We start from the raw sequence: 72,089 nt of genomic DNA, 5'->3' as shown, positions 1-72,089 counted from the left end.
AAAACTTCAAGAACATGAGTTAGAACTTGGTAGGCTTGGGAAACATGAAAGTCAAGAAAAGAAATCTAAAGGAACTGCCTTGAAGGTAGACTCAAAAGAAGATAAAGATGATGACACATTGAAGGAAGATGATAATTTCATGCTCCTTGTTAAAAGGCTTGGTAAGTTCTTTAACAAAAATGATAAATCCTGTAACGCTAAAAAGAATAGACATTTCAGGAAAAAGGAGGCCACCACATCTACGCAAGATATAACATGCTACGAATGTGGAAAGCAAGGCCACATAAAGCCGAAATGTCCTAAACTTTCAAAGAAAGGTGGATTCAATAGCAAGAAGGATTTCAAGAACAAAAAGTCATATGTTGCATGGGAGGACAATGAAATTAGTTCTTCATCCGGATCGGATAGCGAGGAATGTGCAAACTTGGCGCTAATGGCTTCTCATCATTCCTATGATGAAGAAGAGGTTAGTAATGATTTTTCTCTTTTTTATGATGATGCACAAGGTGCAATTAATGAATTGTTAAATGAATGCAAAATTCTTTATAAAACTATATCATCTCAAAAGAAACAAATTTCTTCCTTGGAAGAAAAGATTGAAATTTTTGAAAAAGATTTTGAAAATGAAAAACAAAAGATGATTAATGAAAAGAAGAATTTTGTATGTCTAAAGTGTAAGTCTCTCTCTTTCCATATTGTCTAACTTAAAAGAGTCCTTGAAAGGTATGAAAAAGGACAAATTGGTTTGGAAGGGGTTCTTAGCCAACAAAGGTACTCAAATGACAAAAGTGGACTTGGTTACTCCAAATTTTCTAAACCAAGTTCAAATAAAACTATCTTTGTTAGGCCTAAGGATCAATCTCCAAAAGAAAGAGTCAACACACCAAAAGTTGTGCATCAACGTCCTAAAAAGAAAAGGTTTACAAAGAAAAAGTCTTATGTTCCTAGATATAAAAGCAATTTTGAACCAACTTGTTTTTATTGTGGTATTATTGGCCATACACCTAATGCTTGCTATGTTAGAAACTTTAGTGTAGCAAAGGGGCATTATGTATGGGTTGAGAAAGGTACTAATTATGAAGGACCCAAAGAAATTTGGGTACCTAACAAAACATAATTTTTTTTTGTAGGTATGCTTGAAGGCCACATCAAATCTTTGGTATTTGGATAGTGGGTGCTCCAAGCATATGACTGGTGATGTGCACAAATTTTCAGATCTAATGCTTAAGACCAAGGGTTATGTTACTTATGGAGATAACAACAAAGGAAGAATTCTTGGCATAGGCAAAGTAGGTGCACCAAATTTCATATCCATCGAAGATGTGCTATATGTCGAAGGACTAAAGCACAACCTCTTAAGCATAAGCCAACTTTGTGACAAAGGATTCAAAATAAGGTTCACAAAAGATGAATGTTTAATTGAAGACGAAATCACAAAAGAGGTAATGCTTATAGGTAAGCGAATTAATAATATTTTCATGATTTCCCTTGATGATGTTTCTTTGAAGGTTAAGTGTCTTGTGGCAAATAACAACGACTCGTGGTTATGGCATAAGACATTTGCTCACATTCACATGGAGCACTTGAGTAAGTTAGTAAAACATGACCTTGTCATTGGATTGCCAAAGATAAAATTCATCAAAGATAGACTTTGCGATGCTTGTCAAAAGGGGAAGCAAACCAAATCAACTTTCACATCCAAGAATGTGGTGTCCACTTCTAGGCCACTACAATTGTTACTGTTGGAAAATATATTATTTCCGATTTTATTATTGTCTTTAATACTACCTTTATTTTTCTTTATTCTCAATTAAGGATAAAATAAATTGTAATTATTGTATCTTCACTATATAAACCAGCTAAGGCTGATGAATAAAATATAACAGCTTTTACCAATTTTTTCTAATATGGTTCCTCATGTACACCATTTCCGCGGCCACCGTCGTTTCCACAGCCACCGTCCGTGGTCATAAACAATAGCAGTAATGGCGACCAACAACAATCTGATTCGGGCTTCAGCCGTGGAAACGGCGGTGGCCGCGGAAACGGTGTACATGAGGAACCGTCGGTGGTCATAAACAGTGGCAGTAATGACGGCAACAATGGAAACACAAACAACATTGTTTTTGGTGACGGTTATTCCAACATAGGCGGTAATAATCGAGAGGGTTCCTCATACTCCCTCAAGCTCAATATCCCTAAAATGAATGGGAATAACTATAATGAATGGGCTCAAACCGTTCGATTGGTATTGGATAGCAAAGGAAAAATTGATTTCTTAACAGGAGCAGTAGTTGAACCGGCAACAGGAGACCCTCGTTACAAACAATGGAAGTCGGAAAACTCCTTGATTATTGCGTGGCTGGTAAGCTCTATGGAAACTGGAATAGGTAAGCCTTACATGTTTTTACCTTCTGCAAAGGATGTTTGGGAAGCTGTTAAGGAAACATACTCTGATATTCAAAACTCCTCTCAAATTTTTGGTTTAAAATCAAAGTTATGGTATGCGAAACAAGGTGGCAGGAGTGTAACTGCTTATTACAATGAAATGTTAACACTGTGGCAAGAGTTAGATCTCTGTTATGATGACAAGTGGAGGTGTACAGAATACAGTGTTTTGTTTCTCAAGAGGCAAGAAAATGATCGTGTATTCATGTTTCTCGCTGGGCTCAATAAAGACCTTGATGAGGTAAGAGGTAGAGTTTTAGGAAAAGTACCATTGTCAATTCTTCGTGAATTTTTTGCAGAAATAAGAAGGGAAGAGGCACGACAAGGAATTATGATGGGTAAGACACAACGAAATTCTGAATCTGAAGGCTCAGCTCTGGCTACTAGGAACCTTGACGAGGGAAGAAGGTCAGACAAAGTTCCTTTGTGTGATCACTGCAAGCGCGAATGACATACACGTGAAACTTGTTGGAAGCTCAAAGGCAAACCTCCTAACTGGAAGAAGAAAAGTGGTCGTGCATTTCAGGCTAGTAATTCTGATCAAGGGCAGCAATCTCTTCCGTCTCAGTTCCCATTCACTACGGAGCAACTAGACAGACTGTACAAACTCCTTGAGTCTCCAACCCCTTCTTGCTCTATAGCAACAAAGGGTAATTCTGCATTTCTTAGTGTCAGTCCCAATCATACTTGGATAGTAGATTCAGGAGCCTCCGATCACATGACAGGTGAATCTACTTTGTTCTCTTCGTATAGTCCATGTGCAGGTAATCAAAAAATAAAAATTGCAGATGGCTCTTTTTCAGCCATTGCAGGTAAAGGGTCAGTTGTGTTGTCTCAAATGTTAACTCTTAAAAATGTCCTTCATGTTCCAATTTTATCTTGTAATTTAATATCTGTGAGTAAATTAGCCCAAGATATAAATTGTCAAACTAATTTTTTCCGATCTCACTGTGTCTTTCAGGATTTGAACTCGGGGAAGATGACTGGGTGTTGAGATGTGGACTTGTCCTTTCCTTTATGGTGCTTTTTCACAAAAACCTTTCCTTTCCAAGTCCCGTTTCCTAATTCAAATTTGTTTTGTTGAAGTGACTCATTATTTTGTGGCATTTCAATTAGATCATCATTATCATCGTTTTCAGGATTCTCATTATTTTCTACAACAGAAAATGGTCGCGATTCTTTATCTGATCCTACTCCTGTCATGAGTAAGGAACCTTGTGAATCCGAGCCTACACTTTCTCTTGTAGAAAATAATGAGAATCCTGAAAACGATGATAATGATGATCTAATTGAAATGCCACAAAATAATGAGTCACTTCAACAAAACAAATTTGAATTAGGAAACGGGACTTGGAAAGGAAAGGTTTTTGTGAAAAAGCACCATAAAGGAAAGGACAAGTCCACATCTCAACACTACCAGGAATCTGAACCGGGGAATGATCAATTTCCTAACAAAAGAAAAGGTAAGTCTATCTCTCTTTCTGAGAGTCGTATTTTGTATCCTGATATAGATGATCTTGTTGCCATTAGAAAACCTGTCAGATCTTGCACTAAACATCCCATGTCCAATTTTATATCATATTCAAATTTGTCTTCATCTATGTCTGCCTTCACTTCAAAATTATATAGTGTAGAAATTCCAAAAAGTGTACAGGTTGCTCTAGAAATTCCAAAGTGGAGGGAAGTTGTACTTGAGGAGATGAAAGCTCTAGAAAAGAACAAAACTTGGAGTGTTACGCCACTACCAGATGGCAAGAAGACAGTTGGATGCAAATGGGTGTTTACTGTGAAGTATAATTCAGATGGGTCAATTGAAAGGTACAAGGCTCGCTTGGTGGCTAAAGGCTTTACTCAGACCTATGGTATAGATTACTCAGAGACATTTGCTCCTGTTGCAAAATTGAACACTGTCAGAATTCTTTTGTCTCTTGCTGCTAACCTGGATTGGCCTTTGCACCAGTTAGATGTTAAGAATGCCCTCCAAAATTCTCAATTTTCAAACTCTTATTAACGTCTTCAAAGAATGTTTTCCTAGTACTCGTGTTTTAACTGATTTGACTTTAAAAATCTTTGGTTGCACAGCCTTTATTCATGAACATAAAAATGTTGGAAAACTTGAGCCACGTGCTATAAAATGTGTCTTTGTTGGATACTCCCCAACCCAAAAAGGATATAAATGTTTTGATCCAAAAAATAAGAAAATGTTTGTCACTATGGATGTTACATTCTTTGAAAATAAACCTTTTTTTGATGACACTCATCTTCAAAGGGGGGAGATAAACGAAGACTCGTTTCAAATTGAGGACATGAGTTTTTTAAATAACTTATCTTTACCGATATCACAAAATTCTAAGTTTTTTACACCTGCACCAACAGAAAATGGCTGCGATTCTTTATCTGATCCTACTCCTGTCATGAGTAAGGAACCTTGTGAATCCGAGCCTACATTTTCTCTTGTAGAAAATAATGAGAATCCTGAAAACGATGATAATGATGATCTAATTGAAATGCCACAAAATAATGAGTCACTTCAACAAAACAAATTTGAATTAGGAAACGGGACTTGGAAAGGAAAGGTTTTTGTGAAAAAGCACCATAAAGGAAAGGACAAGTCCACATCTCAACACTGCCAGGAATCTGAACCGGGGAATGATCAATTTCCTAACAAAAGAAAAGGTAAGTCTATCTCTGTTTCTGAGAGTCGTATTTTGTATCCTGATATAGATGATCCTGTTGCCATTAGAAAACCTGTCAGATCTTGCACTAAACATCCCATGTCCAATTTTATATCATATTCAAATTTGTCTTCATCTATGTCTGCCTTCACTTCAAAATTGTCTAGTGTAGAAATTCCAAAAAGTGTACAGGTTGCTCTAGAAATTCCAAAGTGGAGGGAAGCTGTACTTGAGGAGATGAAAGCTCTAGAAAAGAACAAAACTTGGAGTGTTACGCCACTACCAGATGGCAAGAAGACAGTTGGATGCAAATGGGTGTTTACTGTGAAGTATAATTCATATGGGTCAATTGAAAGGTACAAGGCTCGCTTGGTGGCTAAAGGCTTTACTCAGACCTATGGTATAGATTACTCAGAGACATTTGCTTCTGTTGCAAAATTGAACACTGTCAAAATTCTTTTGTCTCTTGCTGCTAACCTGGATTGGCCTTTGCACCAGTTAGATGTTAAGAATGCCCTCCAAAATTCTCAATTTTCAAACTCCTATTAACATCTTCAAAGAATGTTTTCCTAGTACTCGTGTTTTAACTGATTTGACTTTAAAAATCTTTGGTTGCACAGCCTTTGTTCATGAACATAAAAATGTTGGAAAACTTGAGTCACGTGCTATAAAATATGTCTTTGTTGGATACTCCCCAACCCAAAAAGGATATAAATGTTTTGATCCAAAAAATAAGAAAATGTTTGTCACGATGGATGTTACATTCTTTGAAAATAAACCTTTTTTTGATGACACTCATCTTCAAGGGGGGAGATAAACGAAGACTCGTTTCAAATTGAGGACATGAGTTTTTTAAATAACTTATCTTTACCAATATCACAAAATTCTAAGTTTTTTACACCTGCACCAACAGAAAATGGCTGCGATTCTTTATCTGATCCTACTCCTGTCATGAGTAAGGAACCTTGTGAATCCGAGCCTACATTTTCTCTTGTAGAAAATAATGAGAATCCTGATAACGATGATAATGATGATCTAATTGAAATGCCACAAAATAATGAGTCACTTCAACAAAACAAATTTGAATTAGGAAACGGGACTTGGAAAGGAAAGGTTTTTGTGAAAAAGCACCATAAAGGAAAGGACAAGTCCACATCTCAACACTGCCAGGAATCTGAACCGAGGAATGATCAATTTCCTAACAAAAGAAAAGGTAAGTCTATCTCTGTTTCTGAGAGTCATATTTTGTATCCTGATATAGATGATCCTGTTGCCATTAGAAAACCTGTCAGGTCTTGCACTAAACATCCCATATCCAATTTTATATCATATTCAAATTTGTCTTCATCTATGTCTGCCTTCACTTCAAAATTGTCTAGTGTAGAAATTCCAAAAAGTGTACAGGTTGCTCTAGAAATTCCAAAGTGGAGGGAAGTTGTACTTGAGGAGATGAAAGCTCTAGAAAAGAACAAAACTTGGAGTGTTACGCCACTACCAGATGGCAAGAAGACAGTTGGATGCAAATGGGTGTTTACTATGAAGTATAATTCATATGGGTCAATTGAAAGGTACAAGGCTCGCTTGGTGGCTAAAGGCTTTACGCAGACCTATGGTATAGATTACTCAGAGACATTTGCTCCTGTTGCAAAATTGAACACTGTCAAAATTCTTTTGTCTCTTGTTGCTAACCTGGATTGGCATTTGCACCAGTTAGATGTTAAGAATGCCTTTCTTAATGGCGATCTAGAAGAAGAAATATATATGGACATTCCTCCTGGCTTTGAAAACAAATTTAGATCAAATGTGTGAAAACTAAATAAGTCTTTGTATGGATTAAAGCAGTCCCCTAGAGCTTGGTTTGAAAAATTCACTCAGTCCATGAAGAAACAAGGGTACATCCAAGGACAGGCTGACCACACCTTGTTCACAAAATTCTCCCATGATGGGAAAGTTGTTGTCCTGATTGTTTATGTTGATGATATTGTCCTTACTGGAGACGATACAGTGGAAATGGCAAGAGTAAATGAGAAATTGGCAGTAGACTTTGAAATCAAGGATCTGGGATTCATGAGATATTTTCTAGGTATGGAGGTTGCTCGGTCAAAAAATGGTATTGTGGTTTCACAGCAGAAATACATTATAGACTTGTTGAAAGAAACAGGAATGAGTGGATGTCGTCCTGCAGATACCCCTATGGATCCTAGTGCTAAACTTTAGGGAGAAGGTAATGTTTCTGTTGATACTGGGAGATATCAGAGATTGGTTGGGAAATTGATTTATTTGTCACACATCCGACCTGATATTGCTTTCTCAGTTAGTGTAGTGAGTCAGTTTATGCATTCTCCTTTCGAGGAACATCTTGAGGCAGTATATAGGATACTGAGATATTTGAAGGGAAATCCTAGAAAAGGATTATTTTTTAAGAAGACTAGTGAAAAAAATGTGTCTATCTTCATCGATGCCGATTGGGCAGGTTCAGTCACAGATAGAAGATCAACATCTGGATATTGTACATATGTTTGGGGTAATCTTGTGACATGGAGGAGCAAGAAACAAGGAGTTGTAGCAAGGAGTAGTGCAGAGGCCGAGTTTAGAGCTATGTCTCAAGGTATTTGTGAAGGATTATGGATCCTTAGAGTCCTAGAAGAACTTAAGATGAAAATTGAGCTTCCATTGAAATTGTACTCTGACAGTAAAGCTGCTATTAGCATAGCTCATAATCCAGTTCAACATGACAGAACCAAGCATATTAAGATTGATCGACACTTCATAAAGGAGAAGTTAGATGCGGGAATCATATGTCTACCCTTCGTGACTTCAAGTCAACAAACTGCGGATATCCTGACCAAAAGCTTGGCAAGGCCTACTTTTGAGTATTTGATAGACAAGTTGGGCATGATAGATATCTATGCACCAACTTGAGGGGGGGGGTGTTGGAAAATATATTATTTCCGATTTTATTATTGTCTTTAATACTACCTTTATTTTTCTTTATTCTCAATTAAGGATAAAATAAATTGTAATTATTGCATCTTCACTATATAAACTAGCTAAGGTTGATGAATAAAATATAACAGCTTTTACCAATTTTTTCTAATAGTTACATATGGACTTATTTGGTCCATCAAGAACAAGAAGCTTCGGAGGTAACCTATATGATTTAGTTATTGTTGATGATTATTCTAGATATACTTGGACATTCTTTTTAGTTCAGAAAAGTGATGCATTCAAAGAGTTCAAAATGAGAAATCATTAATAATTGCCTCCATAAGAAGCGATCATGGTGGAGAATTCCAGAATACCTCTTTTGAATACTTTTGTGAAGATCAAGGAATATTTCACAACTTCTCGGCTCCAAGGACTCCTCAACAAAATGGAGTAGTTGAAAGAAAGAATAGGTCATTGGTGGAACTTGCAAGAATAATGCTTAGCGACTCAAATCTTCCTAAGTATTTTTGGGCGGATGCGGTTAGCACGACATGTTTTGTAAGTAATAGAGTTAACATAAGACTTATCCTAAAGAAGACTCCATATGAACTCTTCAAAGGAAGGAAACCCAACATTGCTTTCTTTCATATCTTTGGATGCAAGTGCTTTGTCCTTAACAATGACAAAGACAACCTTGGTAAGTTCGACGAAAAATCGGATGAAGGTATTTTTCTTGGTTATTCTCTTACAAGTAAAGCATATAGAATTTATAATAAAAGAACTTTAAATATAGAAGAATCCATGCATGTTAAGTTTGACGAATCTAACCCCTTGAAAGAGGAAATTGTTGTTTGTGATGATGATGATGATTTTGTAGAAATTCCTAAAGAAGATACTTCAAACAAGAATCAAGAAGAACCGAATCAACAAGAGTCAAATGAAAATGATTTACCTAAGGAATGGAGGACTCATAAAGATCATCCTATTGACAAAGTAATTGGTGACATTAGTCAAGGTATTGCTACAAGATTGAATCTCAAGGATGCATGCTTAAACATGGCATGCGTTTCGCAAATAGAACCCTCTAAAATTGATGAAGCTATAGGAGATGATCAATGGATTGTTGCTATGCAAGAAGAATTAAACCAATTCGAGATAAATCAAGTTTGGGAACTTGTTTCTAGACCAAGTGGTAAGCACATCATTGGAACAAGATGAGTGTTTAAGAACAAACTTGATGAGAATGGAATAATTGTTCGAAACAAAGCAAGATTGGTCGCTCAAGGGTATAATCAAGAAGAAGGAATTGACTTTGAATAAACTTTCACTCCGGTTGCAAGGTTAGAGCTATTCGTTTCTTACTTGCTTACGGATGTTCAATGAATTTTCAGTTATTTCAAATGAACGTCAAAAGCGCCTTATTGAACAGCTACATCAACGAAGAAGTCTATGTCAAACAACCCCCGGGCTTTGAAGACTTCAAGCATCCTTCACATGTATACAAATTGAAGAAAGCGCTCTATGGATTAAAACAAGCACCAAGGGTATGGTATGATCGTCTAAGTAATTTTCTATGTGAAAAAGGTTTTGAAAAAGGCAAAGTAAACAAGACTTTATTTATCAAGAAGATAAAAGGGAACACCTTACTTGTTCAAGTTTATATAGACGACATAATCTTCGGTTCAACCAACAAAGAACTATGTGAAGAATTTGCATTGATACTGCAAGGTGAATTTGAAATGTCTATGATGGGAAAGATGAACTACTTCCTTGGATTGCAAATCAAGAAACTAAAAGATGGAATCTTTATCAACCAATCAAAGTATTGCAAAGAGTTGTTAAAGAGATTTGAAATGGATGGTTGTAAAGCAATGTCAACACCAATGGGCTCCGGAACCTATATTGATCAAGATGAATCGGGTGTGTCAATTGATATTACGAAGTATCGAGGTATGATTGGTTCTTTATTATATTTGACGGCAAGTCGTCCTGACATAATGTTTAGCGTGTGTTTATGTGCTCGCTTCCAAGCAAATCCGAAAGAGTCACATCTCACGGCGGTCAAAAGAATCATGAAGTATCTCAAAGGAACAACCAACATTGGCTTATGATATCCTAAAGGTAGTGTTTGTAAGTTAATTGGTTATTCTGACGCGGATTATGTAGGTTGTAAAACAGATAGAAAAAGTACTAGTGGAACGTGTCACATCCTTGGTAATACATTAGTCTCATGGTCATGTAAGAAACAAGCGTGTGTTGCTCTTAGTACGGCTGAAGCAGAATACATAGCAGCGGGTAGTTGTTGTGCACAGAATCTTTGACTAAAGCAACAATTAAGTGACTATGGAATCGATCTTGGATGCATACCACTCCGATGCGACAACACAAGTGCGATTAATATCACAAAGAATCCTGTCATGTACTCAAGGACGAAACACATAGACATTCGACACCATTTCCTTTGTGATCATGTGCTTAAAGGTAATGTCGAAGTTACCTTTGTCGATACTCATAATCAACTGGCGGACATTTTCACAAAACCACTCGCAAAAGAACCATTTTATAAGATTCGAAGAGAACTTGGCATTTTGGATGAAGGTGATATATAAATCTTTCACAATTATTCATTATACATTATAATGAGGCCAAGGTACACAAGTTCTTAATTTTTTTTATTTTGTGAAATTTCTCTTTAAAATGTGTATATGAACTTTTTGCGTTTTGTTGTTTTTTTATTAGGTAAATTTAATTTTTTGATAAAAAAAATTTCACTCAAAATTGCATTAGTATGTATATTACCTTGTCAAACTTAAAATTTTTGGAAATTCTTCATACTTTGGGTTGTGCACAGCTACTGTTTTTCACTTTTTTCTTAGAGTAATCGGTTACTCCAAATTGGGTAATCGATTACCCTGCATGTTTTTGCCTTCCTCACGAGTTTTTAAACTGTGTAATCGATTACTCCATTTTGGGTAATCGATTACCCTGCATGTTTTTTCCTTTCTCACGCGTTTTTAATTTGTGTAACCGATTACCATTTTTAGAGTAATCGATTACCACTGTGTCTTCCAGAATTCTTTTTAAATTTTTTTTAACACACGTGAGTTGTTGCACTTTTGGTCTTAAGTGCTCTTTCTTGTTCTTTTTGCTTAAGTCAATCACTTCAGCATTGGTACTCTCTTTCCAACCTTGAAACTCATGTCGGAAAGTGATTGAGTTGGCCATTTCTTTTTTGCTATTCCCTAGTTTATGGTTTTAAGTTAGTACATTTCTAGTTTTCTTTTAAGACTATGCTAAGACTGTTGGCCTTTTATGCTTTATCCATCTTTCCATTCCGTACTAAGTTTGGTTTATATTATGTTTGCATTATCTTTTGTGTTATGTGGTGCTTGGTGTATGTTGTTTGCATATTGTTACTTATTTCACCCTTTTTGTTAATGACAAAGGGGGAGAAGAGATTGTTATTGTGTTATTTCTTTGTTTTCTGTTTCTCTCTAACAAAATGCAGATTTCAAAAGACTCCTTAAAATTATAAATTAAGGGGGAGCATTTGCTAGAGAAACATGCTTGGATCGAACTTTCATTTTTTTTTTGGTTGTCATCATCAAAAAGGGGGAGATTGTGAAGACATGACTTCTTAAATGTTTTGATGACGACAAACTTCTCTATAAGTCTAAAATTGATTAACAAAAAGGATTGATCAAGATTCAAGCTCATGAAGGGAGTTTTCAACTAAATGATCAAGTCTCGATGAAACTCATGAAGATTCGTATTTCAAATGAATAGGTATAACACTTGACCTCTAAATGATTATACAAGTGTTCAAAACATGTCTCATTCATGTCATAATCATTGAAAGTATTTTTATGCATCAAAGAAATCATAACACTTCATCTTCTAAGCTATTTTTCAAATCTGGGTTGAAGTAATCGATTATCCTTTTTAAGGTAATCGATTACTCTGTGTAAAATTCAAATATTTTTGCACGTTGGAGGCAAATAACCGATTACCCATATTAAGGTAATCGATTACCACTAAACCAGAGGCAAAAGTCAGTGCATCTCTTCATGGAAACTTTTCTATTTTCTTTACCATGAACCATGACATCCTTTGGATAATTGCATCCATTTGAGGAGGTGTTTAGACAACATATATACATCATTTTTTCAGATTTCAAATTCACCTCCTTGCAAAAATTTCAAATCAATTACTCATATTCTTTCAAACATATTTTAAGTGTTCTTCCAAATTTTCTTAAGAGTGAAACCTTGCATAAACTTTCTTTTTAAGCATCATAGTTTCATTTCATACAAAGAACACTTGTACAATCATTGTGAGAATTGAGTGTTACAAAGGACAAGATCAATTGATAAATTGATATACTTCAAATTTCCAACTATTTCATCTTCTACAAAAATTCAGAATTGTATTTCTTGATTACAACTTATTTTTAGGATTGTTAAGAATAAGTTTGTAAGACTTTATCCTTGTTATCCGGTGTGTGGATGCAAGAGGTCCTATTGTAAGAATTTGAGTCTCGATTAGACTTTAAACATTGTAAATCCAAGAGGATTGTTCTTGGTGTGTTAGAATTAGATAGAAAGACCTTAAGGTGTCTTGTCTAGGAATATAACATTATAGTGAATTCTCTTTCGTGTTGAAAAGGGAGTGGAGTACTCTCGATCTGTGAGGGGAACCACTATACATCGTGGTGTTCTTTACTTTCCGCACTTTACCGCTTTTCATCACATAAGCATCTCAAAAAAGTAAAAATCCGGAAAATCGACTATGCCTCAAGAAAGTATAGTCTTGGACTCCCTCTTCCTTCACAAAACTAAGCGATGTGAGACTTCAAATAACTTGTATCCTATATATACCCTTAGACTTTCTCTTCATTCATAAAACTAAGCGATGCGAGACTTTTTCAACATGTATATTTTTAATCAACCTCAACAAGAATGATGTGTGTCTTAGGGAATAAGAAAGATGAGTGGTTTTTGAAATGGGTTTTAATGTTATATATTAATACCGCCATAATTTATCAAATAAGTTTTGGTGGCTAAATGGCAAGAAGGTGACACCTACATTCATATTATATTTTTATCAAATTAGTTAATCATAACTATTATATTTTTATTTGACTTTTTTAATCACATCTAAAGTATCTTCTACGAATAGCTGTGATGCATCAATGATGTAAATTTTTTTACACTTTTACCGTGCATATCAATTTATCTCTTTAAAAAATTAAAGATCAAAGTTGCAATTAGACCTTAAGTTAAATGACCAAAAGTTCAATCAGACCTTAATTTTATCAATCAGTATAAGAGTATTTATTTTATGGATATAAAATATATTCTTGAGAATTTATGGTTGGAAGTAAAAAAGGAAATACAAAATTGTTTACAGGAAAAAATTATGTTTAGCAAATTTTTCCCATGTTTATTGACTTTCTAATCTCCTTTCATAGGTGTGGAAATCTTTTATTCCCAATGTTATCATCAAATTTTATGTAGAAAGAGTTTGTTACCCCACTACTACACACTATTTCAGTTTTATAATTATTTTTTATCTATAACTATAATATATTATTACTTAAAAGTAATTAAAAATAAGAGATTCATGAAATTTTAAGATACTGTTCAAACACTTTTTATACAAACTTATTCCTTTGAATGTCATATTTAGAAAAATTATTCATAAGATTAACTTTTTTATACTGGAAAATAAATATTAGTGTTCGTTGAAAATATTTATGTTGAAGAAGTTCCACATCAATTAGTTTTGTGAAGGAAGAGAGAGTTTAAGATTATATATAAGGTTCAAGTTCTTCATTTTAAGATGCACCGTCAAAACTACTTAAAACTTGTATTTGACATTTTTTGTTCTCTTATACTCTTGTATTAGAATATTGTGAGACATAGTTAAATATTTATTTTGGAGGGTGTGAGTGAATTAGAGGTCTGGGTTAGTTGAGAGTATATTATATTTTGTAATAATTTTTACATGGTGTTATTCTTTGGCTTTCTATTGACAACGATCATATTTTTCTCCAGTTTTGGAGTTTCCACGTTATATTTTGGAGTTTCCACGTTATATTCTTGTGTTGTGATTGTGTTATTTTTTTCCTTGCGTTGTTTATTTTTTCCAACAATTAGTATCAAAGCTTTTGGTTCGATCAATTTTATTGTGAAAGAGTTGTTGAGCTGCAGTAAAAAATTCCGCTGTGCAGTGTGGGCTAGAGAAAATTGATGGAATAATTTCTTTGACTTGTGGAAAGTTCAAGTCAAAGATGTGTTGATACAACCAAGATGTAAAATTATATCGGTGGTTAAAGAGTTTCCTGCCAACAAGAAAATTGCACCATAATGTTTCAACCTGGTTTTCGACATGTGAAAATTCTTGAAGTGATTTATCTTTAAGAGAAGTATACTCTTCTTTAGGTGGAGTATGATAGTTTTTTAAAACTATGATCGCTAGTGAAGAGAATGTGAAAATTCTTTTAGTGATTTAACTTCAAGTGAAATTTATTTTTCATGATAAAGTATATGATTATCGGTGATGACAATGTGAAATTCTTGAAGTAATTTATCTTCAAGTAAAATATATTTTTCATGAGAGAGTATGATAGTTTTTAAGACTATGATTGTCGGTGAAGACAATGTGAAAATTCATGGAATGGTGCAACTTCAAGTGACTATATTTTTTATGGCGGAGTATAATTATCGATGAAGACGATAAAAATCGATGTATTATTTTCAATCAAGGTGGAGATTGTTGAGATTGGTTGAAAATATACATATTGATACTCTTTATGATTGAGTATGATTGTCGGTGAAAACAATAAAAACTTATGTATTATTTCAATCAAGATGGAGATTGTTGGAGTTGGTTGAAAATAAAGAAGTCACACATCACTTAGTTTTGTGAAGAAAGATGAAGTCCAAGGTTATATATATATATATAATTCAAGGTCTTCATTCCAAAATACATCACTAAAAAATACAAGAGTGTTGTGAAATATAGTTAAATATTTGTTTTGGAGGGCGTGAGTGTACTGGGGTCGAGTTAGTTGAAGGTATATTATGTGTTATAACAATTTTTACAGTGTTATTCTTTGGTTGTCTATTGACAATGACCGTGAATTTTCTCCAGTTTTGGAGTTCCCAAGTTATATTCTTGTGTTATAATTGTATTCCTATTTTTTTTTGTCTATGTGTTTATTTATTTATTTCTAAGATATTCGGTTTTGATGTGATGTTTTTTTTAAGGTTTTGGGTTGAGATGTTGTGTCTCCCTTCTCTTGTGGTCATAGAGCATTGGTCTCATTGGTACTCCCGCCTCTCTCGGACTCCCTAACAGTGGTATCAGAGTCATGATTTGGTTTGGTTAGGGAGCGAGAGTTGGATCCGATGTTACATCCTGTTATAGGATGTAGGGACTCACACTTGTGTGAGAGAATGTTGGATGCAAGTGTGAGTGGATAAAATCATTGCCTATCGATGAATAAAATGTTAGATTTATAAAAGAGATGACTCATTTACTTAATACCTTAAGATTTTAGATTGAAATGTGATGTATATCTCTTGTAGTCCTGGAGCATTGATCTTATTAATGTTTCCAACTCTCTCGAACTCTCCAACAACAAACTCCCTGACAAATTCAACCATTATCTACTTCTTCTTTCTAAATTTATATATGACATTTAAATAATTTAATACCGCTTAAAAATATTCTTAATTTTGTATGGGAAAAATGGTAATTCTAAGAAGAAAAAAAAATAATAGAAAAAATTATTGACGTTGTGTTAGTACATTAAAAAAAAGTTTTTTTTTAATTATTACTTTTAATTTAAAATATCACACGAAAAAGAGTAACCAAAAACAAACTACAGGGTTTAGGATAGTACGTTGAGGTGCTGAACTGTGCGTTCTTATTTCAAAATCCGAACCTCGTCATCCAAAAGCAAAGAGGAAAAGTGAGGAGAAGAGGGGAAGAACAAGAGAGGATCTAGGGTTTCCAGAAAATTGAAGAGGTAAGGGGGGAATCCTTATTATTATGGGTTAGTATGATCGGGTGAATGGGTAGATGTATGTTAATTAGGTTAAAATCCCTAATTTTGTATGGTTGTTTGGAATTGTTAGGTTTTGATGAGTATGCTTGATTGTGGTGATTGATTGTGTTAAAACTGCAAATTAACGTTATATATTTAGAGTATTGTGTGAGTTATAATTTTCTGAACGTTTGGCTTTTTACGGAATTGAAATCGGAGGTCCGAAAGTCCTCCAACGATGAAAACCGCAGAAAATTCTGCATTCTGTCCGTCGCAATCACGAGCCCTTTCTATGTTTTTCGGTCGGAATCGTTTTGGTCATAACTTTTGATCCGTAAGTCCAAATCGAGTGTCGTTTGAAGCGTTGGATATCTGAAACAGAAGGCTATAACTTTGTTTCAGGAATAAAATAATTTTGGAGATTATTTCATGGACATTTTTGGGGTTGAAGAAGATGAAAATTATGTTGGAAAATTTAGAAAACAACAACTTTGAGTAACGCCTTCGTGCACGGTTTTATTCATAACTTTCAACTCGTGAATCATTTTGGGTTGGGGTTTAAAGCATTAGAGAGGTGGCTCTAATAGATATTATGTGAATGGTGTATTTGTTATGAATGTTAAGATGGTAGAGATGATCTTAATTGCATATTATGTGAATGGTGTATTTGTTATGAATGTTAAGATGGTAGAGATAATCTTAATTGCATATTATGTGAATGATGTATTTGTTATGAATGTGTATATGTACCATCGGTGGATAATTCATAGAGTTGAATTATGGTGATATGTGGAATGTTAAGATGGTAGAGATGATCTTAATTGCATATGTTATTGGTATTTGTACATTCATTCATGGCATGGTCGGCTTCATGGTGGAAGCGGTGAAACTGTGGGTTCACATGGTAGCACACGTTGATCCTAAATTGGAAATAGGCGTGGTAGATGTAGCACACGTTGATCCTTAATTGGAAATAGGCGTGGTAGATGTAGCACACGTTGATCCAAAATTGGAAATAGGCGTGGTAGATGTAGCACACGTTGATCCTTAATTGGAAATAGGCGTGGTAGATGTAGCACACGTTGATCCTTAATTGGAAATAGGCGTGGTAGTAGACAGTGATCCTTAATTGGAAATAGACGTAGCACACGTTGATCCTTAATTGGAAATAGGCATGGTAGATGTAACACACGTTGATCCTTAATTGGAAATAGGTGTGGTAGTAGACGGTGATCCTTAATTGGAAATAGACGTAGCACACGTTGATCCTTAATTGGAAATAGGCGTGATAGATATAGCACACGTTGATCCTTAATTGGAAATAGGCATGGTAGTAGACGGTGATCCTTAATTGGAAATAGACGTAGCACACGTTGATCCTTAATTGGAAATAGGTGTGGTAGATGTAGCACACGTTGATCCTTAATTGGAAATAGGCGTGGTAGTAGACGGTGATCCTTAATTGGAAATAGACGTAGCACACGTTGATCCTTAATTGGAAATAGGCGTGGTAGATGTAGCACACGTTGATCCTTAATTGGAAGTAGGCGTGCTAGATGTAGCACACGTTGATCCTTAATTGGAAATAGGCGTGGTAGTGGCTTTGATCTTGTCCGGATCGGAAGCGTGGCTTGGATTCTAGATATTGAATCGGAAAGCGGTGAAACGTTGGGTTCACATTGAGGTACCGCATGAATAGAGTCACATGTCTTGCATTGAGTCACATTAGAGTTATGTGATCATCGAGTGTATGCATTGCTGTGATTGTGATGTGTGTATGAGATATGGTAATTGAGTTGGGTGATGTTTGGATACATAACTTGGAAAAATATGTGATTATGTGATAATTGTAGTTATGTGTAATTTTGGGAATATAGTATTGGATTTTAATATTGTACTCCTTGAGTTTCAATGGATGTTTGAAACATGTGAAATAAATGTTGATTAATATTATTTACATGGTTATACGAAGTGTGATGAATTCCTTTAATTGTTGATTTAATCATTGTGCCTTATTATACTTAATGATTTGAATTCTCACCCTTTCTGTTTGAATGTTACCTTTACATGGGTATCGTGTAGATACTCCAGAGTAGTATTGCTGAAGTAAGTGGACGGTAGCTCGCTCGAGATTAGCCGGAGAGTTTCCGTATTTTAGTTTGAAGACTAGGTAATGAGTCAATGCTCTGGTCATGTAACACTGGGTAGATTAGTAGTATTGAACTCATATCTTATTTGGATATGCATTATGTTATTACTTGTTTTATTTTATCTTGAGGTGATTATTGAGAGATGATCATGGTATGGGACATGGATCATTCTATGAAATGCATGAGTATTCATTATTTTCCGCTGCGAACACATATTCTTGAATATTCATGATAATTGAAATGTGTTATTTTAAATGACCAGGTGTATTGTATATTGAGGATGAATGATGTTGGTTTTTGAAAGCTCTTAGTTTTTGAAAACGTCGATGTGACGCCCTTTTGTGTATATGCGTGCTTATTTACTCTGATTATATGTTAAGTATTTTGGGATAGAAAAATAGGTGTTACACTTTGCACCCGCATGACTTTCTCTTGGGCTACCTAACAATCAGATAATAGGTTAGTCTTTGTCTAATCATGCATTGTGTTTTTCTACCCATCTCATTCCCTCTGACATTGCTTGATCAAATTTCCATTTGATCAACTAGATCCTACAACTTTGCATACTTCGCCTTTGTCTTTGACAAGTGACCATAAGTCCTTTGGTCATTTGATAGGACTTGTCTCTGCTACTTTGGAGCTCCACCCTCTCAACAAGTACAAGACCTCAAGCACCAATCAAGGCATCAACCATCTGCCTTATCCCCACAAAGCATTTGTGAGAACTTGCTTCAACAACTTGTCATACATTGACAAAGGTTACATGCCACGAGCCTTAAGCAATAGAGAGTGGGTGAGGGGGTGCATTCTTATCCTCATTCTGAATATTTTTGGTACGAGACGAATGACCTAGTTGCCTAAAGTATTCACCTGTATTCATAGACTTTAGTGCAATTCTAGTCAATTATCTGTCAAGTCTGCAACAAGCCTAGTGACTCCTCTTTTCCATTCCTTTTGATTTAAACACCATTGCAATTTCCTTTTGGGACACACCTTTATGGTTAACCCTCTTCCTTTTTTTTTGGTTTAAAAACCACAACTTTGGGAAACACCTTTATGGTTAACCCTATTCCTTTTTTCGGTTTAAACACCACAATCCCTTTCCTTTCTTGGTTTAAACACCACTTTCCTTTTTATTTCTTGGTTTAAACACCACAACTTTGGGACACACCTTTATGGTTAACCCGTTTTCTTATTTATGACACCACAATTCAGGTTGACACCTTTATTGGTTATATACCTTTACCTTTCCTTTTCTTTCTTGCTTTAAACACCACAACTTTGGGACACACCTTTATGGTTAATCCCCTTTCTTCATTATGACACCACAATTCAGGTTGACACCTTCATTGGTTATATACCTTTACCTTTCCTTTTTCTCTTTGGTTTAAATACCACAACTTTGGGACAAACCTTTATGGTTAACCCCCTTCCTTTTCTTGGTTTAAACACCACAATCCCTTTCCTTTCTTGGTTTAAACACCATAATCTCCTTCCTTTGGTTTAAATGTTGCTTCAGTCAGTTTCTAGATCTTTCTGGTTTAAACATCACCCGATCTCTCTCTTTTAGTCTTTGTCCTCCGAACTACGAAGCTCTGTTTTTCTTATTGCACTATAAGGATACGTAGGCACGAGGATGCGAATCCTTGGCGAGTACTTTCTTTCTTTTCCCCTTTCTCCTCCCTAGTTCCATGAACTACGAGGCTTTGACTTTCTCATTGCACTATGAGAATACTTAGGCATGAGGGCCTCAATCCTCCTCGAGCAATCTCTCTCTAACCCATTTTCTGGTTTGCAGGTACATGAAGATAACAACACCCATCAAAACAAGAGCATTCAAAACGGTTCTCATGGAGTATCATGGATGTGATATGTGTTAATACATTCCCCTTGCATAACCGACTTCGTTACCCGTTTCTCTGTTCCCCCTTGGGTTTTATCAATATTTTCCCTTCCTTTTTTGGGGATAGATAAAGTGAAGGTGAGAAAAACAAGAAAGGGGGGGTTTGAATTGTTTGGAAAAAATAAGCGCTTTTCAAAATGAAAATCACACAATGATTTTATACTGGTTCGCTTATAACACAAAGCTACTCCAGTCCACCCGGCCAAGGTGATTTCGCCTTCAACAAGGACTTAATCCACTAATCTTGAAAGATTACAAACAACGTCTAAGATAAAAATCTTATCCCTCTCAAGTATACAGACTACACAGAGTCACTTGAGGAAATCAACAAACAATAGAAGAAGGATTTATGTAAACTAGAGTGCTTCTAAGAAAGCAAGTGTTACAAAATTAAGAACAAGAGTTTTTCACGTAATAAGCAAAAGCTTCGTGAAGTTCTTAGAGAGCAAGAGAGTTTTCTTGTGTTGATGTTTCAGTATGATTTTTCCTTGTGTGTGTATTGCTGAAAATTGATTTTCAATCCTTTATATAGATCAGTTGAAGTAGTAGTTGAAACTGGTGGATATTGAGATGAAGTTACGCCATCACAAAAACAGCTTCTGCAGGATAACTTTTTCTCCTTGAAATGACTACTTACCACATATAGTATCTTCTTTATTGAAAATGGAGATTAACGTCTCTTTCTCTTTTAGGAAATCCATTTTGCAAATCTTTTCTTGACTTAAACGTTACTCTTTCATGATTAGCAATTCCATGCTCAGAGTATTTGTGTTTCTGGAGAAACTTGGAGTTTTGCTTCTGATGTTTCAATCTCTTGTGAGTTCAGATAGTTTCTTCAGATAGCGCTGAGAAGTTCTGGAGTTTAGAGATAGCGTTGTTCAGAGTCAGAACATCTAGAGTTCACTTCTTGTTCAGATGCTTCTGATACTTTGCTGTTTTGCTTAGAGTTAGACTTTCTTGAACTTGTTTCTTCTTCAGAGCTTCTGATCATTTGATAATATACTTCTGATTTGGTACTCTATCTGATGATGTCATCAGAGTCCTGCACACTTAGAAACTTTTCGTTAAGGTGCCATTTTTGGTTTCATCCTTTGTTATCATCAAAATCAAGGAATCTGTTGTATCACAATTTTTGTTCTTACAATCTCCCCCTTTTTGATGATGACAAAACAACTTTAATTAGCAGATGAAACATGAATAAAAATAGATCAGATAGACAGAAGCTCCCCCTGAGATAGTACTAGGGAGTTCAGAGGTTCTGAAGTTCTTACCAGAGTTTCTTAAGTAAAGAGGTTTCTGAGATTTTCTACAATTTCTTAAGTCCAAGTTAGATAATTTTGTTTATATAAAAAATGTTGCAGAATGCTTGATGGTTTTAGACAATATTTTCATCAGAGCTAATAATTACTTTCTCCCCCTTTTTGTCAGAATCAAAAAGACATTACAGAGAAAAATAAATAAAGAGAAAAACTTGAAATTCATAGATAGAAGCACAAAGGCAACAAACAAAACATCAGGTTCAAAAGAACAAGAAAAAACATCAGAGTCAAAAGAAGACAGAAGCAAAAACAATAGGCAAGCAAAATAAATCCTAAGTACCTAAGGGTTCGGAGGCGGAGGCATTCTCTGAAGCAGCATAGCAAGCATGTTCTGGATGTTGTCGTTGACAGTATCTTGCTTGTCCATTCTGGCCCGGAGTTCATTCTGATCTTGCTTGAGTTCTTTCAGAGTCTGAAGAACCATAGGAATCACAGAAGATGACTCCCCCAGAGTCAGAGCTTGCTGAGCTTCAGCTTCAGCAGCAGCTTGAGCTTCTGCATCTGCCAGAGCCTTTGCTTCAGCTTCCTTTTGCCTTAGGATTTCAGCTTCCTGAGCAAGTCTTTCTTCTTCTAGCCTTTTTGCCTCTTCTTCAGCTTCCTTGGCCAATCTCTCTTCCTCTAGCCTTCTGGCTTCAGCCTCTCTGGCAAGTCTTTCTTGGAGTCGTTCCTCAGCATCTCTGATGTAGCCATTTCTGACTTGTTCAGAGATACTCTTCAGCCTAAAGGACTCAGATGTCATCCAGCCAATGACTCTGTTCCAGTGTGTCCTTACAGATTCAGGATCATCACTGACTTCAGAGTTAGTGACCAGAGAATCAACCTTTTGAACTGAAGCCTCTGCAAACATCAAGATGGCTTCCTTAAGAGTAGGTTTAGAAAGCTCAGGTTCAGGTTCTGGTTCAGAGGTGTGAGGTGGAGAGTGTGGAGGGCTGAGATTTAAAGTGAGAGGTTCTGGTTCAATTTCTGGTTCAGGTTGAGGTTCAGAAGATTGGGATGAAGCGTAAAGAGGGTTTAAGTCTAAGGGTTCAGATTCTGCTTCAGGTGCAGCGGGAATTTTTGGTGGGGTGATATCAGAGGTGTGGGGATCAGATGGTTGAATTTCAGAGGGTTGAGTTTCAGAGGGGATGGTGGTTGTTTGTTGTAGTGGTGAAGTTATTTCAGGTTCTGTGGTTTGTGTTTGTTGTGAAGCAAGTCTATGAGCGTAAAGTGTGGCTATAGTTGGGGATTCAGGATCAGAAAATTCAGGGTCAGAAGAGACAGAAACATATGGAGGTGATTCTGGTTCAGAGGATGATGAAGATGAAGTGCTTTGTTGGGTTTGTGCAGGTTTAGAGGGAGGTATGAAGGTACGGGCTATATTTAGGACTGGTGAAGGTTGGGAGGTTCTGGTGGTTGAAGGTGGAATATCAGAGGTTGTAAAGATGGGTTGAGAGGAGAGAGGGTTAGAGGAAGCCATCATAAATTCAGAGGTAACAGGAGGAACAGACTTACCAGTTGAGATATTCAGAGGCGCTGAAGATTTGCTTCCAGAAGCTTCTCCAATTCTGGCCTTCTTTGCTGGTGGAGCAATCTTCTTCTCAGATAGACCTCTCTTGTATCTGACGAAGTCTTCTTCAGAGTCCAGACAGTCATCGAGGCTGAAATCAGAGACGTCAACGCCTTCATCCAGCAGACGCTGAAGATAGATAGCAACAGCATCTCTGGGTTCATTCTTGAAGAATCTGGCAAGGCCATGAGGCATCTTCCTCTGATCTTTCAAAGATTCCCAGGAAGTGTCCAGAGAGGGTCTGACTTGAATTTTCTTTATTATCCCCATACTCTTGAGGTTTCTGGCATTCAGAGGCTTCCCCACATCTATTGCCAGATCATCCATCAACTTGGTCTTTTCCAGCTCATCTACCAGTCCATGCTCAATGAAGACGTCAAATAGCAATCTTCCCAGAGGAATGTAGGATCTGGGCTTCATGTTATTCCTGGTTTCTCTGACTGAATCTCTCAGATATCTGAAGAGGAGAGCAGGGAGGTTGATCTTTACACCTTTCTGGATGCAGTACAAAATGCATTTCTGGTCTGCATTAATGTAATCAGAAGAGTTGGAGGCTGGACGATGGTGGATAGTTCCCAGAATAATCTTCAGCCACACTCTGAGGTTCTGGTGTAGCTCCTTGTTCTTAGATGGGTTTCCTTCAACATTTGGTTTGAAGATTGTTGGGTTTATCACATCTGTTATGCGTTTTGACCTAGGAGGAATGTTGTAGATCCTTTTTCCTCCACTACTTTCCATATTCAACAGAGAGGCAATGGATCCTTCTGTGATAACTATCTTCACTCCCAGAACAAATGAGACGATGAAGTTGTCATCTGCATCTGCATGTCTCCAGAACTCCTTGACCAGAAGTGGGTAAATTGGACCATACAACCTTTGGAAATAGTTCTCCCACCCTTGTTGACGCAGTTCTTCAGTTAGATCAACGCCATTTCTTCTTAGGTTGTCGAAATCAACCAACGATTCGCACAACACATCCAAACCTTCAAAGGGGGTTGAAAGGTTAATGTGGCGTTCACGGTCAAGAACATGAGGTTCTTTGTAAACAGGGGTTATGGTGACACCAGTAACCGTTGGTGTTTGAGTGTTTGAGGTTTGGGGATTAGAACTTGATTCCATCTGTTGAGAGAAGTTAAAAACTTCTTGTTGTTGAGCATCCATGAAGAAGAAGAAGAAGATTGATGAAGAACTTGCAGAGAATGCTTCGAAAGAGGGTTTAGGGTTTTAGAGTGAGTGAGAGTGATAAGTGTGAAAAGTGAGAGAAAGTGTTTATATACTCTAAGTAAACACATGCAAAACGACACACATTCCAGCGTTAGCACAAAAATCAAAATAGCACGTTTGGGGGGAAAAAATGATTACAGCTAATAAATGAATGTCTAATCCCAACAGTACGCACACTGCTCAAGGAGATTTCAAACGTTCTGACCTTTGATTTCTTTTGACAGCTGTCTAGAAGTTCTAGGGTTAGACGTTTAATGCTCCACGTGTTGATGTATCTGATCTTCAGGAATACCAAAGGATTGGTTTCTGAAGATTTCTAACTCAGATATCTTCTTAACTTGTAGAAGTATCAGAGTCAGAGGCAGAAGTACATTTGTTTACATCAGATTCACATTTTACATTTTTTCAGAGCCATTTTTCACTCAGGGCAATTTTTAATGTTCAGATTTTCTAAGATAAAAAGAAATCTATCTTCAGCTAGAGGCTTAGTAAAGATATCTGCCCATTGATGTTCTGTATCAATGAACTTCAATGTTACTATCCCTTTCTGAACATAGTCTCTAATAAAATGATGTTTTATTTCAATGTGTTTGGCTCTGGAATGTAGAATGGGATTCTTACTTAAACAAATAGCAGCAGTATTATCACAAAAGATAGGAATGTTACTCTCAAATATCTGAAGATCTTCTAGCTGATGCTTCATCCAGAGCATCTGAGTTGTGCACAGTGATGCTGAGATGTATTCTGCTTCTGCAGTTGATAGAGCAATAGTTGACTGTCTTTTGCTAGCCCAGGAGATTAGATTGTTTCCCAGAAGCTGGCAATTTCCAGAAGTACTTTTTCGTTCTATTCTATCTCCTGCATAATCTGCATCACAATAACCCGAGAGTCTATACTCTGATGTTTTCTCATACATCAGGCCCAGGTTAGGAGTTCCTTTCAGATACTTAAGAATTCTCTTAACTGCTGTTAAATGAGATTCTCTAGGATCTGATTGGAATCTGGCACAAAGACAGACACTAAAGAGAATATCAGGACGAGTAGCAGTCAGATAGAGAAGAGAGCCTATCATACCTCGATAGAGCTTCTGACAAACCTTGTTGCTTACCTCTTCCTTTTCCAGAATGCAAGTTGGGTGCATAGGAGTTTTTGCAGAGTTGCATTCAGTCATATCAAACTTCTTCAGAACGTCTTTAATGTACTTGCTTTGATGAATGTACGTGACTTCTGGAGTTTGATTGATTTGAATTCCCAGAAAGAACTTTAGTTCTTGCATTAAACTCATCTCAAATTCTGCCTGCATTAACTTAGAAAATTCTTGGCAAACAGAGATATTAGCAGAACCAAAAATAATATCATCAACATAAATCTGGCATATCATGAGGTCATTATTAAGGTTTTTACAGAAGAGTGTAGAATCAACTTTCCCTCTGATAAAATTTTGTTCCAGAAGAAAATTGCTTAAGCGTTCATACCAAGCTCTGGGAGCTTGTTTAAGTCCATATAAGGATTTCTTAAGTTTAAAAACATGTTCTGGAAAGTTTGAATTTTCAAAACCTGGAGGTTGATTGACATACACTTCTTCTGAAATATAACCATTAAGAAATGCACTCTTGACATCCATTTGATATAATTTGATAGAGTGATTAATAGCAAAAGATACAAGAAGACGAATAGATTCTAACCTCGCGACTGGAGCAAAAGTTTCATTATAATCAATACCTTCTTGTTGACTATAACCTTGAGCTACCAGTCGTGCTTTGTTTCTGACAACTTCTCCTTTCTCGTTCAGCTTGTTTCTGAAAACCCATCTGGTTCCAATGACATGAGTGTCTCTGGGTTTAGGAACGAGATCCCAGACATCATTCTTTGAGAATTGATCTAATTCTTCTTGCATAGCTGCCACCCAGTCGTTATCCTGAAGTGCTTCATCACACGACGTAGGCTCAATCAGAGACACTAGTCCCAGAGGAATATCTTCAGAAGTTCTGAAGGTAGATCTGGTTCTGACAGGTTCGTCCTTGTTTCCCAGAATCAAATCTTCAGATACATTGATACGACTTTTGACTTTCTTTGGGATTTCTGGAGATTTAATCTCTTCAGAGTTCTGAGTGACAGTTGCTTCTGGAGTTTTATCAGATTCTACAAGAGTGATTTCCAAATCTGCAAACTTTTCAACTAGCTTTGACTTTTCAGGGTCAAGCTTATCATCAAATCTGACATGAATTGATTCCTCCACAATTTTGGTTTCTGTGTTGTATACTCTATAGCCTTTAGAGCGTTCTGAGTATCCTAACATAATACCTTTCTGTGCTTTGGAATCAAACTTGTTCAGATGTTCTTTAGTATTTAATATAAAACAAGAGCATCCAAAAGGATGAAAATATGAGATGTTGGGTTTTCTTCCTTTGCACAGTTCATAGGGAGTCTTTTCTAGAATAGGTCTTATAGAGATTCTATTCTGAATGTAACACGCTATATTTACAGCTTCTGCCCAAAAGTGCTTTGCTACATTAGTTTCATTGATCATGGTTCTGGCCATCTCTTGGAGTGTCCTATTCTTCCTCTCTACAACTCCATTTTGTTGTGGAGTTCTAGGGCAGGAGAAATCATGGGATATTCCATTAGAGTCAAATAATTCTTCAAAATCTTTGTTTTCAAATTCTCCACCATGATCACTTCTGACTCTAATAATTTTAGAGTCAAATTCTTTTTGCACTTTGGAACAGAAACTAGTGAATACAGAGTGAGACTCACTCTTGTGCTTAAGGAATTTTACCCATGTCCAGCGACTGTAATCATCTACAATGACTAGTCCATACTTCTTTCCATTAACTGATGCTGTTTTCACAGGACCAAATAAGTCAATGTGAAGAAGTTCCAGAGGCTTGGAGGTAGAAACAACATTTTTCTTTTTAAAAGATGTTTTTGAAAATTTTCCTTTCTGACAAGCTTCACACAGAGCATCTGAAGAAAACTTCAGTTTAGGTAGGCCTCTGACTAACTCGAGTTTAGTTAGCTGAGAAAGTTTCCTCATGCTAATGTGGCCCAAGCGTCTATGCCATACCCATTGCTCTTCGTGAACTGACATTAGACATTTAACATTTTGATCTTTTAAATCAGAAAGATTTATTTTGTAAATGTTGTTTTTCCTCTTGCCTGTGAAAAGGACAGAACCATCGTTCTGATTAATGGCTTTACATGTTTTTTGATTGAAGATTACATCATAACCGTTATCACTTAATTGACTTATGGATAACAAGTTATGCATTAATCCTTCTACATAAAGAACATCAGATATAGAGGGAAGAGTACCATTACCAATAGTTCCGGAGCCTCTGATCCTTCCTTTCTGATCTCCTCCGAAACCTACGAATCCAGCATCTTTAAGTTCCAGGCTTTGGAACATAGACTTTCTTCCCGTCATGTGTCGCGAGCATCCAGAGTCCAGGTACCATGACTGGTGTCTGAACTTTGCTGCATAGGATATCTGCAACATAGATAATCTTATCTTTCGGTACCCAGAATCTCTTGGGTCCTTTTAGATTAGTTTTCCCAGAGTTTCTCATAACTTTGGGTCTTCTAGCATTTTTAAATTTGTGTTCTTGTGTGTGGGTGTAGTGATATGAAAAAGGAGATTTAATTTGGTCATTGGTAGAAGTTTTATCTTCCTTAGGATCATAACCAATTCCCCTTCTATTGTTCTGACTTACTCCATAAATCATGGATGCCATAATACTCCTATCTATCCCATTCTTCAGAAATTCTTGAAAGGCTTATTCATATTTATAAATAATTTTATTTGAAGTTTGTGATGCTTGAGACAACGCTTCTTCTAATTCTAAGTTATTTCTCTTAGCTCCATCTCTTTCTAATGTTAAAGATCTAATCGTATCTTCTTGTGCTAGAATTGTCATCTCAAGTTCACTACACTCTTCAAATTTTGCTTTAAGACAGCCTTTAATGTTTTTAAACTTTTGTTTCAATTTCTGATAAGAGGTAAGAGTTTCTGACAAACATGATTCTAAGTCAGATCGAGAAAGTTCAGAAAATACCTCTTCAGATTCTTCATCTGAGCTGCTGGATGTGATAGCCATAAGTGCTACGTTGGCCTGTTCATCAGAGTCAGATTCTGATGATCCAGATTCACTATCGTCCCAGGTGGCCATCAGTCCTTTCTTTGTTCTGAAAGTGTTTTTCTTGAAGCTTTCTTTCCTAGGGTTGTCTTTCTTCAACTTGGGGCATTCATTTCTGTAATGACCTGTTTCTTTACATTCATAACAGGTAATATCTTTGTTAGCTTTACCTTTTGAAGTTGACTCTGATCGATCCCCTCTGGGTCTTGATCTTCTGAAGTTGTTGTTGTTCCTCTTTTTCCAGAGTTGCTTGACTCTTCTGGTTAGTAGGGACAACTCTTCTTCATCATCAGAGTCTTCTGGTTCAGAATCGTCAGTATCTTCAGCTTCTGCCTGGAGAGCTTTGGTTCTGTCAGGTTTCCGTCTTTCAGATCTGGACTTCAGCGCTACTGACTTGTTCTTTTTCTGAGGCTCATCCTCCTCTAGTTCTATCTCATGGCTTCTGAGAGAACTAACAAGTTCTTCAAGGCTGATATTGTTCAGATCCTTTGACAGCTTCAGAGCAGTAACCATAGGTCTCCATTTCTTTGGCAGACTTCTGACTATCTTCTTAACATGATCTGCAGTTGTGTATCCTTTGTCCAGCACCTTGAGACCTGCAATAAGAGTTTGGAATCTAGAAAACATAGCCTCTATAGCTTCATCATCTTCCATTTTGAAGGCTTCGTATTTCTGGATAAGTGCCAGAGCCTTTGTCTCTTTGACTTGAGAGTTTCCTTCATGAGTCATCCTCAGAGAGTCAAGTATATCTTTGGCTGTCTCTCTGTTGGTGATCTTTTCATATTCGTTGTATGATATAGCATTTAGAAGTATTGTTCTGGCCTTGTGGTGATTTTTGAAGACACGTTTCTGATCTTCTGACATCTTACTTCTGGGAACTTCAGCTCCATTTAAGACTGGAGGTTTGTATCCATCTGTGACAATGTCCCAGAGGTCAGCATCATAACCCAGAAAGAAACTTTCGATTCTGTCTTTCCAGTAATCAAATTTCTCTCCATCAAAAACAGGAGGCTTGGCATTGTAAGAATCTCTTTCATTTGAGTGGGCCATTGTTTTTCTCGAACTGGATCTCTCTACACGGTTAAGTGTTTGATTAGAAAATCAATAACAGAGCCGGAGCTCTGATACCAATTGAAGGTGAGAAAAACAAGAAAGGGGGGGTTTGAATTGTTTGGAAAAAATAAGCGCTTTTCAAAATGAAAATCACACAATGATTTTATACTGGTTCGCTTATAACACAAAGCTACTCCAGTCCACCCGGCCAAGGTGATTTCGCCTTCAACAAGGACTTAATCCACTAATCTTGAAAGATTACAAACAACGTCTAAGATAAAAATCTTAGCCCTCTCAAGTATACAGACTACACAGAGTCACTTGAGGAAATCAACAAACAATAGAAGAAGGATTTATGTAAACTAGAGTGCTTCTAAGAAAGCAAGTGTTACAAAATTAAGAACAAGAGTTTTTCACGTAATAAGCAAAAGCTTCGTGAAGTTCTTAGAGAGCAAGAGAGTTTTCTTGTGTTGATGTTTCAGTATGATTTTTCCTTGTGTGTGTATTGCTGAATATTGATTTTCAATCCTTTATATAGATCAGTTGAAGTAGTAGTTGAAACTGGTGGATATTGAGATGAAGTTACGCCATCACAAAAACAGCTTCTGCAGGATAACTTTTTCTCCTTGAAATGACTACTTACCACATATAGTATCTTCTTTATTGAAAATGGAGATTAACGTCTCTTTCTCTTTTAGGAAATCCATTTTGCAAATCTTTTCTTGACTTAAACGTTACTCTTTCATGATTAGCAATTCCATGCTCAGAGTATTTGTGTTTCTGGAGAAACTTGGAGTTTTGCTTCTGATGTTTCAATCTCTTGTGAGTTCAGATAGTTTCTTCAGATAGCGCTGAGAAGTTCTGGAGTTTAGAGATAGCGTTGTTCAGAGTCAGAACATCTAGAGTTCACTTCTTGTTCAGATGCTTCTGATACTTTGCTGTTTTGCTTAGAGTTAGACTTTCTTGAACTTGTTTCTTCTTCAGAGCTTCTGATCATTTGATAATATACTTCTGATCTGGTACTCTATCTGATGATGTCATCAGAGTCCTGCACACTTAGAAACTTTTCGTTAAGGTGCCATTTTTGGTTTCATCCTTTGTTATCATCAAAATCAAGGAATCTGTTGTATCACAATTTTTGTTCTTACATAAAGTTCGGTGATGACTCTGTTGTATGTTCGATCGTGCGATATGATCGAGTATATTTTTGACTTAATTCACCCAGATTGAACCAAAAGCTATGATACTAGTTGATAAAAAATAAAGCATAAAGAAAAATAGGAACACAATCACAACAGAAGAACATAACGTGGAAAATCCAAAACCGGAGAAAAAACCACGACCATTATCAATAGACAATCAAAGAATAACACTATATGACACATAATATACTCTCACCCCAGTACATCCACACCCTCAAAAATAAATATTTAACTACATCTCACAACACTCTAATACATGAGTATTAGAGAATAAAGAAAGTCAAATACAAGCTTAAAGTGCTTTTGACTGGTGCATCTTGGAATGAAGAACTTGAATCCTATATATAGTCTTGGACTCCCTCTTCCTTCACAAAACTAAGCGATGTGAGACTTCAAATAACTTATATCCTATATATACCCTTAGACTCTCTCTTCATTCATAAAACTAAGCGATGTGAGACTTTTTCAACATGTATATTTTCAATCAACCTCAACAAGAATGATGTATGTCTTAGGGAATAAGAAAGATGAGTGGTTTTTGAAATGGGTTTTAATGTTATATATTAATACCGTCATAATTTATCAAATAAGTTTTGGTGGCTAAATGGCAAGAAGGTGACACCTACATTCCTATTATATTTTTATCAAATTAGTTAATCATAACTATTACATTTTTATTTGACTTTTTTAATCACATCTAAAGTATCTTCTACGAATAGTTGTGATGCACAAATGATGTATTTTTTTTTACACTTTTACCGTGCATATCAATTTATCTCTTTAAAAAATTGAAGAACAAAGTTGCAATCAGACCTTAAGTTAAATGACCAAAAGTTCAATCAGACCTTAATTTTATCAATCAGTATAAGAGTATTTATTTTATGGATATAAAATATATTCTTGAGAATTTATGGTTCGAAGTAAAAAAGGGAATACAAAATTGTTTACAGGAAAAAATTATGTTTAGGAAATTTTTCCCATGTTTATTGACTTTCCCATTGACTTTCTAATCTCCTTTCATAGGTGTGGAAATCTTTTATTCCCAAAGTTATCATTAAATTTTATGTAGAAAGAGTTTGTTACCCCACTACTACACACTATTTCAGTTTTATAATTATTTTTTATCTATAATTATAATATATTATTACTTAAAAGTAATTAAAAATAAGAGATTCATGAAATTTTAAGATACTGTTCAAACACTTTTTATACAAACTTATTCCTTTGAATGTCATATTTAGAAAAATTATTCATAAGATTAACTTTTTTATACCGGAAAATAAATATTAGTGTTCGTTGAAAATATATATGTTGAAGAAGTTCCAAATCAATTAGTTTTGTGAAGGAAGAGAGAGTTTAAGATTATATATAAGGTTCAAGTTCTTCATTTTAAGATGCACCGTCAAAACTACTTAAAACTTGTATTTGACGTTTTTTGTTCTCTTATACTCTTGTATTAGAATATTGTGAGACATAGTTAAATATTTATTTTGGAGGGTGTGAGTGAATTAGAGGTCTGGGTTAGTTGAGAGTATATTATATTTTGTAACAATTTTTACATGGTGTTATTCTTTGGCTTTCTATTGACAACGATCATATTTTTCTCCAGTTTTGGAGTTTCCACGTTATATTTTGGAGTTTCCACGTTATATTCTTGTGTTGTGATTGTGTTATTTTTTTCCTTGCGTTGTTTATTTTTTCCAACAATTAGTATCAAAGCTTTTGGTTCGATCAATTTTATTGTGAAAGAGTTGTTGAGTTGCAGTAAAAAATTCCGCTGTGCAGTGTGGGCTAGAGAAAATTGATGGAATAATTTCTTTGACTTGTGGAAAGTTCAAGTCAAAGATGTGTTGATACAACCAAGATGTAAAATTATATCGGTGGTTAAAGAGTTTCCTGCCAACAAGAAAATTGCACCATAATGTTTCAACCTGATTTTCGACATGTGAAAATTCTTGAAGTGATTTATCTTTAAGAGAAGTATACTCTTCTTTAGGTGGAGTATGATAGTTTTTTAAAACTATGATCGCTAGTGAAGAGAATGTGAAAATTCTTTTAGTGATTTAACTTAAAGTGAAATTTATTTTTCATGATAAAGTATATGATTATCGGTGATGACAATGTGAAATTCTTGAAGTGATTTATCTTCAAGTAAAATATATTTTTCATGAGAGAGTATGATAGTTTTTAAGACTATGATTGTCGGTGAAGACAATGTGAAAATTCATGGAATGGTGCAACTTCAAGTGACTATATTTTTTATGGCGGAGTATAATTATCGATGAAGACGATGAAAATCGATGTATTATTTTCAATCAAGGTGGAGATTATTGAGATTGGTTGAAAATATACATATTGATACTCTTTATGATTGAGTATGATTGTCGGTGAAAACAATGAAAACTTATGTATTATTTCAATCAAGATGGAGATTGTTGGAGTTGGTTGAAAATAAAGAAGTCACACATCACTTAGTTTTGTGAAGAAAGATGAAGTCCAAGGTATATATATATATATATATATATATTATATATATATATATATATATATATATATATATATATATTATATATATATATATAATTCAAGGTCTTCATTCCAAAATACATTACTAAAAAATACAAGAGTGTTGTGAAATATAGTTAAATATTTGTTTTGGAGGGCGTGAGTGTACTGGGGTCGAGTTAGTTAAAGGTATATTATGTGTTATAACAATTTTTACTGTGTTATTCTTTGGTTGTCTATTGACAATGACCGTGAATTTTCTCCAGTTTTGGAGTTTCCAAGTTATATTCTTGTGTTATAATTGTATTCTTATTTTTTTTTGTCTATGTGTTTATTTATTTTTTCCTAAGATATTGGGTTGAGATGTGATGTTTTTTTTAAGGTTTTGGGTTGAGATGTTGTGTCTCCCTTCTCTTGTGGTCATAGAGCATTGGTCTCATTGGTACTCCCGCCTCTCTCGGACTCCCTAACAGTGGTATCAGAGTCATGATTTGGTTTGGTTAGGGAGCGAGAGTTGGATCCGATGTTACATCCTGTTATAGGATGTAGGGACTCACACTTGTGTGAGAGAATGTTGGATGCAAGTGTGAGTGGATAAAATCATTGCCTATCAATGAATAAAATGTTAGATTTATAAAAGAGATGACTCATTTACTTAATACCTTAAGATTTTAGATTGAAATGTGATGTATATCTCTTGTAGTCCTGGAGCATTGATCTTATTAATGTTTCCAACTCTCTCGAACTCTCCAACATCAAACCTCCTGACAAATTCAACCATTATCTACTTCTTCTTTCTAAATTTATATATGACATTTAAATAATTTAATACCGCTTAAAAATATTCTTAATTTTGTATGGGAAAAAATGGTAATTCTAAGAAGAAAAAAAAATAATAGAAAAAATTATTGACGTTGTGTTAGTACATTAAAAAAAAAGTTTTTTTTTAATTATTATTTTTAATTTAAAATATCACACGAAAAAGAGTAACCAAAAACGAACTACAGGGTTTAGGATAGTACGTTGAGGTGCTGAACTGTGCGTTCTTATTTCAAAATCCGAACCTCGTCATCCAAAAGCAAAATCAGAGTAGCCGTGTTGCGTTTTCTTATCTAGAAGACTGAAAATGTTGCTTCGGCGATTGCCGTGGACGGTGGTTTCCGCCGCCGCACCATTTCCACTGCATTCTTCCATTGGAGTTTTCACTCCCATTCCAAAGCAACTCGCCTTCTCCCCCTTATCCTTCTGCTCCACCTCCGACCTCCATCTCACTCACCATCCAGACAAACCTGTAATTTCATTTTCACGCCATTTCTAGGGTTAACTCATTCAATTGTTTTTTCATCCGCATCGTTCACTGAGTTTGAATCTTTATTCGCAGGAACACGAACCAGATAATCGTCGCCCGCAGCATCTGAAACCCGGTCTTTATCTCGTCGGAACACCGATTGGAAATCTTGAAGACATCACATTCAGGGCTCTTCGAGTGTTGAACTCGGCAGATATTATACTATCCGAAGACACAAGGCACTCTGGGAAATTGCTTCATCACTACAACATCAAAACACCCCTGGTAAGCCTCTTCCTTTTCGTTCTACTCTATTTGCATACCTAGGTTAACATATCATACTGTTTGGCATAATTGCGTTTTACATTTTCTAATACTCGTTTCTAGATCTTCAGATGAGTTATCACAAATTCAATGAATCGCACAGGGAACAGCTTGTGCTCAGGAGGTTGAAACAAGGTGAGATTGTGGCACTTATAAGTGATGCTGGAACACCGGGTATAAGTGATCCTGGTATGGAGTTGGTAAGCATGCTTCTGTTGCTGTGCTTGTTTATTCTTATCATCACTTCTATTTTGTTTCATAACTTTGTTCATGGTGATAACAATGCAGGCCAAATTATGTGTTAGTGAAAATGTTCCTGTTGTTCCAATCCCAGGTCCTTGTGCTTTGGTATCTGCTCTTTCTGCCTCGGGTTTATCCACGGATGAATTTACATTTGGTAATTAACTGACTGAACTGTATGGATTGGGTAGACAATATAAATAAACTTTTGCATTTATGGACCTAAAGTGATTACCTATCACATATATTTCTCTAGTTGGTTTTCTTCCAAAACATTCGGGATCGAGAAGAAAAAGGCTCATGGCTTCGGCGGAGCAAACAGCAACACAGATATTTTACGTTCCTCCTCACAAGCTTTCTCAGTTTCTCGAAGAGGGTTCATCAATTTTTGGTGATACAAGGTACTTCTAGAAACTTTGTCGGGTAACTTTGATATTTTATTATATCATTTAACTTACTTTGATATTTTATTATATCATTTAACTTATATTGCTTAGTTTGATGAATAGAAGTACTACGCTCTTGTCAATCTTTTCTTTAATCACTATCCTTTTGAACTTCCACTTTTATATTTTTCAGTTGGACACTCCATTATTATTGTTTTGCTTACTTTGTGAGAAACTAATCATTGACACCGTGTATCACATGTTTGTTTGATTTGTCATTCAATCCCACCTTGAGTTTTATTCATCTTAACCTTATGGAAATTGTATCATGTGCTAGATTGATTGACTCTTCAATTTGATGATGTTGTAGGAAATGTGTTATTGCTCGAGAAATGACAAAGTTTCATGAAGAGGTAGTTTTTGTTTTCATCCTTCTGAAGTCAATAATTGGTAGTTTAAAACCTGATTTGATAGCCTTACATATTGTTTATCATCTTATTTCTGTGGTGGGGGCTGTTGATTCTACAAGTACTATTCACTTAAACCGTGAGAATAAGAACAAAGAGTTAGAGGTCTTTAGTGTTTTGACTCCATATATGCCCAAACTAATGGAATGGATTAAATCAAGTTTATAATAGAGATGATGTCTTCGTATAGTCTTTCTTTACTATCATGTTCCTATTTTTCTTATGAAAAAAATACATTTTGTTTTAGGTCATGCTAACAAATTTAACACTGCTTAACTATAGTTAAAAGGAAGCTACAAGGTTACAGCTAGATTTGTCTGCCGTGATTGGCAGGTTATGGGGTTGGGTTGTGAAATCATTCTCATGTTAATGTAAGGCTGGACTGTCTACAATAGATATGCATCAGGCCTCTTACTTTCTTGGAATCTGTCATGATGGGAGCTTTATAGCATCAAATATCCCTTTTATTCCTCAACTATGGTTAATGCCGCCTGACTTCAGGATTTAACTTCTATTCAAGAATGGGAAAGCTGGGGATTTGTGATTTTGGGTTTGTAACTTCTGGGGCATACAACTTTGAGACTTTATGCTAGTCAGTAAATAGAAGTGGTTTTGTTTGCTGGAAAACTATATAGTTTTCATAGAGGAAAACTATGACAAATATTTTTCTGACAAGAAAAATAATTACATGATGGCAAAGAATAAAGCTAAAACAAGATGCCATTATTATGATAAACTTGATTTAATTGAAGTCAAAACACTAATAATGACCTCTTTGTTCTTGTTTTAATAGTGTTCCCAAGGATATCAATTGTTCTCATGAATTTTAACTGATAGAATGCACATCACTTTTGTAGTTTTGGCGCGGATCACTTGGTGAAGCCAACCACGTATTTTCTACTCGTCTGCCAAAAGGAGAACTTACCATATTGATTGAAGGTCAAGCAAATTCTAAAGCTGAACCTCCGTCTGACACCGAACTTGAGAATGAGCTAAGAGAGTTAATTGAAAATGGCGAGAGTCTTTCCACGGTAATAACTTCTCAATAGACTGACATGTTCAATTTTAGTTCTTCTAGAAATTTGATAAATAGATCTAATTATGGACTTATTAGTTCATGGTTCAGCCCATTCAATCCAAAGAAAATGGTATGTGGATATCAACTTATAGGATTCAGCGCGCTTGTACTGAAATGATCCTTGCGGTTAAGAATGTGTGGTTTGGCCTAACTCAACCCTACAAAACCGGTTGGTAGAGTGAGGATTGTCCCCACTTATAAACACATGTTTAGGCCATATATTGTTCGATGTGAGACTCTTAACACACCCCCTCACGCCCAAGACTGAACATCTGGAGCGTGGAAATAAATGGTGGGTGGTCTGATAGCGGAAACCATAATAGGTGGCCCACCGAATCTTAAACCAGACTCTAATACCATATTAAAAATGTGTGGTTTGGCCTAATTCAACCCTACAAAACCGGTTGGTAGAGTGAGGACTGTCCCCACTTATAAACACATGATCAGACCATATATTGTCCGATGTAGGACTCTTAACACTTGCAACCAAATAATGGGCAAATAATCATTTTGAAGTGAATATGGCTTGCCTTGTTCTTTCATTTAGTTGATGTTACCTGCTCATGTTAGTACTTCCTCTGTTATGAAAAAATTTACATTTTCCTTAGTGAATTTCAAAATTCAACGAGTCTAAATTTTACCATTGTTTTCTTCCCTCAAATTGAATTTTAATCAGTTGGAAATTTGCTTAAGATTATCTTACTCTTTGTATGGGAGTCAAGAGGGAAAGATATGGGATGACTCTGGAGGGGAGGGGAGGGGATGAAGGGGGGAGTCCCTCATCTTGTTTGTGAGATTGTTTTGGAGGGGAGGAGAGAAGAATATATATGGGTGACATTTATTTGTTTTGAGAGTTGTATAGGAGGGGAATGAGTTGGAAATTTATTCAAAATCTCCAAATTTCTGCAATGTCTTTTCCAAATGCATTTTTTGAGTTCCAATGTATATAAGATTTTAGTCCAAAGAAGAAAAATAAATCCTCAAGCAAGTGGGAGACTACTCTCCCCTTCCCTTTCCTCCTCTCTTTTTCCCTGCCCCTCCAAGCATGCAAACAAACATATTTTATCTCTAGGTTGATCTACTCATTAATTGGTCGCAATTCATTTCTTTTTCCATTTCAATAATTTTAGTGCATTTGTTAAATTTGACCGCTGACATGTTTTTAGGCTGTTAAACTGGTTACTGGAAGAACATCAGCCAGTAGAAAAACTATATATTCACTTGCTTTAAGAAAATTTGGCAAGCAACTTGAAGTGGAAGATGATTCTAGTTAGCAGCAGATTCTTCTTGGAGGTAAGCTTGATATTACTGTGTTGGGGTTTCATTTCATCCATGCCAACTTCTGTTTGTTATTGTTCCCTTAAAGCTTAAACCACTCTGTAATTGACAGAGACGGGCATCATGTAAAACAGTACAAGTATGTGTTGCTCTATCCTTCAATTAGGATGGACAATAATAGGCTTCCATCAAGAGGAATAGTTTAACCATTTGTTGTTGAACAACTGTTGATCATGTATGGATGGGTTGGTGCACTAGCATTTACATTGCTACCTTGGCTTCCCACGGTTTAGATCTTGAAGGCAACACTCGGCAATAGGACAATAAAATTGATTGTACAAACTTGATCATGTAGAAATAGAAGAAGTACCATCTGGACGTGGGTTGTTAAATCCAAAAAGGAAAATTCTAAGATAAGCAAGCTCCATCTCCCCCATCTTGTAGTCATCCGAAATGTTCTTTCCCCGACGCTTGACTTAGGGAGTCAGTCATTAGGTGATATTGCCATGAGAGTAGTTCCTTCATCTCAAATTGTCACATGTGATTTTAAGTTAGTATATGTAATAGAAAATTTAAAAGAACAAAATGGTATGAAGAGTTGTGGATATACAGAGTACCTCTACTCCACTTCTCGGCCAGTTTTCCTTATTTATTGATGAGAATCATATCTTCCTTTGATATCGAATATGTGCAAATAAGTATTCATATTTGACGGCCTCAAATATAGGCAAATCTAATTACTCTCACTCTATTTAACAATACCGTTCCTAAAATACTCTGCAATTAATATATGTTTTTCTCTCTCTCTCTCAGATGGAACAAATTCTCTTGAATGACACTTTTGAGAATACACTTACTTTTGAGATTAAGATTAATTTATATTGCTTATACTCAAGACTGGGTGATTCTTACTATAGTTCTTAATAAACTTTTTTTATAACATTATTTACATAATGATAATACACTGCATTAGGCTCTGATGACATCCCCTTGAAGTTTCATGATAATACGGTAGCAGGAAGTGCTGGTATGTCAAAGACATAATCAAATTCATAGACTCTGCATTGTGGGAATATGCATACCATTCACTTTTAAAAAGTCACTTTTAACAACTTAATATACCAAATGAAAATTTTATGTACAAGGAAATTTGTATTCGGTAATTAAGTTAAAAACTGTCTAATTAAAGGGTGAAAATTGTAAACAGGGAAGATGACAAACATGCAGAAAAGTGGACCCCGGAAACAGCTGCCTGTAAGTGGACCAGACAACCAAATCAGACGGGCGGTCGGGATCACGGGCACTACACTGAGACATGTCATGTGTATTGTCATCTCCCCCTTCCTCCCCAAAAGGCCCCACATTTCTCTTACCTTAATAATACCAAATTATCAATAATCCTACCCAGATAGCAATGCCACAACCACTCTTTTATGCACATGCACCACCTTTGGACGGAGGAAAAAATAACCTGCTAGTTATTCTACTTTTCTTTTACACTGTTTATTGTTTAAGCTCTAATCTCACTGCAAAATAATTATTCTCTTTATTTATCTTCTATACAATTGTCTCTTTCTGATTTTATTTTGTTTGCTGCATTACATGTCATCCTTAGAGATGACGGTGGAAGGTTCAAAATCAAATATTCGCTGGCCTGTTGCTAAGATTCGTTGAGGATCGAATTGCATCTTCATGGCATTGAATTGGGTCCACTTATCTCCAAAGTGGTCCTTCCACTCCTCTAGTGTTGTGTAATGGGGCAGGTACTGTTTCACCTTGATCTTCGAGTCATGGCAGAATCTCAGAATCTGACGGTTCTGATTAATCAGGTACTCCAGTGTCTCAGCATCCAAAGCTGATCTCAGAAATGCCACCAGGTAAAACACCTCCTCGTCTGGTGTCACCACCGAGCTCCGATTCTCCCACCTAACACCAAAATCTCATTATAACAACTGCTATAATAAGTTTAACCATCACAAAAATCATGTTTTGGATTTTTCTTTTCATACAATACAAGCAATGATGCAAAACATTATGTTAGTTGGATTTACTTACTACGTTGTAACAATTGTATGACTTGTCAGAACAACGTGGAATCTGCAGGTTTTTTTTATTTATTTTTCCTTAATACAAAGGATGGTAATAATTTTATTTGTAATTTTAGTTTATCAATGTAATGTTATTTTTTATTATAATTAATACTCTTAATTGATTGTTTTTTAACTTTGCATTAATGTTAATTCAAATACACCAATAATTGATAATAAGGATAATTTTATAAAGTCACTATTCTCTCTTTTATTTTATAATAGTTTTTAATGACCAAGTAAAGACGAATGACTAAATGATTATTAATGTTATTTTAATTAATAATAACCAAGCTAATATTTAAATTATTTCAAAATAATAAAATAAAAATAAAAATATTTGATTGAATGTTAATAAAATTTGAAGGGCAGAATTTTTAATGTGAATTGAATTAATTATTGTTCAATTTAATTAACAACTTTTTTTTATGTGATCAATCAAATATGACGTGGGTGATAAACAAAGTGAAACATTTTCCTTTTTTTAATGAACTATACAACTTTTTAATCATAGATTTTGGTAGTTTTTAAATAAAAAAAGAGCAAGTAATGAATGATTTGTCTATTCTATATTATTGACATGGACATTGGTGGTTGGGTGTTGAAACGGCGGTGGCAATGGAACTAGGTCATAGCAGGATGACATCCCACCATTCTAGGAGTGGGACCCTATTGAAGATCCTCTGACAGCAGAATCTTCCCATTTGTATGATCATGGACGATCGTTTTTTGTCTGCTTCTGCTCACAAATGGAAAGAAAAACACCTCCATTTCCTAGTTGAAATGGTGGGGATGTTTCTTGTTCTTAACCATTCTACACCTATTTTATTAAGAGACTCTACTCTAACTAATGACACCCAATAAGAAGCTGTCAGCTACAAACATGTCGTTTATGAAAACATACAATGGGGTACTCATTATTCTATATCCTACTATGACATGCATGAATATGATTCTTATTAATTTTGTCGAAGTATAAACTTACTTGTTTCTGTTCATAGGGTAGATGAGAATAGGCCCACTTGTCTTATTTCCCAAAATGCCCTTGAACACACCCTTATCAAAATCTTCTATCCTCGATTTTGGAACAAAAAGATTCAGCCATGGATGTGCTACATCCCATAAACCCTTGTATCTAAGTTTCACTTCTGCCTTATGTACACGATCCAGAAAATCCACGTAACCCACGTCCGTTGTGAACACTGATGTTTCTATAAAACTTAACTTTCTCAATAGTGCTTGTATTTCCTCATCAACAGAATCACCATTTCCTTGCTCGTAGTTTTTGGTTATCTCCAAACAGTACAAAACACCTCCATCACCTTTAATGGAACTGATTTTAACAGGATTACTCGATGAAAAGAATGAGGATCTCCAATTATTAACAAGTCCTTCATCCACTATCACAAAACCTTCAACATAATCGAATCTCTCGCTCGCAGGTTTCCCATGCAGAGATATCAGAAACTCCTGGTCCTTACTAAAGGTCGAAAAATTCGAGTACAAAACTCGTATCCAACGAACCTGCACATTCAATATATAAATTCATGATTAATTTTAATATATATAATAAACGAAAAACGGACAACAAACGATGCATACTCTTTGAGGAGCTGGTTGGAGAGCAATTCTAGCTCTTGTGATGATTCCAAATTGTCCAAGACCACCAAGAACAGCATGGAACAAATCTGAGTTATCATCTTCTGAACATGTCAACACTTCACCTTTTCCTATTACACACACCAATAAGAGAACAATATTAATAATAGAAATGCATGTAATCCGAACCGTCTTAAATTTTTGGAGGCTCTGTGTAGTATACTAACCTGTAACGACATCAAGTTCAAAAACGTTGGAGATTTGAGGACCGTGATTAAAGGTTTGTCCACTAATACCAGCGTTAGAAAGAGTACCACCCACAGACAAATACAAGTAATCAGTCCAAGACATGGGTGCTAAACCATACTCCAATGTAGCTTTCAACACATGTATCCATAATTCACCACCCCAAACATCAACATACATTTCTTTCTCATACACTCGAGGAAGAAAGTTAACCCTACTGCCTCTCCCCATTTCAATCACCACACCTTTCATTCTCGTATCCGCTTGTCCGTTTATCGAGTGTCCGTGCCCTCGCGCGGACACCGCAAACGGCGGCCGGTTATAGGCTGCTTTAACAACCGTTACCACGTCATTTTCCGACGCTGGTTGAACTACCGCTAATGCTTCTCCTCTGCTGCTTAACCTCCCGAAATCCAATGAAACTGCTTCTAACTCCGAAGCTTCCAGTTTCACTTCACCTTCCAGACCTACGTGGAGAATCTCCGTTAAAGTTGGGTCCACCGTTAATCCTACTGTTAGAATTAAACGGCATATGGTAAATGCTAACAGAATAATAACAAGCTTCTTCTTCACTGCCGCCATTGTTTCTTGATTTCTTTATACCACTATAATGTATATAATGGAAAACAAAACAGCATGCATGTGCGTACCAATACCATATCAAAGAGAAAGAAAAATCTTGGAGCAGCTTTTGTGCGGTTTAACGTAAGTAGGATTTCACTTTAAAGATTTTGTACGCAAGCGAATTTGGAGAAAGATGAAAGATTCTTGCTGACTGTGTCTGTATAATAGGTGCAATATAGTGGATGAATACAAAGAACTGCTAGGGAATGGACGTAGCTACTGAGGGTACTCTTTCTTGTTTATGTTGGATATGAAGGTTGTGTCAGAAAGAAAAGAAAGAGAGAAGGGTTGCGTTGCGGCAAAGAAAGTTAGAAAGTGCGTGCGTGTGTGTGATGTGGTGTGGTGTGACTGTGATGAATGGGAGTATGAGTCATTACTGTGTGTGTGTCTCGGGTTTAAGATGCAAACAAGAACCTCAACAGGGCTGGCTGAGCTGAGATTTTGATTTGGTTAGGAAAGGCACGTGGGAAAAGCCACACACGTGTCTCATTATGGAATTCTATAGTAAATTCATATTATTGTCTTATTTAATTTTAGTATAAAATCAATTTATTTACTAAAACATATTTATATATTTATTTATTTTTATAAAGATTACATTGAGAAATCTAAGGACGGCCTTTCCTATAACATCCGCATCTAACATTCCTAATTTGATCCGGAGGCCGAATCAAAGAAAACATTATTAAGGTCTAACGGCCACATATCCTCTCCTGTTGCCCTCTCATGTTTTTCATGCTACTTCAATCTTAGTCATATATGCGGTAATTAATATTAATTACTTTTTATATTTGACCAAAATGAATGACTGAGATGGAGAAGGACCATTCATCCACTGCAGAGGATCCATGTCCAGGTCTAACATACACATAATGTTTGCTAAGACATGAGCAAATTCATTAACTTTCTTATAGGAATGCACCACATTCACTTTTTAATGCAGGTCTAATAAGCGACAAATATTTTTCACTAAAATTTGACTAACTATACTACTCAAGACTTCACTTTTTATACTTGACCAACTATACCACTCAAGACTCCATTTTTTATGACCCTCATAGTTGTCATAGAGTCAACATCCAACTCCACTCTATCACGCCCTAGACTTTGAGTATATTTCAAATCTTCAAAAACTAGCCCAACAACAAAAATACTACAAAAGTCTAGAGATTTGAAACGGCCATTAATCCACTGCCATATCTCGGATAACTCCTCCATACTTAACTCTATTATTTTCCTTACCCACACCATTCGTGTTCAATTTCACCATCCCTTCCTGAGGTGGTTTCCAACCTATCCAACAAAGAGACCTTATTCCCTCAACAAATCAATATTTGTTTGCTTCATAATATAATAATCGTTCAAAATTTTCATAACATATTAGCCCGAATTATGAGGTCTTTGAAAAATCTCATTATGCAATTCTCTTTTGTGCCATATCCACAAACAGTGGCACACTGTTGCCTAATAGTCTCTCCATTGTATCTCATTGGTCTCACTCCACTTGTAATTTAAGTTTAAATAGATCCAATATTTTAGGTCTACATGGAAGAAGTTATTCATAATATTACTAGGTGCCACATTTGGCCATATTTGCATGGTAGTAGGGCAATCCATAAGCACATGCAAACTAGTTTTCATTATATTACCACAATAATGACACATAGAATGCCCCATACTAATCCTACTCTTGGTGTAATTTGTGAGAAGCATATCATGAGCAAACACCCATATAAAAATTTGAATCTCTCTAGAACGCCTATCTTTCATATTTTATTACAATTTTCGTCCATGTTATCCCATCACCGTGACACAACACTATATACATTGTAGCTGCTGAGAATCCTATTGCGCTCTTTTCAACATCAACATATTCATCCTTTCCATATGCTAGCTGCAGTGAAAGACAAGTTGTTATTCTCTGAATTAACTCATATGGAAACCAACTCTACATTATCTAGAAAATCCAATCACCATTTGAATCCACAATCTCAGAAAGGTTAGCTCCAAGTATCTCTTTCGAAATGTCAAAATCATAATCAATCATATGCAATCCAGGATCCAACCAATTATCACTCCAAGCATCAATTTCTCTACCACCTCCCACAATCCAACTATCAGATGAGAACATGCGAGGCGCCAACTTCATGATCGCCTTCCAAAGACTAGAATTGGAAGTGGCAGATTCTTGGAAGCTATTACAATCATAATTGTTTCTCAACACCTTACACCAAAGATCTTCGACATTGTTATGAATCTTCCGTCCATGTTTTAGAATGCAAGCTTTCTTTATGATGTCAAGTCTTCTTAACCCAAGACCTCCCAATCCTTTGGGTTTTCTAATTGTTTCCCACTTCACTGCATGGTACTCCTTTTCTCTCACATCTCTCCCCATATGAAGTTTTGCTGTAAATAATGAATCTCATCAATACAAGATTTATAAAGAACATTTGTAATCGTTAGATAAATCATAATGGCCTCCATAACACGTTTCACCAAGGCCACTCATCCTATAAAGGATAAAATACTTTGTTTTCTAGTTCACAAGCTTTGATATAATTTGACCAACAATATACTAAAATTTCACTCTTTTAAGAGCTTTACCACTAAGAGGCACACCAAGGTACTTCCGAAGATGAGTTATTGCCACTACAACAAACAAGACCTTAGACAGCGCTTTTTTTAGCCTTAGACAGCGCTTTAAAGCGCTGTCTACACCTCCGCTGCTAAAGGTTTAGACAGCGCTTTTTTAAATCTTAAAAGCGCTGTCTAAGCCCCCCCTTAGACAGCGCTTTGGCCAAAAGCGCTTTATAAGACCCTCTTATTTTAAATTTTTTAGGTATACCTTAGACAGCGCTTTTCAAAAGCGCTGTCTAAGCCCCACCCCCTTAGACAGCGCTTTGGCCAAAAGCGCTTTCTAAGACCCTCCTATTTTAATTTTTTTAGGTATACCTTAGACAGCGCTTTTCAAAAAGCGCTGTCTAAGCCCCCCTCTTTAGTTTTTAAAACCTATAAATAAAAAATAATTTTGTAAAACTAAACTATCAAACAAATTTTATAATTTTGAAATTGTAAAAACTAAAAAATAATTTTACAAAATCAAATCAAAGAAATCCTTACTGTTTATCATATAAATATTTAAGTGTAAATTATTTCCATAATATAAAATGTCAAACTATTTTCACCAGAACTACACTTTATAAACTACTATATATAATCTCATAAGTATTAATATAAACAAATAAGCTTTAGAAAATCCAAATAGGCTCAAAATAACACCCACATCATCTTTTTTTTTACTAATGTATAAACTATTAATTGTTGGACCATACTTTTAAAAATTTAAAATATTCATAATTTAACACAGACAATTAAAAATATCATACCATAATAACTTATTTTTCACACAGAATACAACTAAAACCTTAGTTTTCTTTTAATATGAAGAACAAGAATCAGGACCTTCTAAACGAATATAGTCATACATTATTCCCTGAAAGCGTGCCAAAGGACCAAAAGCCATAGTTTGTGTTAGAAAAATAGTATTATCTCCATTGAATAGCAAAAGACTTGGTACATCAATGTTGAATAGCCAATAAAGTCCATGAATGCCATGTCTCCCTATTGCATAATCTTTTCCAATAACTCCAGTACTAAATATTGGAGGATCTTGTTTAACACTGTTCACTCGAACCTTTAAATTCGAAACCAAAAATATTTGAATGAGCCATGATAATATAAAATATAGGTATTTTATAAGTTCATGATTATATTGTAAAAATAATTGAATGTGTTTTATCATCATGTTCCTTACCTGTAATTCAGAGACATTTGCACTTGCAAGAGCCAATCGCAATTTATATATTTCATCTTTTTCCACGTCATCTAGGTTAAACTTTATTTGCCATGTAGTTCCTTCATAAATATCTTCATTTTTCTTTCTGTATTTCATATACATAATAACAATTAATCTATGTGAATAAAAAATAGAACCGATCTTTAAACTTATTATTTTTAAGTGTACCTTGTAACCTGTGCATAGAACCAATCTTTTGTGTAGTCACTAACACCAACAGTATAAATCAAATCTTCATTTGGATATAACTCTGCATACCTTTCCCACAAGCCATACTGCCTATACCTGTGATTAATCAACCAAACTTATTAAAACAAGTTAAAAAATAGCTTAAAATTTCCACATTGTGGAGAATTGCAAAGCAGCTATTACAATGACTGTGGTTTAAAACCTTGATAAGCAGCAAGCACCATTAAAGATACATCAAATAGAATACAAATGCAATGAAAGAACAAACAGCAAAAGAACTTCAACACAGTAAAATCAAACTTTAAAATATAGAAACTAATTCAAGATAGAGATAATAAGTACTCACCTAGTGCAATTGCACTAACAAGAATTGTGAAGGATAAGACAAAGATAATCAAAGAAGCTCTTTGAAAGATATTGACAAGCCTGTCAATTATTTTCTGTCCTATGTATGCTGCAATTGTAGCCACAATGGTAAGATACAGAGCTGCAAATCACCACGAAAGATACATATTAGTATAACTAGTTGAATTTTATGATGACTTATGAAACATGACATTCAATTTTACCATAAGGAACCGGAAATCGATTCAAGAGAAAATATTGCGCAACCGATATAGATGCTGTGAATGTCATTCCTAATGTGGCCGTGGCACTTGCTACCTGAGGCGCGATTCCGAATTCGATAAACAAAGGACCCATGACAAATCCACTACCTACACCAAGAAGTCCACCCAATATTCCAGCTAGCAAAGCACATGAAAGTGATACAATCAGAAGATGCAAAGGCCAATGTGTGCCATGATCTTTCTTAGAAACTGTAATCTTCTTCCCTTGATATAGGCCTATTGCTTGGTACATTGAAACCCCAACAGTAACTGGTGTCTATAAAAACAACAAAATTTAAAGCCTAAAATTTTGTAACTAATTGTCAATTCGAAAATTTCAATATTTGAGTTAAAAATCTCACCTGTAACAAAGTTAGTAACCAGTATTTGATTGAACATGTAGCTGTATAATTCTGTTACAAATTTAGCTTTTATTAATCATGAATCCGTAGTAGTATTTCTATTTCGATGGTCGAAAATCTAGATTAGAAAATTACCTTGGCAATCTGCAAGAGAAGAACTGCAATCCAAACAAAACAAAGAAGTCCAAATTTCTTCCATTGAATGTTGCTAAGAATGGTACCCTACATACATAATTGAATTTATCTATTACAATTAATCAACAAGTTGCTATATTACATAAAGACAAAAGCTATTAAAATAAGCTTACTTGATTAATTTTCTTCTGAGGCTCATCATCTGGACAACTAGGAAGATACTTGTATTCAACATCTTCATTGCTAGTGGCTGAAAAAGAAAATAAGTCATTTTCATATAAATAATTGATTTTCAGATATCTACTGATTTTGTCTCTTGTGACACCATGTGGAGTGGTTTAATTCAAATCCAATTAACCTAATCTCTCACCAGTGGACTCTAAATGCTTCACAAACTCCTGTGTGATTCCAAAAGATTGAAGGAAAAAAGTTAGAGATTATTCTTCATGTTGCACATGAAAATCACTTAAAAGTATTAAAATATGCAATATTTATGAACCTCTTTCACTATGGTTTCTTTTTTCCATGTGGATAGACCCTTGCTGATGCACTACCCAACAATCTAGTGGGTGCTTTTGTCTAAAATTTACAACTTATGTTTTCACTGAAGGAAAGTAAGAATTGTAATGTTTTCTCTGAAAAATAAGAAAAGAGAGTAAGGTAAAAGATTCATCTTCTGTTACTAATGCAAGTCGTCTTGAAAATTTGTTTATTATAGCTAAGATTCATTCTCTGCTATGGCAACTTGCACGCATCTGTGTTGTCTTTTGCTTTTGCCTTAAATTTTCCAAGCATTTCATCAACAGTTCTGCATCTACACTGGTTTCCTGGCCGGATTACATCACCATAAACAGCCATGTCAATTATATCAAGCTCCTTGTCTGTTCATTGATGAAAATTATTAGGTTTCTCTCTAATTGTAAAAAATTTAGCATCAAACATTTTCCTAAAAGAACAAGATGGCTAAAAGTAGTTGTGTGGAATATATAGAACTCACAAATCAATATCAGCCAAAATGAAGCACTGGCTTTCAATATAGCATTCCATGTCAAAAGTCAAAACATAACATCCATCCATGGCCATATTCATATGCAGCACATAAAGCCAAGAAAAACAAATTACAGGAATAACCCCTCACTTAACACACACACAGAAAATGGGAGCAAAAGAAGGCGCTACAAAATACTACTAACATTTGGTTCTCCTCTAATAGCATACAATAAAGAACTCTTTATTGGTAAAATGCATACAATAGGTTAAAGGACATGTTCAATGTTAAAAAAAAGACAGATAAAGGGCCATGCTTGCTTACCAGTAAAATTAATATCACAAGAGTAGCCTTTCAACTTGTCCGAATCAATCTGATATTTGTCTGATTTCAATCTATTAACTCTTGATTGAAGTATTTGGCAATTATCGGCTGTTGATTCACCACCTACAATACAATTTCACATGTCAAATAGATCAATTATCAAAATAAAAAACTTGGATAACATTGTTATATGGTACTTTTTGTGCTTCACTAGTTCTATCTACAAAGCTGCATCTTAGGCTACACTTCTACATTCCATACTCCCATTGTTCTCTTTAGATAACAAAAATATTCAGCAATTTCAGTTATACTTCAAAATTCAAACTTCTAAGTTCTAGTTAATTCAAAATATGAGGAACAAAAGCTGGACAGAAAAGATCAAAATCATATAAGGAGGACCCAGAAGAAACCATATGCGAAACATAAACCTGAAATCTCGGCCAAAGATGCAGCTTACGAATATGCAAACACTTCATAGTTCTCTCCGCCTTCGCAAAACCCGAAACCATCGCTTGTGGCCTATCGGAGAAAACACGAACAAACGCACTTCGATTGAGAGAACGAAAAATCCTAACAATAAAAGCTTCAGTGGAAGTCTTCGAAACGGAATGAGCGTTGAGGATGATGAGTCCGGAGATAATTGAGGCAGGTAGTTTATTAGTGAGAAGATCAACGATGAGGATTCTAGGGGTAATGAAACAGACGGAGCCGGAAGAGTAGAGGGAGTGGCGGTGGTTAACGGGGAGGTCGGCGGTGATTTCGACGGGGACTTGGTAGAATTGGGGGTTTAGGGTTTTGAGATGGAAATTGATTTTGGATTTGAGAGTGGCGGAGGAAGGAGATAGAATGAGAAGTGTTCCCTGAGAAGTGGAGTGAAGAAGGAGAAGAGATGAAATGAGTTTCGATAGAGAGAGACCTGAAGAGAGAATGACGAGACCGCCATTGGTGTCTTCGAGAAGTTCTGTGATTATGTGTTCTGTGATTATGAGTTTCCAAAAGCGCTTTCTAAACCCCCCTTAGACAGCGCTTTTGGTTTTAATTTTTTTTTAATTTAAAGACTTTAGACAGCGCTTTATCAAAAGCGCTGACTAAGGTATATATTTAAAAGCGCTTTCTAAAAGCGCTGTCTAAGGGGGGGTCTTAGACAGCGCTTTTAGAAAGCGCTGTCTAAGACCCCCCCTTAGACAGCGCTTTCATTATTTTTTTGGAACATTTTCCGTGTTTTATTTTAATTTTAACCTTAGACAGCGCTTTCTTTTAAAAGCGCTGTCTAAGATGCGCTGTTAAAAGTCATTTTTGGCGTAGTGTGCACAAAAACTTGATAACTAAGTTAAATTATTTATATACTTCTTGTAACGTTCTTCGAGGAAAACACACTAGTTTTCTCTTTACTAACCTCTTGACCAGATATATTGCAAAAAAACCTGAAAGGATGCCATGAAACATTTCATCTGCTTCATTGTCTCTTCTACAAAAATCAATAGCTCATTCGTAAACATCAAATGATAAAATGTTAGACCATGTATCCTCATACGAAAAGTGTTTAACTTCCCATAATTAACAACCTACATGATTAGATGAGCTATCTTGTCCATACATAACACATACATGTAATGAGTGATACGATCTCCTCACTGTTGGAATAAAACTGGTTAATAACATATCCTTTGGATTTTGATGATAACAATGTATTTAAAGAACAATTGAATATTCTAACATCTATTCAAGTATGTAGGATTATAAGACTAAGAACAGATGTGTCACACCCCAATTTTGACATTGAATCGCCGAATCAATACATTCACCATAACATTTTCATCTTTGCATCTCATCATATGCATTCCATACCGCATATTGCCTAGAATGTTAGTCGAAATCAAATATCGAATCTACAGGAAAATTGGTTGAATCAATTTTTAAATATGCGACAAATCAACGGGCGAAAAGTTTCTAAATCGAGCTTGCAGACATCAATTTTATTAATCTATGTTTCGCGTATTTTAACCTGGTGTGTTTGATTTATTTTTCGACTATTTTTTCAATCACATTTTGATCTGCCTAAGCATTTTAATCGGCCATTTTTTATTTCAAAATTTGACAAAAACATGTATATTTCTGAGAAGTTTATTTCACACTGATCATTGTGGTGGAGTCATTTTAATTTTCGGGCACTTTTTGCAAGAAACCCCTGCTTCACTCTGAAATTTTTCCAGAAAATTGAGCTATCGTGTTTTGATTTCCAGCTTATTTCAATCCAATTTCTTGATTCTATTATCACCTTCGATCTTCTCTGAAACTTTTGCAACAATTCCCAAGCTCTAAGGCCTCTTGAAGTGCTCTAACCATATCAAACTTCATCAACTTCTGATCACCATTTGGACAAGGTAGTTCTGAGCATCATTTGAACTCAAACAAATTACCACAATGTAATCCTTCACTCTCTGATGCTTTCCCCTAACTTATCTGATGTTGATTGATCGTGTTCATAATTTTATTTTATTGTTCGTGGTTTGCTTGTTTCTGAAATTTCTCTGAAATTTTCCATGCTCAATTTAGATAAATGAATTTTGAACATGAGGTTGAATTCGTGATGAGGAGGTGATCGCATTGGTGGTAGTCTTGTGTTCTGATTTTATCAAACGATGAAACTCAAGTGATGGATCATCGGGGAAGATGACCGGAGTGTTTCAGGTCATTTGAGTTTGACCATATATGTTGGCAATTTGAAATGTTCTGATTGGTCCATTTTGAATGTAATCCCGTGTTTTATTTTGGCTAATTTGCATCGTGCGTCCTAGATGATAGTTGTTGGATCTACCACGTCAATTAATGAGGCCAGATCCAACATCCAACATTTTTTCTAATTTTATTTCTTTTTCTTTTTCTATTTTAAATTGCATTTTCTTTTAAAATTCATAGAAAATTCATCTTTTATCCAAAAAATAGCAAAATAATTTTTAAAATTCTCTTTTATTTTTCTTCATCTGTTTTTTGTTTTTTCATATTTTATTTTCTTGATTTTCTATTTTTCATGGATTTTCTCTTTTTTCATTTGTTTTGATTGGTTTAAAAATACTTTTATGCATTTTAAAATTCTGAAAAAATTATTTTATGCTTCTTATTTTATTTCCAACCTTCCATAATTTTCTTGACCACTTATTTGGTTTTTTTAAGGGCTTTATGGATTTTCTCTTTTATTTTCCTTTTAAAATTCATTTAAAAAATATTTTTATTGCATTTTATTTTATTTTCTTGCATTTTATGTTTGTTTGATCTTTGTTGACTTATGTTGGTCTTGGATAATGATTGTTTTGATCACAGGTCTCATCGAACTCAATGGATCTTGGATGTTGATGGGGTGAAAAGCCTAATCCACCAAAATGGATGATTGATTTTGATGATGACTTGATCAACCGTTTGATCCAATTTGGGTTTGGTTTCTCTTCTTCTTCTTCATCTCTTTATTTTCCTCTTGATCAATTGGATGATTTGTATTCATCTTGTTCATGATGTGTGAATTGGTGTTTGATGAACTTCCATAATTTCAAATCTACCTCCTAATTGATCATGGATCATTAAAGGTATTTTAGATTGATGCATAAGTTTGTCCTAAGTATCTTGAAGTATGGATTGATGTAATGGACCACTCTCCTAATCTCCGTGCTTGATCCACTCTCTTTTCTTTTTGTGTAACATAACTTTAGAAGAATGATTTACATATCATTTCTCTAGCATGTATTAACATAAATATTACTATTGACCAGTCTCAGATAGTTGTGACTTTCACATAAGTCTAATTACGACTGTTTAGCTAAATTTGTCTAGAAAATAAATCATTTTCATAAGTGAGATTGTAAGTCTCCTACTCCTCATGGTATTGTGTGAAAAATATTGTTTCCTTTTCACCTATGAGAGCTAGTGACATGCTTGTTGATTTTATCCAAATTGAAATCCTTCTCATAGGTGATATAGATGTCCATATTTTCAGATTTATGGATCAATAGTTGAGTATTCTCCCAAAAATGACCAATTACCTTTTTATACTTGATCACTAACCCAACTTACTAACATATTAATACATTAACTTTACTTTAATGTCATTTATCTTATACTCTTTATACTTTAATATTTTTATGTGCAACCATATTTATGATCATTAATGGCACCAAAAATCATCTCAACCTTTGGCAACACCAAAATTCATCATTAGTAAGTAAATAATAGAAATGCTATTTGGGCTAATCCTTTTACAACTTCAATATAAGAAGAGCACGTAGGGTCTATGTATGGATACCGAGGATCTGTGTGGGGACACAGTCCAAGGATGGTTCACGGGTGGGTGCAGAAACCAGGACTTGGTGATCCTTGTCAAGTTCAAGTGCAAAAGGCAGCGCAAAACGCCAAAAAAAAAATTAAACATTCTCCTATTATCATAATTCTGTTACATTCATTGGCAAGATTATTTATTAATTAATTCGACAATACTTAATAAGCATGTGTATATGTCTGCTATATATGCTAGCTGTATATAAATCATTTAAATGTGATTGTTTAACAACAACACCCAGCTCTCAAGGGTCCAAAAAGTATAAAACAGAAAAATCTAAGGCTTAGATTTGCACGGGGTAAGTACATAGTTAGTTAGAAAGTCTATTACTCTCTCTATCTTAGATTAGCTGATATATAATAAATACAAAGAAAAAATAATAGTTAACATTATATTAAAAATCAAAATTAATAATTTAATTATGTTGATATATATATATATATATATATATATATATATATATATATATATATATAATATAATATATATATATATATATATATATATATATTATATATATATATATATAGATATATAGATATATATTCCTCTCGTCTCATAAAAAATGTCTTATTTGAGCAATGCACGGCTCTTAAAAAAATGATTAGATGTCTTGATTTTGATAACGACAATAGTAATTTTTAATACGAGATGTTATTTCTGGATGTTGAGAGTTCCTTGTGACAGGGGGTTGAATTTAACTATTAAGTAAAGTTTCTGATGATGACACCTGATTAAAAAGATATCTCAACTCACATAGTCATGCGTTTTAAGAATCCAATTGAAGTGCTAAAGAAGTTGTTGAATCAAGTAGATGATCTTAGAGTTTGAAAGAGAGAAAATGTGAACGCTCGTTTAATCCTCCGCTTAGCGTCTTAGAGTGATTAGTTAAATTGTAAAAGGTCAATAGTAAGTCTTGACGTACTAAGGCAAACCCGCACACACACTAAACGGGTTCATTTCGATGGCGGTAAGTCAAAGCCTAAGTTTCCTTGGCTCAAGAAAAAAATCTAAAAACAACGAATCGATTTTCTTCCATCGCAATGAATCAGCTACATGGCGAATTTTTCCATCACATAATATTTCATATGCATGTCATCTAGTATTCTTTGTGTAATTTACATTAGAAAAGTGTCATTTGAACTTTTAAATTATTGGTAGGTACCACATCACCTTGGAAGGAACACCCTTTTCTAGTTATACCATCATCATCTTCAACACCATTGTCCTTCTTCTTGTAGCGTGACTCCCCACACCTCGGACACTCCTTAAAGTTTTCATACTATTTTCTATATAATATGCAATCATTACGACATGCATGTATTTTGACATAGTCCAAACCCACTTGACACAATATATTTTTACTCTAATAATCAGTGGCGGAGCCAGATAAAAAAATTTGGGATGGCCGCTAACGTAAAATAAAGATTATAAATAAAATGTAAATAGTATTTTAAATAAAATATTAAAGTTAAAATAAATACAAAGTTAATTACTAAAAATTTAAATTACATGACTTAAAACTACCTTAAAGTAATGCTTTACGCGTTTCGAGTGACCTGAAATCGTCAATAATTAACTCCGAACTAATGCTTGCACTAATCTCCCTTTCAATATATACTGTCATGCTATCTCCAAGAAACCCATCATCCATCTTGTTTCTCAACTTAGTCTTAATAATTTTCATTGCTGAAAAAGACCTCTCAGTTGTGGCCGTAGAAACGGGAAGAGTCATGATAAGACGAAGTAGTCTATCAATCAAGAAGTAAGTTTCAGCCTGTCCAGATGCAACCAAACATGAACATAGTTCTTGAATAGTTGATAAATTATTCAAGTTTGATGCTTGACAAGCAACAAATAGAAAATGTTGGAGTTGAAATTGCAAATTATTCTTCTCTTGATCACTAAAATCCATATGATAATATTTTTCAACTAAAGAACAAATAGTATCAATGCTAAAAGCTTTATATCCATCCTTAGGAGATAAAGAACAAGAAAGAGTTAACAAATACATTGCCTGCCCACTGAATCTGCTATTCAACTCTTGTAACTGTTTGTCAATGGTAGTGAAAAATATTTCAACTTTAAAGTAATGTTGAATTGTGACTTGATTCTCTTCAAGACGGGAGCGTCCAATTCTTGTTGTTGAATGAACATCATTAAGATCAGGAATCTCAATACCATGCTTTTCACAAAAAGATACCACTTTAGTAAACAATATATCCCAACCATTTTCTCTCAAACCTTGAATAAGATGTTTTGTTGAACGAACCAAGTTCATAGCATTAACTACATCTTGATTTTTTTTTGTAAGGCTTGACAAAGCATATCTATTATTCCCATGATTTCTTTCATCAAGTGCAAAATAAATGTAAAATCAAGTGTCTTAAAGTAATTATAACAACTATCGGCATCTCCACGTGTAGCATAACTCCCTCTATCTTTTGCAACTTTTTTAAAACTAAACAAGTTGCTTCATACAGGTTTATCAAGCTAGAAATTGAATCGTAATGTGATCCCTAACGAGTATCTCCAGCTCGTTTCAATGTACCAACTTGATTTGCACCTTTACCAGTTACAATCTCATCAATCTCTAACAAATAAGAAATTTCTTCTAATTGGGCAGCTTGTAACTCATCATGACGCTTTGTAGAATAACAAACAACATTCACAACAAAGATCAGCTTCTCAAAAAATTTATGAATAGGTTTGACTTCTCTTGATGATGTAACTAATGCAAGTTGCAATCGATGAGCAAAACAATGAACATAGTATGCATAAGGACAATCCTTCATAAAGAGGGCTTGTAAACCATTCCATTCTCCTCTCATATTGCTAGCACCATCATACCCTTGGCCACGAATGTTAGAAACATCAAGGTTACGTCGAGAAAGTATATCACATATTGCTTCCTTAAGAGTTAAAGATGTGATGTCTTTAACATGTGACACATCAAAAAATCTCTCTTGTATTAAACCAACTTTATCAACAAATCTTAATACAAGAGCCATTTGTTCCTTTTTTGAATCATCACGAGCTTCATCAACAACGATACAAAATTTGGAATCACCAATTTCCTCACGAATACTCTTTTTCACCCTACTAAAAAGAATTTGCAAGAGCTCTTTTTGAATTTGATGTGAAGTATACTTGCAATTTTGTGGAGCATTTTCCAACACAACTTTTGCAAATTCATCATTGTAGGATGCTAAAAGTTTCAATAACTCAAGAAAGTTACCTTGATTTCTTGATTTGCTACTTTCGTCGTGACCCCTAAAAGCACAAGCTTGTAGTGTTAACCAACGAACAATGTCAATTGAAGTCTTGAGTCGTAACCGATTATTCATTCTTTGACTTGAACTTTGCACTTGAATAACATTTCTAATATGACCATCTTGATTCAACAAGTCTTGACAAGCTTTCATTGCATTGTTATGTGGTGAGCAAGGATCCTTCCCTATGTGTTTAAGAAAGGAACAATGTTTTCCATTCCTAACTTTCTTCCAATTTCTAAAACCCATATAAATAAAGACAAGTGATCTGGGACGTCCACTTAGTTTTTTGCTAAAAAGGTAACATGGTAAGCAATATGCGGCATCTTCAGATGGTGAATATTCTAACCACGATGGAAATATGCTAAACCAAGTATGTTGAAACCTTCTCGGATGATCCTCGTTACCGGACAAAGGATAGTTTTCTAAATGAATTTGATATGGACCCCATTTTAGATAAGCTCTTCGTATTGCATCCACTTGATTTGGTGGATATTGCCAAATCGGAGGACGCTTTCTAGGATCGCGTTCCAAAGAATTTTCAAAACCATGATGTTCTTCAATTGTTGGATTCTCAAGAACTGTTTCAGATTCGGATGTCGGGATTATAATTTCTTCATCTCTCTCTTCTCTTTCAATTTCACATGCTTTCCTTTTGAAAAAAGAATCAATTTTCCTATTATTCATCTTTACTCTTCCTATAATATCATATCATATCCAAAAATCAATTTAGAGAACATAAAAATTAAAAGAGAAAAAAATTAATAAACTTAATTAATCAACTTTAATCCGTTTTCAAATACCGGTAACTTCACTATTAGAAATTAGCAGCAACAATGATTAAATAAACCTTATTACAGTGTATAACTATATTTGTAAATTACAGTGTTATGAATTGGCTTAATAAACCTCATATAGATTATTTTAACACATCAAGAAAGAAGAACCCTAAAAATCTCAAAAACACAAATCAAGCAATCACTTTAATTTGTTATTTTTTATAAAAGAAGAACGAATAAAGTTTTTTTACCTGTTAGATGTCGATCACTTTAATTTGTTCCGATTCCGGTGCCGGTAGCAAACCCATATGAGAAAGAAAGGAAAGGTAAGAGCTTTTTACCTTATCTGTATTTTAACTTAACTTTGAATGAAAAAGAAAAAATAAAAATTAATTTTAATTTAAAATAAGGATGTTTTAGTAATTTAATATATATATATATATATATATGAATTAAAAAAAAGTTGAGGGGTGGCCGTGGCCTTCCACGTCCCCCCTCAGTTCCGCCACTGCTCATAACTACGGTTCGACAACATGTTACCTCTTGGAAGCATTACTTGCAACAAATCAAGAAAATCAGTGAAACACCCACCTCTTGCCTTAAGATTAAATAGTCTTAACACAATTGACAATCTTGTAAGATATTTGCATCCCGGATATAGCGATTATTCTAGGTCTCTTTGCAAAGTATCTTCCACACGAGTTTTCTTAAAAACACCTACTCCAATATCAGGAATCATTTCTTCTAGAGTATCATTCATAAATTCATTATCTTCAACTCTATGTGACATATGTCTTTTTTTGTCACTTCACCGTGTCATACCCATTTCATGTAATTTTGAGTAATTCCATCACAATATAAATGCTTGAATATAACATCTATCAGATGTTTTTTGGTATTTCGGTAAATTTTACAAGGACACCAAAATATCTCATTATCCTTATGAAGGATTTTTTTTGCGAGTTCAAGAAATTAAATCACTCAATTCTCGTACTTTTTACTTAATCTATTGACTCTCATTCAACTACGATCCATAATCATGTAGAAATTATGAAAGTAAAATAAAAATGAACATTCCAAAATAAAACTACAATAACAATAACAACAACAAATACAAATACCTGTAAAACAACACTACATTATACCGTAAGTCTAAAAAACCATGACAATAACAATAGCAACGACAACAACAACAATAATAGTAACAACAACAACAATGACAACAACAACAACAACAAAAACAACAACGATAACAACAACTATTACGAATACATCAACAACAATAACATCATGGAGAAAGTTTTACATACCGGAAACGTGATGAGAGAGTCAAATAAAAGTGTTGGTTTGAGGTTTGAGCTTTCTTCCTCCTTGGAGAAGATGGTGTTTCATTTTGTTAGGTGGAGAAAATGGTGTTTCAGTTTTTTAGGTGGAGAAAATGATGTTTTGTTTTCTTGGGCGTAAAAAATGAATGATGCTTAAAACATTTTGTTGAGTGAGTAAAATATTTCTTAGAGTTAACATCTTGGTTTTCAGAAAAATCGAGAGAACATAGCCGAGGTAAAAACTGCATTCAGTTTAATTAAATAAAATATCAATCAACATTTAATGTTAGTTTTATGTAAAACCGAAGATAAGATAATTTATAAAATAAAGACAAAATTTTGATTCTAAATAAAACATAAATTTGGAGGAGCTAGGAATCGAAACTCAAACCTTGAGCTACACATCCTGTCGATTTTTTACAAAACCGAGGGATTAGATTAAACTTTTAAAAAATGTCACATTTTAGGTTATTTGACCTCAGAATTTCATTGGCTGATTTGAAAGTTTTGTCATAAAATATATTGTTTGTAATAGTGTATCTTCATCTCCAACCTTTATACAAGCCTAGAAAAATCATGGTTCTTCAAATTAGAGATAAGTGTTTTTCATCTTGATCCACCATCTTCATTCTTTTCACACGATCAAATTCTAGAATTTTTTAATTTTAAATACATAATTCATAAAAGTTTAGAATTTTTAAAATAAACAAAAGATTACTGAATTGACATCGAAATGCTTCAATGTTGTTTCCAAGTTTTGAAATTCAAATCTAATTAACGTTCTTAAGGGTTTTATACACAAAAATTATTCTTTTTTGTCTGCACCTTTCTTTACACATACCTCATTCAATGTACTCCCTCTGTCCCATATTATAAGCAAATTTCACCTTTTTAGATTCATTAAATAATTAATGTATCTAGTCTATATATAGATTAGATACATTAGTTATTTAATGAATCTAGAAAGGTGAAATTTGCTTATAATATGGGACGGAGGGAGTATATCGTTCGTTTTCAATGTTTTTAATTCGAGGCTTCAATGCATAAATAACATAAGATTTTGCAAAGGGATGTTTCATGAATTATAAGTTCATTGATTTTCATGGATAAAGTTCACGTTCATAGGAAAATGTCTAAGGCCATTAATTTTATCAATTACATGATAAAGAATGAATGGGTTTAAAATAATTAAATAATTTATTGCTATTTTATTTTGTATTTTGACATTTTTAACTTTTTTGATGTTTGATAAAAAAGATGAAAGATTTCAATGAGTCGGCATGGTAATAAAATCCGCCTCCATCCGGACTCGGCTGTCCATACCCCGAGTTCAATAGGAAAATCCGATTTAAATGAGGCGAGGACAGGTGTGGGAAAAATCGATTTTTATTTTATAGGAACGGGCGTGGAGGATACTAGTATCCGCCCTGCATCCACCTCACCCCTGCTTCGACCTATATATATAATTTGTGTGGGTTGGTGCGGGGTGGGGTATGGAAACTCCTCCCTGATTAGGACGATTTGTTATTCTTGACTGATGACAGAGGCGGTGGAGAGGTTGGTTTAGGAGAGTGGAGACGGTGTTGGTAATGCTTAAACTCGTCTCCGCTCCACCTCATTGCCATGTTTATCGATGAGTAATCATCCGATTAAAATTCTGAATTTTTTCTTAGATAAAGATGAAGATGTATGAAAAATATAAACTATATATATTTTTTTAATTTCATTAATTAGTGACATGGTATTAGTTGGTCAACGTAGGATTAAGAAAAAAATTAAAAATTAAAAAAAATTGTAACTCACAACGCCACATAGACACATTGGATGAGTTAATTGACTTAAACGTTTAAAAGAAGATAATTTTTATATGACAAAGTTGAAATAATGTTTTTACAAGGGTAAAACAAAAATCGTTGGTATGGTATGGGAAAAAATTGCTATTAACTCTTTAATATATTATATATTTATTTTAAATGAGTGTATTTATTTGATTTTTAAATATGTATTATTTGAAATAAATACACAATATTATTTTCAATTTTAAATGATTTTAAATTTGAACCGAGTATTATTTGAATAAAATGAATATATTTTAAAATAAACATACTAAATTTCTCACTTCTTGGGGCTATTTTTCTCAAGATTCCAATAGCTCACTTGGTAAAGGATTTTGATCAATTCTTCTGCTACTGCTGATAGGTACGTAATCGAAGAATCAGGATCTGCGAGATATGGATGAGTTTGTTTGAATTTCTTTAAGGAGAGAATGAATATTTTTGAGAAAATTTAAAATAATCTGAATAAAAGTTATTGTTTAAATTAAAAATAAAAAATAAAAAATATTAAAATGATATAAATATATAAAATATTTTATTCAAATTAATTTTAATCATTCTAAAATAAAATCTAAAATTAAAAAATTTACGATGTCTTTCGTCTTTATAAAACGTGAATATCAAATTGAATATTATTATTATTTTATATTTTGCAAATTGATCTCTATATTTTTCAGAGTTTTACAAATTGACTATAAAATTTTTCCAAAAATTGCATCTTGATCTATAATAGTTTTTAAAATTTATAAATTAATTCTTTTAAATTTTAAAAAATTATAATTTGATCCTTATTTTTAATTTTAAATAAGATTAAGAATTGAGAAAACCCATGTAAAAAAATAGATTTAGTTCCCGGGGGCGGATGTATGTTAAGGCATGCTATGGCTAAAGCAACACCAATTTTTCTTGCTTTTATATATATATATATATATATATTATTTCTCTTTCTTTTACTTTTTAGAATAATTATTTTTATTTTTTTTAAATTCTATCATTTAACATTTTAAAAATCAGACTAATCATCAAATCGATAAGAGTACTGGGGCATTGGTTCATTGGTTGAACCTCATGACCAAACTAAATTAAATTGGATAATTCAATTGAATAAGCCGATCTCAATAATAAAACTATATAGTTATTAAATCAGTCGAATCAGATCACTTGATCTCTAAAAAAAATCACAACACCTATTAATGTTCAAAATATCATAATTTTATAAGTTTATTCTTTAAATTCAAATTCTAAACATAATCATCACACACAACAAAATATTACAAAATATAAATTCAAATAAATTTTGAACAAAGTCTAATTGCAAAATAAATTGGATAACAAAATAACTACACTATCAAATAAATTTAAGGCTAACATAGTCGGTTGGTCTTTATAAGTTAGCAAGTTTTTGATTTTGGTCTCTATAATTTATTTATTTTGGTTTGAGTTCCTATATCTCACTCTTTGTGTTGGTTTTAGTCGCTAAAGTCAAAATCTGCAGGTTTCATACGGATTTTCCTACGAATTTTGCTTTTAGGGACTAAAACCAACACAAATATGAGATATATAGACTCTGACAAAAAAAATATATTTAGAGACCAAAATTAAAAACTCACTAACTTACATAAACTAAAAGATTATTTAAGCCTAAATATAATTTCATAGAAGAAAAATTATTTTAAATAAGTTTTGAACAAAATTTGTTTATATTTTAATTTGTTTTATACAAATTATCAATACGTTGTTGTTTTGTCTAAAAAAACATTGAACTAGTTAATTTTTCAAAATCGTTAGTTCACCATTTTTTTTATAGATTTTAGCTAATTCTCACTGATTCAACGACTAACTTGATACAACACTCAAATCAAACTAATGACCCCTCCGATTTTCGATAATGACCGGCATGTCCGCTTCGATTTTTGAAAAATTATCACCACCTTTCAAATTTCTCTCTCACTCATATTTATTAATTCCTCGTGTTTAGGAGACAATTTTTATTATAAATATATTATATTAAATAATATTATTTATTATTTATAATATAATTTAGTTATCGTTTTTTATGTTTAGCAACGCCAATATATATTTTCTGGATCCGTCAATGTGTCCTCCTAACACATGCAAATTTTATTATTATTTTAATCATTCATTAATTCAAATCACCAAAATATTTGACGTAACCGTTTTTCTTTTTTTTAAAATATTTTTTAATGACGTGGATCCGTTGTATTTTTTAGACTTTGAGATTTTAAAAGGGTAAAAAAAAGTGAAAATTTTGTCATTAGCATAGTTCTAACCAAATATATTTAGGGGTGTTCGTGAATTTGGTTGGATCAAATTTGATGAAATCTAATATCTGACCAAATCAAAAGTCGTTGGGTTAGGTTGAGTTCCAACCCGTATTTCTAAAACCTTAAAACTCTATCTTTTCATCATCCTCATCCTCAATTTCATTTTATAATTCAGAAATATTGGAAATCCACCACAACCTATGGAGAATTTTAATCAATCTTGATGAACAAGATTATTATCACCCACACAATGACAATAAAAGAAAAGAATAATGGAGAAAGAAAGAAAGTAAAGAACGATGAAGGAGAAGAAGAATTAAATTCTGCAGAGTTTCTCTCTATCCACAAACTGTGGAAAATTTCTTATTCACTTTGCAACTGCAAAATACTATGAGTTACAATGTTGTGAATACTCTATTCACTTCATTATAAAAATAAGGGTTACTCCCTCTATTAATATATTTAGGTTAACTTGGACCTCAAGCAAAAACCCAAAACTATAAAAACCAAAAATAGCTAACACTACTAAAATAGGCCTAAGTCGAAATCCTCTGTGAAGCAACATGCTTCGACACTTCGACACATCAACACAACTCAACATACTAGGTGCTTCGACACTTCCTTGTTTCTGTCGAGCAACTTGCTTCGATACAAGGAATTACAATTCAACACACTGCCTAATTCATTGTGTCTAAGCTATCTACATTCATCATAACTCTTAGTCTTCTAAACACTTCGACCTGCACTCCCTTTGTCATGATGTCTGCAATCTGATTCTCAGTTCTGCAGTATTCCACATTCATCTTCTCATCTGCTACCTGCTCTCGAAGATAATGGAACCTCATTTCGATATGCTTGCTTCAAGCATGTGCTATCGGATTCTTCACTAGATTGATAGCTGACATGTTATCGATCTTCATGGTAATTGCTCCATGACTCTTTGTTGTTATATCTTAGACCAAATTCACCATCCATGTTGCTTGACATTCACAAAGAGAAGCATCTAGGTATTCTGCTTTGCATGACGATAATGCCACTACTGGCTCCTTTCTCGAACTCTAAGCAACTGGTGCACCATCTAGCATAAACACATATCCAGTTGTGGGTTTTCGATCCTCAGCATCACTACACCAACTTGAGTCGGTGTATCCCACTAATTTGCATTATTTTCCTTCATCAGCTGCAGGAAACAGAATTCCATAGTCGAGAGTTCCTTTCAGATACCTTAGTATCCTCTTCGTCGCTGCTAGATGTGATACCTTTGGCTTCTGCATCAATCTACTCACCATACCTATACTATATGCTAAGTCAGGCCTTGTGTGACAAAGGTATCTAAGTGACCCAATAAGTCTTCTATATTGGGTTGGGTCAACATCATCTTCATCTGAATCTTTTGACAGTTGTAATCTGGGCTCAGCTGGAGTCGAAGTTGGGTTGCAATCTTGCATCTCAAGTCTCTTGAGTATTTCACCTGCATACCTTCTTTGGTGCATCATTAAACCTCTACCAGTCTTGTAGAATTCGATGCCAAGGAAATATGAAATGTCACCCAGATCTGACATTTCGAATTCCTTGTTGAGATCACCTTTGAAGTCTTCGATCTCTTTCTTGCAATTACCTGTTATCAACAGGTCATCGACATAGAAGCATAGTATAAGCAATTCATTCTAGCTTCTTCCGACATATACTCCATGTTCAGATTTGCACTTCACAAATTCCTTCTCCCTTAGAAAGCCATCTATCTTCTTGTTCCAAGCTCTTGGAGTTTGTTTAAGTTTGTACAGGGCTTTATGCAGCCTGTACACCTTTCTTTCTTCACCTTGTTTCACAAACCCAGCTGGTTGTGCAACATAAACTTCTTCTTCTAAGGGGACATTAAGGAATGCACATGTGACATCCATCTAACATATCTGTCAGTTGTTTATGTTTGCTAGACCAACAACCAATCTGATTGTTTCGATCCTAACAACAGGTGCAAAAACCTCATCGAAGTCGATTCCTTCTTTCTAAAGAAATCCTTTCGCCATAAGTCTCGCCTTGTGTCAAGTCACTTCTCCTATGGGATTCAACTTCACCTTGTATACCCACTTCATATAGATTGCCTTCTTGTCTTAGAGCAATTCAACAAATGACCAAATGTTGTTGACTTCGATTGACTTCAGCTCTTCATCCATTACTTTCATCCACTTCAAATCTTTCAATGCCTCAGTTGCATTGACAGGTTCGACATCTGCATAGAAAGCATAATGTACCAGCTCACCTTCTTCATTGACCATATCATCTTATGTAATCACACATTCTTGCAACCTTGCAGGCATGTGTCTTGTTCTTTGAGGTCTGCTTGGGCCTGCTTCACCTCTAACTTCTTCCTGTAAGAACAAAAATTGTTCTACAACAGATTCCTTGATTTTGATGATAACAAAGGATGAAACCAAAAATGGCACCCTAACGTAAAGTTTCTAAGTGTGCAGGATTCTAAAGAAAGAAGGAAGAAATCTGATGATGTCATCAGATACAAAACCAGATCAGATACAAATTCTCAAATGATCAGAAGCATCTGAAGTGGAAACAAGTTCAAGAAAGTCTAACTCTGAGCATAACAGCAAAGTATCAGAAGCATCTGAACAAGAAGTACGCTCTAGAAGTTCTGATTCTGAACAACAGTATGTCAAACTTCAGAAGCTCTTGGCACTATCTGAAGAATCATCAGAACTCAAAAGATCAACATCAGAAGCTAGATAGCAGATTCCAAGATCTCCAGAAACATGAAGACTCTGATCATGGAATTGCTAATTATGAAAGAGTAACGTTAAAGTCAAGTAAGGATTTGCAAATGGATTTCCTAAAACAGAAAGAGACGTTAATCTCCAATTTCAATAAAGAAGGTACCATATGTGGTAAGTAGTCATTTCAAGGAGAAAAAGTTATCCTGCAGAAGCTATTTATGCTATGGCGTAAATTCATCTCATTACTCATCAGTTTCAACTACTACCTCACTTCTATATATAAAGGACTGCAAATCAACATTCAGTAAGATACAACACATACAAGCAGAAATTATACTGAAACATCAACGCACAAGAAAACATTCTTGCTCTCTAAATCCTCACGAAGCTTTTGCTTATAACGTGAATCACCTTGTTCTTACTATTGTAATATTTTCTTTCTTAGAAGCACTCTAGATTACATAAATCTTTCATTCATTGTTTGTTTATTTCCTCAAGTGACTCTGTGTAGTCTGTATACTTGAGAGGACTAAGAGATCTTTCTCTTAGACGTTGTTTGTAATCAATCTTTCAAGATTAGTGGATTAAGTCCTTGTTGAAGGCGAAATCACCTCGGCCGGGTGGACTGGAGTAGCTTTGTGTTATAAGCGAACCAGTATAAAATCCTTGTGTGATTTTCATTTTGAAAAAGCGCTTATTTTTCCAAACAATTCAAACCCCCCCTTTCTTGTTTTTCTCACCTTCAATTGGTATCAGAGCTCCGGCTCTGTTATTGATTTTCTAATCAAACACTTAACAGTGTAGAGAGATCCAGTACGAGAAAAACTATGGCCCACTCAAATGAAAGAGATAGTTACAACGCTAAGCCTCCTGTTTTTGATGGAGAGAAGTTTGACTACTGGAAAGATAGAATCGAAAGTTTCTTTCTGGGTTATGATGCTGACCTCTGGGACATTGTCACAGATGGATACACACCTCCAGTCTTAGAAAATGGAGTTGAAGTTCCCAGAAATAAGATGTCAGAAGATCAGAAACGTGTCTTCAAAAATCACCATAAGGCCAGAACCATACTTCTAAATGCCATATCGTACAACGAATATGAAAAGATCACCAACAGAGAAACAGCCAAAGATATACTTGACTCTCTGAAGATGACACATGAAGGAAACTCCCAAGTCAAAGAGACAAAGGCTCTGGCGCTTATCCAGAAATTTGAAGCCTTCAAAATGGAAGATGATGAAGCTATAGAGGCAATGTTTTCTAGATTCCAAACTCTTATTGCAGGTCTCAAGGTTCTAGACAAAGGGTATACAACTGCAGACCACGTCAAAAAGATAGTCAGAAGTCTGCCAAAGAAATGGAGACCTATGGTTACTGCTCTGAAGCTGTCAAATGATCTGAACAATATCAGCCTTGAAGAACTTGTCAGTTCTCTCAGAAGCCATGAGATAGAACTAGAGGAAGATGAGCCTCTGAAAAAGAACAAGTCTGTAGCATTAAAGTCCAGACCTGAAAGATGCAAATCTGACAGAACCAAAGCTCTCCAGGCAGAAACTGAAGATGCTGACGACTCTGAACCAGAAGACTCTGATGATGAAGAAGAATTGTCCCTACTAACCAGAAGAGTTAAGCAACTCTGGAAAAAGAGGAACAACAACTTCAGAAGACCAAGACCCAGAGGGGATCGATCAGAATCAACTTCAAAAGGTAAATCTAACAAAGATATTACCTGTTATGAATGTAAAGAAACAGGTCATTACAGGAATGAATGCCCCAAGCTAAAGAAAGACAACTCTAGAAAAGAAAGCTTCAAGAAAAATACCTTCAGGACAAAGAAAGGACTGATGGCTACCTGGGATGATAGTAAATCTGGATCATCAGAATCTGACTCTGATGAACAGGCCAACGTGGCACTTATGGCTACCACATCCGGGAGTAGCTCAGATGAAGAATCTGAAGAGGTATTTTCTGAACTTTCTCGATCTGATCTAGAATCTTGTTTGTCAGAAACTCTTAGCTCATATCAGAAATTAAAACAAAAGTTTAAAAACATTAAAGGCTGTTTTAAAGCAAAATTTGAAGAATGTAGTGAACTTGAGATGACAATTCTAGCACGAGAAGATACAATCAGATCTTTAACATTAGAAAGAGATGGAGCAAAGAGAAAAAGCTTAGAATTAGAAGAAGCGTTGTCTCAAGCACCACAAACTTCAAATAAAATAATTTATGAATACGAAGAAGCCTTTCAAGAATTTCTGAAGAATGGGATAGATAGGAGTATTATGGCATCCATGATTTATGGAGTAAGTCGAAACAATAAAAAGGGAATTGGGTATGATCCTAAGGAAGATAAAACTTCTACCAGTGACCAACTTAAGTCTCCCTTTTCATATCATTACACACACACACAAGAACACAAATTTAAAAATGCTAGAAAACCCAAAGTTATAAGAAACTCTGGGAAAACTAATCTGAAAGGACCCAAGAGATTCTGGGTACCGAAAGATAAGATTATCTATGTTGCAGATATCCTATGCAGCAAAGTTCAGACACCAGTCATGGTACCTGGACTCTGGATGCTCGCGACACATGACGGGAAGAAAGTCTATGTTCCAAAGTCTGGAACTTAAAGACGCTGGATTTGTAGGCTTCGGAGGAGATCAGAAAGGAAGGATCAGAGGCTCCGGAACTATTGGTAATGGTACTCTTCCCTCTATATCTGATGTCCTTTATGTAGAAGGATTAATGCATAACTTATTATCCATAAGTCAATTAAGTGATAATGGTTATGATGTAATCTTTAATCAAAAAACATGTAAAGCCATTAATCAGAACGATGGCTCTGTCCTTTTCACAGGCAAGAGGAAAAACAACATTTATAAAATTAATCTTTCTGATTTAAAAGAACAAAATGTTAAATGTCTGATGTCTGTTCACGAAGAGCAATGGGTATGGCATAGACGTTTGGGCCACATTAGCATGAGGAAACTTTCTCAGCTAAATAAACTCGAGTTAGTCAGAGGCCTACCTAAACTGAAGTTTTCTTCAGATGCTCTATGTGAGGCATGTCAGAAAGGAAAATTTTCAAAAACGTCTTTCAAAAAGAAAAATGTTGTTTCTACCTCTAAGCCTCTGGAACTTCTTCACATTGACTTATTTGGTCCTGTGAAAACAGCATCAGTCAATGGAAAGAAGTATGGACTAGTCATTGTTGATGATTACAGTCGCTGGACATGGGTGAAATTCCTAAAGCACAAGAGTGAGTCTCACTCTGTATTCACCAGTTTCTGTTCCAAAGTGCAAAAAGAATTTGACTCTAAAATTATTAGAGTCAGAAGTGATCATGGTGGGGAATTTGAAAACAAAGATTTTGAGGAATTATTTGACTCTAATGGAATATCCCATGATTTCTCCTGCCCTAGAACTCCACAACAAAATGGAGTTGTAGAGAGGAAGAATAGGACACTCCAAGAGATGGCCAGAACCATGATCAATGAAACTAATGTGGCAAAGCACTTTTGGGCAGAAGCTGTAAATACAACGTGTTACATTCAGAATAGAATCTCTATAAGAACTATTCTGGAAAAGACTCCCTATGAACTGTGTAAAGGAAGAAAACCAAACATTTCATATTTTCATCCTTTTGGATGTTCTTGCTTTATCTTAAACACTAAAGAACATCTGAACAAGTTTGATTCCAAAGCACAGAAAGGTATTATGTTAGGATACTCAGAACGCTCTAAAGGCTACAAAGTATACAACACAGAAACCAAAATTGTGGAAGAATCTATTCATGTCAGATTTGATGATAAGCTTGACCCTGAAAAGTCAAAGCTAGTTCAAAGTTTTGCAGATTTAGAAATCACGCTTGCAGGATCTGATAAAACTCCAGAAGCAACTATCACTCAGAACTCTGAAGAAATTAAATCCCCAGAAATCCCAAAGAAAGTTAAAAGTCGTATCAATGTATCTGAAGATTTGATTCTGGGAAACAAGGACGAACCTGTCAGAACCAGATCTACCTTCAGGACTTCTGAAGATACTCCCCTGGGACTAGTCTCTCTGATTGAGCCTACGTCTTGTGATGAAGAACTTCAAGATAACGAATGGGTTTCAGCCATGCAAGAAGAATTAGATCAATTCTCAAAGAATGATGTCTGGGATCTCGTTCCTAAACCCAGAGGCACTTACGTCATTGGAACCAGATGGGTTTTCAGAAACAAGCTGAACGAGAAAGGAGAAGTCGTCAGAAACAAAGCCCGACTGGTAGCTCAAGGTTATAGTCAACAAGAAGGTATTGATTATAATGAAACCTTTGCTCCAGTCGCAAGGTTAGAATCTATTCGTCTTCTTGTATCTTTTGCTATTAACCATTCTATTAAATTATATCAAATGGATGTCAAGAGTGCATTCCTTAATGGTTATATATCAGAAGAAGTGTATGTCAACCAACCTCCAGGTTTTGAAAATTCAAACTTTCCAGAACATGTTTTTAAACTCAAAAAATCTTTATATGGACTTAAACAAGCTCCTAGAGCTTGGTATGAACGTTTAAGCAATTTTCTTCTGGAACAAAATTTTATCAGAGGGAAAGTTGATTCCACACTCTTCTGTAAGAACCTTAATAATGATCTCATGATATGTCAGATTTACGTTGATGACATTATTTTTGGTTCTGCTAATATCTCTGTTTGCCAAGAATTTTCTAAGTTAATGCAGGCAGAATTTGAAATGAGTTTAATGCAAGAACTAAAGTTCTTTCTGGGAATTCAAATTAATCAAACTCCAGAAGTCACGTACGTTCATCAAAGCAAGTACATTAAAGACGTTCTGAAGAAGTTTGACATGACTGAATGCAACTCTGCAAAAACTCCCATGCACCCAACTTGCATTCTTGAAAAGGAAGAGGTAAGCAACAAGGTTTGTCAGAAGCTCTATCGAGGTATGATAGGCTCTCTTCTCTATCTGACTGCTACTCGTCCTGATATTCTCTTTAGCGTCTGTCTCTGTGCCAGATTCCAATCAGATCCTAGAGAATCTCATTTAACAGCAGTTAAGAGAATTCTTAAGTATCTGAAAGGAACTCCTAACCTGGGCCTGATGTATAAGAAAACATCAGAGTTTAGACTTTCTGGTTACTGTGATGCAGATTATGCAGGAGATAGACTAGAACGAAAAAGCACATCTGGAAATTGCCAGCTTCTAGGAAACAATCTGATATCCTGGGCTAGCAAAAGACAGTCAACAATCGCTCTATCAACTGCAGAAGCAGAATACATCTCAGCATCACTGTGCACAACTCAGATGCTCTAGATGAAGCATCAGTTAGAAGATCTGCAAATTTTTGAGAGTAACATTCCTATCTTCTGTGATAATACTGCTGCCATTTGTCTAAGTAAGAATCCCATTCTACATTCCAGAGCTAAACACATTGAAATAAAACATCATTTTATTAGAGACTATGTTCAGAAAGGGATAGTAACATTGAAGTTCATTGATACAGATCATCAATGGGCAAATATCTTTACTAAACCTCTAGCTGAAGATAGATTTCTTTTTATCTTAGAAAATCTGAACATTCAAAATTGCCCAGAATAAAGTGTGGCTCTGAAAATGTAAAATGAGACTCTGACATAAACAAATGTTCTTCTGCCTCTGACTCTGATACTTCTACAAGTTAAGAAGATATCTGAGTTAGAAATCTCCAGGAATCAATCTTTTGGTATTCCTGAAGATCAGATACATCAACACGTGGAGCACTAAGCGTCTAACCCTAGAACTTCTAGACAGCTGTCAAAAGAAATTCAAAGGACAGACGTTTAAAATCTCCTTGAGCAGTGTGCGTACTATTGGGATTAGACATTCATTAATTAGCTGTAATCATTTTTCCCCCAAGCGTGCAATCTTGAGCTTTGTACTAACGCAATTTGATGTGTCGTTTTGCATGTGTTTTACTTAGAGTATTTAAACACTTTTCTCACATTTCACACACTTTTCACTCTCACTCACTCTCAAACCCTCTCTAAAACCCTAAACCTCTCTGAAGCATTCTCTGCAAACTCTCAATCTTCATCTTCTTCTTCACCATGGACGCTCAACAACAAGAAGTGTTTAACTTTTCTCAACAAATGGAATCAAGCTCAACTGCTCAAACTGCAAGCATTCCAACTCCAACGGTTACAGGCGTCTCTATCACCCCTGTTTACAAGGAACCCCATGTTCTTGACCGTGAACCCCATATTAACCTATCAACCCCTTTTGAAGGACTGGAAGTGTTGTGTGAAACGCTAGTAGATTTCGACAACTTGAGGAGAAATGG

General features: G+C 34.9%; 3 protein-coding genes across 6 annotated transcripts; 1 reads left to right on the top strand and 2 right to left on the bottom strand.

Moving 5' to 3' along the window:
- The first annotated feature begins 34,134 nt into the window (after positions 1-34,134).
- On the top strand, positions 34,135-40,426 carry LOC127079433 (uncharacterized). Of its 4 annotated transcripts, XR_007787927.1 has the most exons (10): positions 34,135-34,433; positions 34,524-34,715; positions 34,826-34,954; positions 35,043-35,151; positions 35,251-35,395; positions 35,751-35,793; positions 36,705-36,878; positions 38,092-38,218; positions 39,819-39,966; positions 40,033-40,426. XR_007787927.1 is itself a non-coding variant. In XM_051019814.1 (9 exons), the coding sequence occupies exons 1-8, from the start codon at positions 34,269-34,271 to the stop codon at positions 38,197-38,199; spliced, it is 1,065 nt and encodes a 354-aa protein (XP_050875771.1). In that variant the 5' UTR covers positions 34,135-34,268; the 3' UTR covers positions 38,200-38,218; positions 39,819-40,426. The 4 variants fall into 4 exon arrangements, 3 of the variants coding, with proteins under 3 accessions (XP_050875771.1, XP_050875773.1, XP_050875772.1); XM_051019814.1 differs by having other exon boundaries at positions 39,819-40,426; XM_051019816.1 differs by lacking the exons at positions 39,819-39,966; positions 40,033-40,426 and adding an exon at positions 39,411-39,728.
- On the bottom strand, positions 39,727-43,161 carry LOC127079432 (cytokinin dehydrogenase 5). Its single transcript, XM_051019813.1, has 4 exons — positions 42,117-43,161; positions 41,893-42,020; positions 41,276-41,814; positions 39,727-40,129 (listed from the first exon to the last, which is right to left on the bottom strand). Exons 1-4 carry the CDS (start codon positions 42,715-42,717, stop codon positions 39,802-39,804), a joined length of 1,596 nt encoding a protein of 531 aa, XP_050875770.1. The 5' UTR covers positions 42,718-43,161; the 3' UTR covers positions 39,727-39,801.
- Positions 43,162-46,573: 3,412 nt separating this feature from the next.
- On the bottom strand, positions 46,574-50,164 carry LOC127078611 (sulfite exporter TauE/SafE family protein 3). The gene is made up of 13 exons (XM_051019051.1): positions 50,138-50,164; positions 49,679-50,081; positions 49,222-49,344; positions 48,687-48,790; positions 48,409-48,459; positions 48,280-48,307; positions 48,083-48,159; positions 47,910-47,996; positions 47,775-47,825; positions 47,374-47,689; positions 47,151-47,291; positions 46,784-46,900; positions 46,574-46,700 (listed from the first exon to the last, which is right to left on the bottom strand). Exons 1-12 carry the CDS (start codon positions 50,162-50,164, stop codon positions 46,842-46,844), a joined length of 1,467 nt encoding a protein of 488 aa, XP_050875008.1. The 3' UTR covers positions 46,574-46,700; positions 46,784-46,841.
- Positions 50,165-72,089: the final 21,925 nt, after the last annotated feature.

The sequence above is a fragment of the Lathyrus oleraceus genome, chromosome 5 (assembly GCF_024323335.1).
Source record: "Lathyrus oleraceus cultivar Zhongwan6 chromosome 5, CAAS_Psat_ZW6_1.0, whole genome shotgun sequence".
Lineage (NCBI taxonomy): Eukaryota > Viridiplantae > Streptophyta > Magnoliopsida > Fabales > Fabaceae > Lathyrus > Lathyrus oleraceus.
The sequence above is the reverse complement of the archived record's forward strand: the minus strand, read 5'-3'. Positions and strand labels throughout refer to the sequence as shown.

Coding starts and splice junctions, on each gene's coding strand:
- LOC127079433 (XM_051019814.1), top strand. CDS start 34,269: ATGTTGCTTCGGCGATTGCCGTGGACGGTGGTTTCCGCCGCCGCACCA. Junction 34,434..34,523: donor CTCACCATCCAGACAAACCT/GTAATTTCATTT, acceptor CTTTATTCGCAG/GAACACGAACCAGATAATCG. Junction 35,152..35,250: donor CACGGATGAATTTACATTTG/GTAATTAACTGA, acceptor ATATTTCTCTAG/TTGGTTTTCTTCCAAAACAT.
- LOC127079432 (XM_051019813.1), bottom strand. CDS start 42,717: ATGGCGGCAGTGAAGAAGAAGCTTGTTATTATTCTGTTAGCATTTACC. Junction 42,021..42,116: donor TGAACTTGATGTCGTTACAG/GTTAGTATACTA, acceptor TGTGTGTAATAG/GAAAAGGTGAAGTGTTGACA. Junction 41,815..41,892: donor TCCAACCAGCTCCTCAAAGA/GTATGCATCGTT, acceptor TTGAATGTGCAG/GTTCGTTGGATACGAGTTTT.
- LOC127078611 (XM_051019051.1), bottom strand. CDS start 50,164: ATGGCGGTCTCGTCATTCTCTCTTCAG. Junction 48,308..48,408: donor AAGAAACCATAGTGAAAGAG/GTTCATAAATAT, acceptor GGAATCACACAG/GAGTTTGTGAAGCATTTAGA. Junction 48,160..48,279: donor GAAGCATTTAGAGTCCACTG/GTGAGAGATTAG, acceptor TTTCTTTTTCAG/CCACTAGCAATGAAGATGTT.